At 36.0% G+C, this 70,794-nt stretch overlaps 8 protein-coding genes across 12 annotated transcripts; 3 read left to right on the top strand and 5 right to left on the bottom strand.

The window, feature by feature from the left end:
- Nucleotides 1-3,025: 3,025 nt before the first annotated feature.
- LOC122723669 lies at nt 3,026-7,633 on the bottom strand. Its single transcript, XM_043956711.1, has 3 exons — nt 6,705-7,633; nt 4,357-5,992; nt 3,026-4,267 (listed from the first exon to the last, which is right to left on the bottom strand). Exon 2 carries the CDS (start codon nt 5,980-5,982, stop codon nt 5,062-5,064), a length of 921 nt encoding a protein of 306 aa, XP_043812646.1. The 5' UTR covers nt 5,983-5,992; nt 6,705-7,633; the 3' UTR covers nt 3,026-4,267; nt 4,357-5,061.
- Nucleotides 3,124-4,865, bottom strand: LOC122723711. Its single transcript, XM_043956817.1, has 5 exons — nt 4,686-4,865; nt 4,357-4,578; nt 4,062-4,267; nt 3,363-3,908; nt 3,124-3,286 (listed from the first exon to the last, which is right to left on the bottom strand). Exons 1-5 carry the CDS (start codon nt 4,863-4,865, stop codon nt 3,124-3,126), a joined length of 1,317 nt encoding a protein of 438 aa, XP_043812752.1.
- A 145-nt stretch (nt 7,634-7,778) lies between the features above and the next one.
- On the bottom strand, nt 7,779-10,157 carry LOC110614958 (thylakoidal processing peptidase 1, chloroplastic). Its single transcript, XM_021756653.2, has 6 exons — nt 9,108-10,157; nt 8,913-8,981; nt 8,740-8,808; nt 8,507-8,593; nt 8,313-8,380; nt 7,779-8,225 (listed from the first exon to the last, which is right to left on the bottom strand). The coding sequence occupies exons 1-6, from the start codon at nt 9,834-9,836 to the stop codon at nt 8,105-8,107; spliced, it is 1,143 nt and encodes a 380-aa protein (XP_021612345.1). The 5' UTR covers nt 9,837-10,157; the 3' UTR covers nt 7,779-8,104.
- Nucleotides 10,158-37,138: 26,981 nt separating this feature from the next.
- On the top strand, nt 37,139-41,875 carry LOC110614591 (lysine histidine transporter-like 8). The gene is made up of 5 exons (XM_021756157.2): nt 37,139-37,923; nt 39,402-39,535; nt 39,944-40,371; nt 40,480-40,611; nt 41,037-41,875. Exons 1-5 carry the CDS (start codon nt 37,541-37,543, stop codon nt 41,523-41,525), a joined length of 1,566 nt encoding a protein of 521 aa, XP_021611849.1. The 5' UTR covers nt 37,139-37,540; the 3' UTR covers nt 41,526-41,875.
- Nucleotides 41,876-43,961: 2,086 nt separating this feature from the next.
- On the bottom strand, nt 43,962-47,423 carry LOC110614910 (ent-kaurene oxidase). Its single transcript, XM_021756600.2, has 8 exons — nt 46,905-47,423; nt 46,605-46,765; nt 45,634-45,795; nt 45,412-45,552; nt 45,068-45,322; nt 44,804-44,962; nt 44,528-44,722; nt 43,962-44,459 (listed from the first exon to the last, which is right to left on the bottom strand). The coding sequence occupies exons 1-8, from the start codon at nt 47,050-47,052 to the stop codon at nt 44,148-44,150; spliced, it is 1,533 nt and encodes a 510-aa protein (XP_021612292.1). The 5' UTR covers nt 47,053-47,423; the 3' UTR covers nt 43,962-44,147.
- A 3,354-nt stretch (nt 47,424-50,777) lies between these two features.
- Nucleotides 50,778-56,871, top strand: LOC110615516 (B3 domain-containing protein Os01g0723500). 5 transcript variants are annotated; one of them, XM_021757395.2, is made up of 7 exons: nt 50,778-51,107; nt 51,653-52,235; nt 52,629-52,795; nt 52,922-53,444; nt 53,697-53,866; nt 55,552-55,752; nt 56,427-56,871. In XM_021757395.2, the coding sequence occupies exons 1-7, from the start codon at nt 51,018-51,020 to the stop codon at nt 56,436-56,438; spliced, it is 1,746 nt and encodes a 581-aa protein (XP_021613087.1). In that variant the 5' UTR covers nt 50,778-51,017; the 3' UTR covers nt 56,439-56,871. The 5 variants fall into 5 exon arrangements, 3 of the variants coding, with proteins under 3 accessions (XP_021613087.1, XP_021613089.1, XP_021613086.1); XM_021757397.2 differs by lacking the exon at nt 56,427-56,871 and adding an exon at nt 55,205-55,255 and having other exon boundaries at nt 55,552-55,691; XR_002487989.2 differs by having other exon boundaries at nt 50,779-51,107; nt 52,635-52,795; nt 55,552-55,875.
- A 1,250-nt stretch (nt 56,872-58,121) lies between these two features.
- Nucleotides 58,122-58,862, top strand: LOC110614863. Its single transcript, XM_021756547.2, has 2 exons — nt 58,122-58,204; nt 58,325-58,862. The coding sequence occupies exon 2, from the start codon at nt 58,327-58,329 to the stop codon at nt 58,702-58,704; it is 378 nt and encodes a 125-aa protein (XP_021612239.1). The 5' UTR covers nt 58,122-58,204; nt 58,325-58,326; the 3' UTR covers nt 58,705-58,862.
- A 1,606-nt stretch (nt 58,863-60,468) lies between these two features.
- Nucleotides 60,469-63,291, bottom strand: LOC110614634 (transmembrane protein 147). The gene is made up of 7 exons (XM_021756227.2): nt 63,152-63,291; nt 62,828-62,897; nt 62,638-62,697; nt 61,792-61,906; nt 61,340-61,455; nt 61,034-61,158; nt 60,469-60,873 (listed from the first exon to the last, which is right to left on the bottom strand). The coding sequence occupies exons 1-7, from the start codon at nt 63,226-63,228 to the stop codon at nt 60,750-60,752; spliced, it is 687 nt and encodes a 228-aa protein (XP_021611919.1). The 5' UTR covers nt 63,229-63,291; the 3' UTR covers nt 60,469-60,749.
- Nucleotides 63,292-70,794: the final 7,503 nt, after the last annotated feature.

Raw genomic sequence — 70,794 nt, 5'->3', positions numbered from 1 at the left:
AAGCATATGTAATAGTATAGAATAGTGGACATGATGTATAGTACAGAGTTAAGGTAATGTGTAGAGAAAATGGTGTAACAGTTACGTACAGTATAGAGTATAGACTTGTGATTGGCCCTAACGTAAGTTTATCCTTTTTTGTACATCTTATGTTTTATGTTTTATGATGCATGATGATGAGAATTACGCTTGGTGTATGAGTATGACCCAACTGAAGCATTGGATGAGGGCTCCAGTAAGGGGTTTTTATGTTTACAGGAACTGTATGGTACCACAGTAGGTATCACTCTCAGAGTGCATGCAGGAGATGTAAAGTCCAAGCTTAGTATTGTGAAAAAGTTCAAAATTTTATGGAAATGTTTGATCATGTATGGGATTTATCAGGTACACAGAGGTCAGGATAGGCTGGCTACGGGTCCCGGCGGCCTTAAGCCGATCTGGATCCTAGCGCCGGTAGCGATTCGGGCCGTTACAGAGGGGTATCGGATTCCGGGCTGTTACAGATTTCATCCAACTGTAACTTAATATCAAGTACAAACAAATTTTATAAATGCACAATAAATAAAATTGGAGCTGAGCAAATGAAATTAAAGGCATTTGTTCAAATATATATTACAAAATGAGACTTTACAAAATTACACTTGATCATTACAATGTCATACATCTATTATTGCTATTTTAATGATCAAGTAAGGCCAATATCTGTAGCACTGTACCAATATCTATGATAAACTCCCCCAAAAAAGAATCTGTGCACAGATTTACAATATTTCCAAATAGACAAAAAGCTCAATCCAATGCCCCAAAATACATGTTTTCCCAAAATGTACATGTAACGACCCGAAAATCGGACTGCTACCGGCGCTAGGATCCAGATAGACTTAAGGCCGCCGAGACCCGTAGCAAGCCAAACATTCATCCTGTGAACCTGTTTAATCCCATACATGATCAACAACATACATAAAAATTTTGAACTTTTCTTTCCATTCAATCACCAAACTCAACTTGTGCATGCACTATTCATAAACATAAACATTAACCCCACCTTGGAGTCCTCATCAATGCTCCAATGGGGTGACATAACATAAATTAAGTTTGGTTTATAATAATCATCATTAAACATTAAGATCATGTACTAGAAAGGGATTAACATAATACTATGGTCAAGCACAACTCTAAACTTCCATAAACATCAATACATTACTTTTCTATACTATACTTTTACATTACATCATATTCATGTCCACATCTAGCTATTACAATAACATAACTCTACTCCTGCTGACCTCCTGGTCTACCCTGTACCTGCAAACCTGGGGGTTAAGGGAGAGGGGTGAGCTATAAAGCCCAGTGAGCAGAATAAATAAACATTCAATTTAATTTGATGCTTCCATGAGATGCAACGCATCACAAACAAATCACATCAAAGATGGTATTGTCACCAATAGTCATCTACATTCCAAGGTGCCGGGATGTAGAATGGGTCAACCGGTCTTTCTCTTAAACATAACATATCATAACATTCCAACGTGCCGGAACGTAGAATGGGTCAACCGGTCTTTCTCTTACATAGTGCCGGGACGTAGAATGGGTCAACCGGACTTCCATACCATATCATACCGTATCATATTGAGAACTAAGGATCATCCAACATCTATCCACATCATCATCAAATTATGCAATGCAACATATTCGTGAATTCTAATGCAAACAACCTAGAATATCACATGGCATTCGTGATGCATGAACATGCTCAAATCTATATTTATTTGCTTTAAAACATAAGTGTTTATTCCACTCACCTCTGGCTGAAGCTCTACTGACTCTGAAGTGACTGACTCACTGTTGGGGTCCTCGGTTCCTCGAGTCCGAACCTACACAGGTGGACTCAAATGAGGGACCAAACATTCATGAACATGACTCTAAAATACTCCCCAAAAACCCCCTAAAACACCTTAAAACAATCATAGAAATCATGCAAAGGAGGGCTGAACAGGGCACTTTCGGCGGCAGGTTCGGCGGCCGAAAGGCCCTCCAGAGCCGAAAGTCATGCACCTTCGGCGGCACTTTCGGCGGCCGAAGGTTCCCTCCAGAGACGAAACTCATGCATGTTCGGCGGCACCTTCGGCGGCCGAAACTCCCTTCCAGAGCCGAAAGTCCACTTTCGGGGACAGGGTTCGGCAGCTGATTCATGCTACCACAGGCAGGTTCGGCGGCCAAAAGAACCTTCGGCTGCCGAACCTGAGTTCTTCCCAAAGGGCAGAAACTCAGCCTTCCTCATGCATAACGCCTCCCAACACATCCAAACATGCATTTTCCTATTCTACAACATGCATTCTCAAGCATACAAGCTCCTAGGGGCTTCAAACTATACTAAACCCCATCTACAACACATCAAACATGTATATCCAACATACATTGCTCATAAACACAAAGTAAACCCATAAACTCAACACAACCTATACATGCATTTCTACCCCATAAATCTTCATAAAACTTGTTTAAAACCTTAAAGGAACTATGGATCTACTCTTACCTCTTGAAGAACGAGAGGAGAGACGATCCAACTCGGAGATGGGAGAGATCTCAACTCTTTGGTCTCCAAGCTTCCAAAACTCGCTCTTTTGTTCAAATATCTTCAAATCAACATAAAGCTTATTAAAACATGAAAGATCAGAAGGAAAAACATTGAAAACAACCATAGGAGAGCATGAACTCACTGTGGCCGAAAATGGGGAGAAAACTCGCCCATTTCGGCCATGGAGCTCTTATATAGGGGCTGGCAGACCACCTTTCGGCAGCCTAAGGTGCCTCCAAAACTCATGCAAGTTCGGCGGCCGAACATGAGGTTCGGCGGCCGAACCTTTGAAACTTTCGGAAGCCTAACTTGCCCCCCTAAACCATCCCACGTTCGACGGCCAAACCTGGAAATGTCTCCTTGGCCTTTTTCATTTAAAACTCAATTTCCTTTTTTTTTTTTGCGTAAAACCATAAAATACATCAAAACATTTATGAAAATATGCTTTTACCCTTCTAGAGGTTTTCGACATCCGGGATTCCACCGGACGGTAGGAATTCCGATACCGGAGTCTAGTCGGGTATTACAATACAAATTATATCCCATCAACTAACAACATTCTCAAAAAGATCATTTGATATTCCAAAGGCTCCTTTAGATAGTTGGTCCACCACTTGATCCCACTTGATTAGTATTAACCCCTCTTGAAGTCCCCGCACCTGATGCAGTAGTGTGTTTTCTTTTCTTTTGACTTGCAGCCATATTTGCCTGCAATTAGAGAAATACATAAAAAGGTAAAAAAGGTCAAAATAGATTCATTATATGCAAGCAAAGGTATAGTTACCCCAACAGCAGCATATTGACAAGTTCTCTTATTGTGGCCTGTTTGTAAGCACCTAGCACAAGTGAGAGTTGCTGTCCTCCTTCCTCTTGCTGGTGGTTCACTCTCATCTCTCTTTCTAGCCTTCCTGGTTGCCTCCTCAAAGGAGGTGGCAACATTGATGGGTGTTCATTATCAAGTTCAAGCTCAGTTTGAGGAACAGGATGTATGGCACCTGCATAAACTCTTGAATAGCACTGCACAGTGTAATATTCATGGCAAAACTCTTCAATATTGCCCCTAACATATGCAATTGCTCTAGCAGCATGCTTGCATGGTAAACCACTTATATCCCACCATCCACAACTGCATGTTCTTTTAGCTAAACTAGCAGCAAACCTACATGGACCCTCATGAACCTCATACTCTTCATTTCTACTAGGGAGCAACTTAAGAAACCTACTGGCAGTAATGATTTTATTCAATACTTTCTTTGTTCTTGGTGTAACTATCTCTTCCCATCTTTGAGGTTTACCAAATCTTCTATGCAACCTAACCATACATTTCTGCCTAATAGATTCAATAATATTGATAATAGGCAAACCTCTCAATTTCACTATCTATGCATTGAATGATTCGGTCATGTTGTTAGTGTAATTGTCACACTTAGCTTCAGGCCAGAATGCATGTCTAGTCCATTGACTAAAGGGTATGTTGATCAACCAGTCATATGGCTTTTGATCTCGCTTGGGCTTCAAATTCTTCATGTGAAGCCAAAACTCATAAGAATGAGTACTCTTTGCAGCATTCCAAAAATCATCTCTGAGCATGAGTCCAGGGAACTCTTTCTTGAAATTCATGTATAAATGCCTGCAACAAACTCTATGAGATGCATTGGAAAATATATTTTTGACAGCATCAATGAGTCCCTACAACCAAAAAAATAGTTAGTAACTTAAATTAATAGCATATAGTTCAATATGCTAAATTAGAAAAAAAATTGAATATTAATTCATACCTTTTGCCTATCTGACATAATAGTTAAAGGCCTATTATCAGTTCCTCCACCAATGCAAGAATAAAGATTTTCTAGGAAAAATGTCCAGCTATCACCACATCCTACTTCAACTATAGAAAATGCAAGAGGTAGCACACCTCTATTTCCATCCAGTATGACTGCAACTAAGAAAATCCCTCCATATGGACCCTTCAAGTGACAACCATCTAATTTATAAAGGGTCTACAACCATTCTCAAACCCAGACTTTATAGCATCAAACATAATCCATATTCTTTGAAAAACAAAAGGATCATCTTCATTAGCCCTTGGAGCTGGCTAAATTTTTACAACTGTACCCGGGTTATATGTTTGCAAATAATGGACATATTTCTTAAGTTTTTTGAAACTTTCACAATGCATGCCTATATTCTCATCTCTAGCCTTGCACTTAGCTCTATATAATTGCCACACAGGAACTTCCACACCCCATTTTTCCATCAACTCATGCTGCATGATTTCATAACTCATGTCAGGGTCTGCCCTCAGCTTTCCCCTAAGTTTTTCTACTATCCACTTAGTGTTTGAATTCAAATTTTCATTTCTTAATGGTCTTATGCATGTGTGCTCATCATGCAAAGTCTTAACCATGAAAGTGACTTAGTCAGACAAAACTGATGCATGAAACCTCCAGGGACATCCTGCACTGGAAAACTTAGCTGTTAATCTAGTAGTCATTTTTAACTCTTGTAATATCATATCTCCCCTTAATAGCATAATCCCTCATCGCATTCCTCAAAGTTACAATGTCCTTAAAAACTTGGCCCTCTTTAAACAAAATCTCTTCCCCTTCATTGTGTTGGAAGGGATGATCATACATGCCATGATAAGGATCAATATATTTTTTCTTTCTATTCTTTGGATCGTAAAACTCATTCTCACTATCTTCAATCTCTTTGTCATTGTCACTAGCATAACCTGATAAACCATCTGACTCCTCAGTACTAATCTCATTGTCAAATACAACTTCTTCAGGTAAATCATCTCCAACCTCACTTTCATTGAATGATACATCACTTTCAGAATCAATTTGTGGTGATTCATTGGCCCCTCCCCCTAACTGCCCACTTTCACTAACACTTTCCTGTCTTATCCCTCTACCTCTAGTAAAACTGATTCTTCCTCCCTTTCCTCTTAATGGCATACTCCTGCCCCTACCTCTTGTGGACCCATCCCTACTTAATGGGGGAGTGTTTCTACCTAAGGCATCATCAAGGTTAATATCCTCAACAGTATTACCACCCTCACCAAGGTTACTGCCCTCACCAGTATTACTGCTCTCACCAATAATACAAACATCGTCATCATCAGACATCTCAGTGTTCAAAGAGACCCCCTTTACGTGTACAGTCAAAGGCAATTTATGACTACGTTTGTACAACTCAAAAGCCAACATTAAATCATCATCATTTTCTACACTCATCCCACTACCAGTAACAAACGTAACAAACGATGCAGCTATGTTAAACAACTTATAAATATCAGACAACAAGGATATGTACGAATACCTTGCAATAGGGACATTATATAAAGAATCAGTTTTGTTTTCATATGTCAACACCACAGTAAATCTCTCTTCCACAGCCATGTCTTCAGACCTGCACACATGAATCACACATTCTTTAATTAGTCAAAATCTCCTGAAAAAAAAAACACTAAAACTATCAGTAACAGTAAGTGGTACCCACATGTTTTACTATAATACAAATATTATGATCACACATCCAAAGAAAAAAAAAAAAAAAAAGCACAAAAAGTTACATTTCCCCACTTGTTCGACAGAAACCAACAAAATCGGGATCACAACTTCTCTTCGACAGAACCCAACTTCTCTTCGATAAAAACCAACAAAATCGAGAAGAGAGGATTTAGGGAAGAAGAGAGAAGTTAGAGATTTGAGAAGAGAAGTTATCGACTTGGGAGAAGACAGAAAGCTAGGGATTTAGGAAGAGAGAGATTAACGATTTGGGAAGAAAAGAGAAATTAGGGATTTCGAAACAGAGGTTTTCATTTTCGGGAGAAGAGAAAGGATAGGGATTTGAAAAGAGAGATTATCGATTTGGGGAAAAGTTACACTAAGGTTATTTTGGTCTTTTCATCTTATTTTTAAGAGAAAAGAGGGTAATAGTGGATGGAAAGACTGATTTGTTAACAGTTTGATTATATAAAGACGTTTTAATAGGTTTCTGAAAATACAGGGACTGACTTGTTAATAATGACAATATCTAGGGACTAAATTGTAAATCTTCCTATTTTTTATGCTTTTCATACAATATAGCACAACTCACTCAAGCCCAAAGTAGCTCATACCCATAAAACCCAGCTCCAGTAGCCACATTCCAACAACTAGCATCGCCACTGTAACCAAGCACTGCCACCAATCAGCTCACAAGCCACCACCGCTGGGACAAAGACCACAGCATAACAAGCTTACAAAACCATAAGAAACGCGCAGGCAACTATGGATGTAAACCTCAGAAACCCTGAATCAACAATGCATCGGCGATAGGGTGCAATGAAGGAGACATCGACATCTTTATGGCCTTAAGGGAAGCCAATCTCAGAAGAGTGGCCTCAATTCTCCTAAGGACCACCACCAATCCATGCAAACTACATATCCTTCAAGTGTAGTAGGAAACTTCTACCTGAAGCACACCATCAGATGTGGTAAGAACTCTCAACCAAAGCATCCACAGCTCTGAAAAAACTGAACAAACAAAGATCAAAAAGCAAAATCGATCGACTAGAGGGAGAATCTTAGCCGGCGAAACCAACCCTCAATAAACCAAAGAAAGATGAATACAAATCAAGAAAACATACCATCCCGTGGGCTGTGGCAGGGGAGACAAATCGAAAAGGAACAGAAACGGGGCTCTTCCTCTTCCCCTTGCGCTCTTCTCTTTCTCTGTCCTTTTGCTTGCTTCCTCTTTATTTCTCTTCGTAATTTGAATCTGGAGGATTGTTTCATTGAAACTTTAAGGATTGTCTGCTTCATTACCACACGTTTGGTAGGAATTTTGTTTAAAGCAAATTTTTTAAATGATTTTACATTTTGCAAATATTGAGATGCTGTTAAAATTCTATTGTAATTTTAATTTAACTCATTTTATTTATCCTATTATTACATTAAATTTGAACAACCTTTTAGCAAGGATTGTTGACAAAATAAAATTTAGAAACAAAAAAAGATAATTTGTTTGCTACCTAAAAACTAAACATCCTTTCCAAAATACTTATTACTCATGGGTTGGACTAAATTATTCAGTAATGGCACACCCTTAGGAAAATTAGCACCTTAGGCTGCATTCTTCAACTCTCCATTCCACAAACAAAATGTCAACAGCAAAAAACATACAGCCAACCTGGAGTTCAACCCAAAAAAGGTAATAAGAAGAAGACAAGCATCTGATTCATTGACAAGACGATTTAAAGCAACAGTCCAGGATAGAATTTGATCAGTTCGTATGTTCTCTGGCGCCACTGATGCGCTTTTTAGTGAAACCATATTTTTCAAAATCTTGTGTACAAGAAATTGGAAAAAATAAAAAGGAATAAACGAACTGATTGATGACAGAGCTACATATTCACAATGGCTCCACTATGAGCCAGAAAGTTGCAAAATGTTTTATCAAATCACATCTGGATGAATAAGTTATCCGACATTATGAATAAGTTATCCGACATCCTGCCCTTTGCAATGGGCACTTGCATCAAGATATTGCAGCAGTATTCTTTTCAGCACTTGGATCATAGATGGTGTTGGATACTTTGGAGGGAGGCCAGTAGCGAAACACAGACCTCCCAACAATGTTCTTGACAGGAAGCGGACCCCTGAAAATAAGGTGAACAACTTAATGTTAGAATGCAAGGTAATCTGAAACAACAAATTGATTCAGGGATTACAGAATCTTAAATTACCAGTTGTGAGAATCAAAACTGTTATTGCGATTGTCTCCCATCACAAAGACACAGCCTTCTGGGACAAGCTGCATAAGCAAACAAAACAACTTCCTTAATTACTAGAGTGCAAGTAATGTAATAAGACAATTAAGTTCAAAATAAAATAATCAACTGGCGGAAAAGAAAAATGAGAGAAGAGCAGGATTCATTACCAATGGTTCCATCTCATAAGCAAGTGGCTCTAGAATGAAATCCTCATCTTGGACAGTTCCATTCACATATAACTTGCCCTCACGAGCCTGCAAAACACAATGCCCACATATAATGATATTCGTTCATGAAGAACGTAAACCCTCTTGTCTTATCAAAAGGGCATGTAAATTGAAGACAAGGGAATATAACAATACTAAAAAGTTGAATCATTAAATAAAATGTAAAACCTTACTTCCACAATGTCTCCAGCAACAGCCACAATTCTCTTGATAAATACATCACCAGATTTATAACCAATTTCCTGAACGTGGACAGAATATACAAAAGAAACTATCAGCGAAATAAAGTCTTGGAAAGAGCAAAACCTTAATCATGTTCACCTGAAAAGTCCATTCCATATAATACCTGCAAGATTGGAGGTGCCTTAAATAGCACTATATCTGCAGGTTCTGGTTTCCTGAAAATGTATGAAACCTGATACACCAAAACAGGGGGGAATTCATCATCAAATCGGATATCATTTCCAACAGTACATCAAAGCTTATGTACTTCATGCCAAAAAAGGATATTGAATAAAAGCTAAATTGTACAAATGTTTACCTTCTCCGCGAGAATGCGGTCACCCAAGTCCAGAGTAGGTGACATAGAAGTTGAGGGAATTGACCTGGGCTCCGCCAAAGCCGACCGGAACAACAAACTAACAGTGGCAGCCGTAAAAATGGCCTTGGCATCCTCCGAGCAAAAGCTGAACACCTTGGATAACCAGCTTCCGCCCTTGTCAAACTCCTTCCCGTTAATCTCCAACGTCACAGTACTATTACTCTCATGCCTTAGGTAACTTACTGCCCCTCCTCTATCCACGTCAATACTCTTCGGCCCAGTAACCGGCTCATTGCATGGAAGCCACCTGGAACCCAGCAAAAAGGGAAGGATCGAGGCTGTTCTAAGCGGCGAAATTCCAAAAACGCCTGTGCATGATGAAGAAGCTGAAATCCCAGCCGTTGACTTCATCAGCGAGACCAATCCGACAGCAATCGGACTCTTAAAATTATCTCCGAACATTTCTCCGGCGGTGGTACTATATCTCGAAACCCAACTCTTCGCAAAGGAGTTAGGCTTCTGGGTTGGGCGCCGGTAACCTGATTGGAAGTCCCTCGTCCTTGGTGCAGGGGGTTCGAGATCAGCATTCTGCACGGGAGGGGAAGCGAAAATGCGAGAACGAACCCAACATTCGTAGAGGGAGCGGCAATTTCCAACCCGGCTGCCGGCGCCGGAAACGACGTTTTGGGCAACATAGCCAGAGAAGGAGATGGTAACACGAATAGCCATATCAGCAATTCTGATAAGGTTGAAAACGATCTGGTAAATACTTGCTTCGGAAAGTGGGAGAGGAGATCTAGGAAACCCTAGAAGAAAATAAACGACATTTCCACTGAAGAAATCAGTCAATCGGAGACGGCAGGGTGGAATTGAAACGCGGAACTAGATTAAGGAATCAAAATTGGTCGCAATTAAGATTATTGACGGAGGAAAGAATTAGGTATTTTGGTAAAGGGAGTGAGTTCCTGAGATCTTCCAAGTCTCTGGAGGGGAGAGAGCGGAAAGTCTCAGATTGAAGAGGCGAGAATTTACAGAAAGCCGCTAAAACTTGGGAGAGCTTGGGGTTTAAAAGACAAGTCGCCGTGGCAGGCTAGCGAAAGTAGACTGGTTTCTTGCCCAAATTACGAAATTGCCTGTGCTAGTTTGATTGGCTTTTTTAAAAAAAAAAAAAAAAAAACATACTACCTCGTATTTTTCATTAAAAAAAAACACCATATCTTATTTTTTATCTATATTTTCTTTTTGTTTATGCGCGTTATCCTTTTATCTTTATATAATCAATTAATATTTAATTTATATAAAAAAATTTATTAATTAATTTTTTCAATTTAAAAAATATATTAAAATATTTTTAACATTTTAAAATATTTATAATTAATTTATCATTAATTTCAATTATTAAATATAATTAAAAAAATTAAACATCTTTAATATGATAAAATTAATTAGTATATTTTTTATAATATTAAAAAATCAATTAATAATTTTTTAAATTAAATAATTAAATAATTAAATATTTAAATATTTAAATATTTAATAATTAAATATTAAAATAATTACTTTTTTTTTAAATGGAATAATTACTTATTAATAAATCTTTTAAAAGGTCGTGATTATAAAAAGAAGGAAAAGACTGATGAGGGAGATCTCTGTGGGGGATGTAGGCTGGAGCAAGGGAAAAGCCAATCAAAGGAAAGCCAGGATCGTCAATAAGATTTGGGCTGATCTCAGAAAAGTATGCACCTGACCAGAGTTGTAAAAGCTTTGAAAGTAGAAGTCACTTTTTCATTCCCTATAAAAAAAGCCATGAAAAATAGAAAAATAAGTAAAATTCCCCTATTTTCAGCCTACGAGCTAAAGGGAGGTCATCACTGTATTTTTCAAATAAAATATCAATTAATAAATTTTTTAATAATATAAAATTAAATAATAAATTTTTTTATTCTATAATTAACATATAAATTAGTTATCACCGCCCTATGTAATTTTATTTTACTTTTAACATAATTTATTTTTTTTTATCAAAGCATAGTAAATTACATTTTAAACTAATGAGGGCAAAATATAAAAATTTAATTAAAATAAATTAAACTAATAAAATTATAAAATAAAACTAAATACAATCAACCAAATAAAAAAACATAATTAAACTCAAATAAATCGAAACATCTCTCATATCATGTCAATTTCGTCATCGCTATATCCACCATTACATTGACACATCACTATAAAAATTGCCGAAAATAAAAAATGAGCGAAACGCAAGTAATAGACACACGACTGAAGACCAATCATATGAAAAAAGAGAAAAGGTACATTCTAAGAAAAATCAAACTCCAATAAGAGAATAAAGTCATCAGAAATGATCGTCCAACAGACCAAAAGATGACGTGATAGAGCTCGGCCTATCAATAATTTACGGAAGTGTTACTTGCCGAACATAGTGGCGCAGTCCCCAGATGCCACATTACCGTAAAGAAGACCTTTTTTATAAACTGATCAGAACCCTTATCGAACCTAGATTTAACAACAACCGGCAGTTCCCTCGCAATGAAGCCATAGAACCTACGTGACAAGAAAAACAAAATGAAGATAAAAAAAGAAATCCAAACAACCACAGCACCGGCGAAAGAGAAATCCAAACAAATAGCGAAATCCAAATAGGACACCGTGAACAGTAGCAGAGGGAGGGTACGGCAAAGGGGCACGTGCTGTACCGGCGATCGGAAAATACTTTAAAGGGGGATGAAGGTGCCGCAGCGGCGCAACCGGTGGTGCCGCAGCAGTGCAGTTGCAGCCGGTGGTGCCCTATCAAAGGGAAACTCCTGGCTCCGTCACTGACCGTGAATCCAAAAGACAAAAATAAAATTCAGAGTACCCTACCCTATCCGAATGCAGGGGACACCCACCACAACCACACAAAAACAACCAAACCAAAACTCTGCAGAAACTCCCCTAACAATGGTCGGGACAACTCTTGTCACTTCTCACATTCTCGCGTGCCAGTCTTCTCCTCTCTCTCTCTTCGTCACTTTTCTCACCATTCTTTCATTATCATGTTGCTCTCCTCTTTTCTCTCATACTTACGAAACACCGAAAACCTTTTTTCTAGTAATTCAAAAAATATGTTATTAACAATAATAGCTTTATTGTTATACTGACATTGAGATTTGATTTATCCTTTATATTTTGTGCATAATTTCTTATATTCATGAGACTTATAATTTTGTAACTTAATTTTTATTAATATATAATTTATAGTTTAAAAAAATAATAGATTTATTGTTTCATAGAACTTAATATTTTTTTTATTAAAAATGGATATAATTAGAAGGTTAGTAAAAATTTTTTAATTAAAAAAAATATTTTTTTTAATTTATTTAAAAAAAGAACAAAAATTATAGAATAAACTGGGTATTATTTAAATTTTAAATTAATTTAATATACAATTTTTTTACTATTTTCTTGAATTTGATCATAGTTTATAAAATTTAAAAGATTAAGTATATTGTATGACATAATACTATTTATAGTTAAAATTTATAAAATAATTTAGTTTACGTGTAATTAAAATTATAAAAAATAAAGAAGTGAAAAATAAGATAATAATTACTATATATATATATATATATATATATATATATAAATACTTCTAAACATGTATATATATTATTTAAAGTAGGATCAGCATTTGATTCAAAATTAAATTTATTAAAATTATAAAAATTAAACTAAATCGATTAAAAATACTGATCGGATAAAATCAAAGTGAAATAATTTAATTTAATTCGCTTCTTTTTCATTTCTTTCTTTTCACTTATCCAAAAAATGCATCTAAGTTTACAAATATACTATTTCAAGCACTTTCAAAAACATGAGATATAATTTGAAGTGAGCGAGAGAACAACTGAGCGAGATGGTCACCGGACGAGACTTAAGAGAGGGCGACTATGAGCTGGAGAGAGAGAGAAACACCAACATGAACATAAGTGAGAGTGAGCAACAGAGGCGAGAGCAATGTTGGTAGGAGACGTAGTCGGCAATCGACAGTCTATGAGCTCAAGCGAGAAAGCAACACCGATACAAACGTGAGTGAGAGTGAGCAGTAGAGGTAAAAGCGATGTTGATAGGAGACGTGAGTCTGCAACCAGCAGACTCAGCTATGGGATCAACAGTAACAAGAGAATAAAGGGGAAGAAAATATTGAAAAGCAGCAGATTGAGAGGAAAGAAAGAGAGGAAGTTAGAGTTTGTTTCTTTATGTTAGGAATTTATAGCATTAGTTTGACGGCTATGATCATAGCCCAATGTATAAACCGACTCATCAAAGAAGAACCAAGCTCATTTGACGTTACAGGGAGTAGGACTGAGAATAGGAGATCAAGTCTAGCTATGCCGCGACCCTATCAATACAGGCGCCGGAAGTGAATTAAAGGGCTGTTTAACGAGAATGGACAAGCAGGTACGCCGTACGTACGGCTATGTGTGATAGCAACAGGTGATACTGTAGTAGGGTAACGATTATGCGTTATTAAAGGATAAAGAAAATAGGGAGTAGGACAGGGAGTAGGAGATCAAGTCCAGCTATGCCGCGACTCTATCAACACACAGGCGCGGAAGTGAATTAAATGACTCTCTGATGAGAATGAGCAAGCAGGTACGCCACACGTAGGACTGTGTGTGATAGCGACAAGTGACACTGTAGCGGGTGACGATTATGCGTTACTAAAAGATAAAGAAAACAAGGAGTAGGAGATCAAGTTCAGCTATGCCCGACTCTATCAACACAAACGTCAAAAGTGAATTAAATGGCTGTCTGACGAGAATGGATAGACAAATACACCATATGTACAGTAGTTGTATGTGATAACGACAAGTGACACTGTAGCAGGATGATAATTATGCGTTAAAGGATAAAAAAAAAATAAAAGAGGGAGGCATAATCCATTCAGACTAAAATTTCTCATGCACACAAAAACTCTATATCTTTCTAAATCCCAAATCACTATAACCAAATTTAACTCATTTTTTAAGACATTACATTGCTCATATCTAATTTTAATTATTAATTTATTATATATAAAATAATTATGTTAATCTATATAATATATTTAAATGTTATAAAAATATATTTTACAATTAATATTGTATAATTAATGGTAACATTATTTTGAAAATATTATTACAAACAAATTAAGAAGTATCTAATAATTTATTATCCGTAAATCGAATTTCCTTTTTTTTTTTCCTTTTAATATAACGGAAGTGTAAAGTAAAATTGAAAAAAGAAAATTAAGCACTTGTTTTTCTGGAACGGTGGGAAAAAGGCTTTCTATTTATTTTTGTTTATTTTTTATTTTCTAAGAAAACTCTAAATTTTGTTTTTCGAAAAATCTACTTTCGTCCTTCTATCTTAAACAAATCATTTTTCTATTTAAAAACAAATGATATCCATAAGTTGAAGTTTTAATTTTATTTTCAAAGTCCTTTAAAATATAGTTCTCATATATTTTAAAATAATATAGTTAATTTATTATTTTTATTATTATTATAATAATGATAAATAAATATGTTTGAACTATTTAATTTTGAAAAATTATAATATCACGTTGGTTATAGAAAATTGCTGCTTTTCTATTTGAAAAATTGCTAAAAATATAATTTTATTATAAATAAACAAGTGAAAGACAATTTTTAGTTATTTTATAATTTTTGTTTCATCATCAAGAAGAAGTTTTCTAACTGGACAACGCAATTCCTCTAAATATTAAATTTAGACTTAGGTAATGATACTAATGAGAGTTTCTAAAACTTAAAATTTCATATATAATTTATTTTACTATTTCGATCATTAATCTTTTTCTATAAGTTTTATATTAAACATAGATAGTATATTTTTTTAATAAAATTATATTACATGAGACTCGTCCAAAGTAGATAATATTTTTTTTTAATAAAGTTGTATTATATGAGACTCGTCCAAAGTAGACAATGAGTTGTGACTATAGAATAGGTTCACATGGCAGGATCCGATAATTGAGTAGTACGGTCCTAGTTAAGAAAAAGAAGATTCGGACACCAGAACGTCCGGATCATCACCAAGGCTCATCCTACCCTAAATAGGTCGAGTTTTGGCATAAAGTTACCGGTATCAAACACAATCCAGCGTATCCTCATTACATCTATAATTGCAGGATCACTGATTTATCCGCTGGTGATATCCCTTATCAGGCAGCCGCCTACATCATCACCGGATTATCAAGGAATGTTATATTTATCTCTATCTTCTTACAGTATAAAAAGAGAAGGATCACAGAGGTAAAAGTACGTTGTTCTCTCACATTACTCTTAAATTCTAAACATTATACTTGCCCTCTTCACCTTACTGACTTAAGCGTTAGAGTGGCTGTCGTGGATACCTATCACCTCACGTTCTTTATCTTGCAGGTCTGGTCAATCACAATACAGCTTCATTGCGGCCACGTCATCAATTTAGTCTCTACAATATCATTTGGTTCCATTGTCGAAAAATTTATTGAATTCTCTCTATTTATTTGGATTAAAATCAGTCTCATATCCCTTCTCTCTTAAAAGAAATCTCTCTTTTATATCTCAAAATGGCTAACCATTCTTGAGCTGCTGCTAAGGTTGCTACCAATGAGGATGCTAACATTTCTTCTACTCCTAGCAATAGACAATACGGGCGAGCAGTATTCGGTTCAAACCGAAAAAACCGACCGAACTGAACTAATTTGAAAATTTAGTTTGGTTTTTTATTCAATTCGGTTCGGTTTGATTTTGATCAGAAAGAAATCAAAAAAACTGAACCGATTAGTGATAATAATATGTTATTTTCAATAATATAGAGAAATTAAATCATATTAAGATTAAAATATTTTAATTAAATTTTAAAATACTAAAAATAAAGTGTAAAAAATAAAAAATTTATTAAAAATCAAAACCGATCAAACTGAACTGAATCGAACCAAATCAGACCGGTTCGGTTCGATTCAATTTCTGACCAAAATCGATTCGGTTCAGTTTTCATAAATACTAAAATTTTAATTTTTGGTTTATTTGGTTCAGTTCGATTTTGAACCAAACCGACCGAATGCTTACCCCTAATAGACAAGTTACATCCCCTATGGTCAATGAAGCAAAGCCCAACAATCTAAGCATTGAGTAGATACTCCAGTACGTCAAAAGGTCACAGGTTATTTTCAAACAATACAAAGCTCGAAAAAAAGCGTCACTCCCTTAGAGAAAGGGAAGAAGTCTTCGAAGGTACTCTAGGGACTCGAACAGAAGCAATCCAAACATGATCTAAAGGGAAGGACAAGTTCGAGGAAGGAGAACTATCAGACAATGCTCTGAAGGATGCCGACTGGAAGTTGGTATGGGCTGCTCAAAGGTACCTGGAAGGACAGAAAGAGGACAAAAGGATGGGTCAAAAGCAAGGATAAAAGCTGGAGAAACAAGGATATGAGAGAAACCATAAAAGTTACCTAGTCTCCCAAGGAAGGAACAACCAAGGTAAGTATAAGAAACATTTCCCATTGAATGACACACGAACGCATATTCTAATATGGATTAGAAAAAATGACAAGAAGATCAGGTGGTCTCTCAAAGTCAATATTAAGAAAGCCGAAAAATGAGACAGGACTATGAAGACTACATACATGTAACGGAAGAGTACCGACAATTGAAAGACAAGATCGAAAGGTTAGTAGAGAATGACACATTTCAGAAGTTCATAAAAAAGAGTAGAAAAGATAGGAGGCCTGAACTCGAGGTAACAATTTTTGAAACCACCCCTGACAGTGAATCTGTGGGGGATTATTCATGTAATTGTAGGAGGACCAAGTGTTAATAGGAGTGACAATAAGGAGAATATCATAGATGTCCAGCTCCTGAGTCAAACTCGGAGTTTTAAAATCGGTCAAGTTAGACGACCGAGTCTTTTATTTTATCCTTAGAAAATGTTTGTGATTTATGAAAATATTATAAAACTAGGATGCATTCTTCAAACTTCTTTTTTGATAGGAAAATCAAAATCGTTGGATGGATGAAAGTATGGAGACAAGAACAAAGGCCATAGGGGAATCATCAGGCCATTGGGGCATGGGTCCCGTATATAATTCGGGCATTGGTCCACGAAAACAAATTCATAAAAGGCCACAAGGTCATCTGGACATGGGTCCCGCATATAATCCAGGTGTTAATCCGCGGAAAAAATTCATAAAAGGCCACAAGGCCATCCGGGTATAGGTCTCGCATTTAATTCGGCATTAGATCTACAAAAACAAATTCATAAATGGCCACAAGGCCATCAGGGCATGAGTCCCGCATCACAAGGCATTTAATGTCAGACCACAATGCGGATATAAGTTAGGCCGACCTACCGAGTATTGGTCCTGAGAAGTTTCTAAAGTATTGGATGCCAGGCCACAAGGCGGGTATACACTAGACTAAGTAACCAGGTGTTAGTCTCGCTTCACAAAAAGTTTCTAAGGCATTTGTTGTCATGCTGCCAGGCCAATCTACCGAGTGTTAGTCTCGAGAAGTTTCTAAGCCATCTAATGCCAGGTTGTAAGGTGAAAAGTTTCTAAGGCATTTGATGCAGGCCGCAAGGCGAGTATATGCCAGGCCGACCTACCAAGTGTTAATCTCGTTTCATGAGAAATTTCTAAGGCATTTGATGCCACACCACAAGGTGGGTATATACTAGGCCGACCTACCAGACGTTAGTCTGGAGAAGTTTCTAAGGCATTTCATGCCAGACCTCAAGGCTGGTGCACGTCAAGCTAACCTATCGGATGTTAGTCCCGTTTCATGAAAAATTTCTAAGGCATTTGATGTCAGGCCAACTTACCGGGTGTTAGTCCTGAGAAATTTTTAAGGCATTTCATACTAGACCGCAAGGCGGGTACACGTTAGACTGACTAATCGAGTGTTAGTCTCGCTTCACAAAAAAATTTCAAGGTATTTCATACTAGAATGCAAGGCGGGTACACGCCAGGTTGACTAACTGATTGTTAGTCTCGTGAGAACTAGAGAAATGCTCAAAGGCTCGACAAGGCTGGAAAAGGCCAAGGAACTTACAAGGACTAAAAAAATGCGGAAGCTCACAAGGGCTAGAAATGTCCAGAAGCTTGTCAACGCTAAAAAAATCAGAGAACTTGTCCGGACTGAGAAAATGCTCAAAAACTCGTCGGGGCTGAAAAAATGCATAAAAGCTCGTTAAAACTATAAAATTACATGTAAGCCCACCAGGGCTGTAAAAAGGCTAGGAAGCCCGTTAAGGCTATTAAAAGTCAGGAAGCTCGCAAAGGCTAGAGAATGCATGGAAACTCATCAGGGCTGGTCAAGGCAAAAAAATGTCAGGAAGCACGCCAAAACTGAAAAATACTTGGAAGCTCGATAAGACTGGAAAAAGTCAAGGGGCTCGTAAAGGCTAAAAGATGTCTGGATGATCCACAAGACTAGAAAGAGCCCGAAAACCCGTCAAGGCATTACTATATCTGTAACAGCCCGGAAACCGGTACCCCTCTGTCACGGTCCGAACCATCACTGGCACTAGGATCCAGATCGGCATAAGGCCGCCGGGACCCGTAGTCAGCCAACTATACTCTCTGTGTACCTGATAAATCCCATACATGATACAAAGATACTCAACAATCCTGTAAAACTCTGTAGGCTTAACTACTGCAACTCAGATATGTCAATCTGAAATGGCCCTCAGGGCCTATACCAGGGACTACTATCTGCTGTGGTTCAAGGGATTGAAACCCTTTTAATCTGTAACACATCCCTCTGGTATCTCATCGAAGCCATACATTAAGCCTAACTCACACATTTCTCATCAAGAAACGTAAAACAGGATTCATGTACAAGGGATTAATCATACATCACACTATAGCAATGACACTAGGGAAAACACAAGTCTATCCAGTATATGCCAGTACATATCTATATAGTACAGTACAACTAATCTTTACTTACATCACCAAAAGCAAGAAACCCCGGACGACCTTTCCGATGAAGTCACGAGCCTGTAGGGCTAATATCAAACTCCTGGGTATGCTATGTTGTTCCGTCTAAGGACTAACTCTGACCCATCCGAGCCTCTGAACTCAGACCTTTCCTACCTTGTCTTTACAGACTGAGGTAGTACCTCGAGTAGCTAGCCAATCCACCCTAGGTTGACAGCACCAGTCACCCCTAGAACCCTAAGGTCAGCTGGAAGGCATCTACTACTCTCAACAAACACTGAACTATACTGACTCACTGACTCTGCCTCAGATGGATCACACTCGGGTTCACTAACCCAGAGAAAACACTAATGGAGGACACAAATGAGGCACCAAACATACTCGATGTAACTGATAAAACAACTCCCCAAAACCCCTCGAGAACATCTCAAAACATGCATGCAAAATAAGCAAAGGAAGGCTGGATAGGGCACCTTCGGCAGCACCTTCGGCGGCCGAATGTCTCCTCCAGAGACGAAAGTCTGGCATGTTCGGCGGCCGAATCCTCCTTCGGCTGCCGAACCTGAGTTCATCCAGAACTCAGCCCCGACGGCAACCTCCCTCCTTCATCCGCTTCTAACTCTCAAAACATGCATAACTCCTCCCTCAACTCACATATACATAAGTATATGCTCAAAGGGGTCTAAAACTACCTACCAACACCAACACAAACAACAAACATACACATAATCATGCTTACACCATTAAAACATCAAAAACTAAGCTTTAAACCCTTTATATGCAACTCTACCCTTACCCTCTTTAAAAGCATTTTCTGTAACGACCCGAAAATCGGACCGCTACTGGCGCTAGGATCCGGGTCGACTTAAGGCCGCCGGGACCCTAGCAAGCCTAACATGCATCCTGAAAACCTGCTTAATCCCATACATGATCAACAACATACATAAAAATTTAAAACTTTTCTTTCCATTCATCCGCCAACTCAACCTGTGCATGCACTATAACATAATCATAACATTGATCCCTCAGTGGGATCTCATCAGTGCCCCCAATGGTGCCATAACATATGCTGAGTTGGTTTACATAAACATCATAAAAAATCTCTATGATCATGTAATTAAAAAGGGATAACAACAATCTATGGTCAAGCACACCTCTAACATCCATAAACATCAATACATAACTATACTGTACTTTTACATTACATCGTTCTACGATTTGTCATGTCCACATTCTATCTATTACATAAACAAGCTTTACTCTAACCGACCTCCTCTTCTATCCTGTACCTGCAAGCCTGGGGGTAAAAGGGAGAGGGGTGAGCTAAAAGCCCAGTGAGTAGAACTATAAAACATATTAACACTATGCTCCAATGAAATGCATCATAACACAGACAATTCACATAAGGGTTGGGTGAACTTGTCACCAATTAGTCCAAGCTAACTCTGTGCCAGGCCGTAGCATGGGGTCCTGGTCTTCCTGTCATACATACATTACTTACCATTGCCCCAGGGCCTCCTCTGGGCTCCTGGTCTTCGAGTCCCATAACCGTGCCAGGCCGTAGAATGGGGTCCTGGTCTTTCCTTACTCTGTGCCAGGCCGTAGAATGAGGTCCTGGTCTTCCTGTCATGGACTAATTGGGTCATCCAACATTCACCCACATCAACAACAATCGATGCAATGCAGCATATTCGTGAAAACTAATGCAATCATCCTATTGCATAATCATGATGCATGAAACATGATAAAACATTTAATTTAAAAGATTAAGTTTAGTTCCACTCACCTCCGGCTGACTCTGACAACACCGAAGCAGCTGAACTCACTGCTGGGGTCCTCGGTTCCTCAGGTCCGAACCTACACAGGTGGACTCAAATGAGGGACCAAACATACCTGAACATAACTATAAACTACTCCCCAAAAACCCCCTAAAACATCATGAAGTAACCATAGAAAAACATGCAAAGGAGGCCTGGACAGGGCACTTTCGGCGGCAGGTTCAGCGGCCGAAAGTCCCTCAAGAGCCGAAAGTCAGGCAGGTTCGGCGGCACCTTCGGCGGCCGAAACTCCCAGACAGAGACGAAACTCATGCATGTTCGGCAGCACTTTCGGCGGCCGAAACTGCCAGACAGAGACGAAAGTCTCCCTTTTGGGGGCAAGCTTCGGCAGCCGAAAGGCTGCCTCCCCAGCCATGTTCGGCGGCCGAAAGTCCTTCGGCTGCCGAACCTGGTTTCTGCCAAAGGGCAGAAACTTGGCTCCCTATGCACATTTCGCCTCCAAACCTTTCCAACATGCATCAAACCTATTCTACAACACACAAACACAAGCATACATGTTCCTAGGGGCCTCAAACCATCATAAACCCATCTACAACACATCAAGCAACCACATTGTTCATGAACATACATATATACCCATAAACATAACCATAACCTAAACATGCATTCTACCCCATAGATCTACTTAAAACTTACTTTAAACATGCAATGAGCTTAAGATCGCTCTTACCTCTTGAAGATCGAGAGAGAGACGACCTAAACTCGAAGTTGGGAGAGCTTGAGTTCTTGAACCTCCAAGCTCCAAAACTTTGCTCAAATGCTCAAATCTTCAGAATAAAGTTAAAACAAATGAAAATCTTGAAAGATCTAGAGGAAAGACGTCAAAGATGGGTGAGGGGCGACGGAGACTCACCTTGGCCGAAAATGGGGAAAAAGCTCGCCCGTTTTCGGTTAAGGGACCCTTTTATAGTGGCTGGCCAGACCACGTTCGGGGGCCGAATGTGCCTCCGCATGCATGCCATGTTCGGCGGCCGAACCTGGACTTCCCTCACTTATGCTTTCGGGGGCCTAAAGCACACCCGCAACGCATGCATGTTCGGCGGCCGAACTTGAGGCTCGGCGGCCGAACTTGAGGCTCGGCGGCCGAACCTGAGTTTTCCTCCAATGCTATTTTCATGCAAAAACTCATTTTCTTTCATGCTTAAAACATAAAACACATTAAAACATTTTATAAAAACATGGTTTTACCCTACTAGAGGCTTCCGACATCCGAGATTCCACCGGACGGTAGGAATTCCGATACCGGAGTCTAGCCGGGTATTACATTCTCCCCCCCTTAAGAACATTCGTCCCCGAATGTTCCTCAACTAGCACATGCATAGAGTCATCACAACATACACATAAAACACATAGGGACCAACCTTAAAAGAGATGAGGATATTGCCGGAGCATAGACTCCCGTGTCTCCCAAGTGCATTCTTCCAGATTATGGTGGTTCCAAAGGACTTTCACCATCGGGATTTCCTTGTTTCTCAGCTTCCTGATTTGAGTGTCCAGAATCTGTACCGGCTGCTCAACATAGGTGAGATCCTCTTGGATCTCCACATCAGGCTCACTAAGAACCTTGCCCGGATCTGACACGAACTTTGTCAACATAGAAACATGGAAAACCGGATGGATTCTCTCCATTGAAGCAGGTAAATCCAGCTTGTACGATACATTCCCAATCTTTTGCAAGACTTCAAAGGGTCCGATGTACCGCGGAGCCAGCTTACCTTTCTTCCCAAACCGAACCACTCCTTTCATTGGAGACACCTTGAGCAATACCATATCCCCCTCCTGAAACTCTACTAGCCTTCTGCGGATGTCTGCATAACTCTTCTGTCTGCTTGCAGCAGTCTTGATTCTTTCTCTGATTAAGGGTACCACCCTGCTGGTGATCTCTACTAACTCAGGCCCTGCCAAGGCCTTTTCTCCAACTTCTTCCCAGCAAACAGGTGACCTGCACTTCCTTCCATATAAAGCTTCATATGGAGCCATCCCGATGCTAGCATGATGGCTGTTGTTGTAGGCAAACTCCACCAAAGGTAGATGCTGCCTCCAAGAACCGCCAAAGTCTAGCACACACAGTCTTAGCATATCTTCTATGGTTTGGATGGTCCTCTCTGACTGTCTGTCTGTCTATGGATGGAAGGCAGTACTGAAATCCAACCTGGTACCCATGGCATCCTGCAGACTCCGCCAAAACCTGGAGGTGAACTGGGGTCCTCTATCTGACACTATAGAAACAGGAACCCCATGCAGTCTGACTATTTCATCAACATACACCTGCGCCAATTTGTCCACAGAATAGCCACTCCTGACAGGGATGAAGTGAGCAGATTTGGTGAGTCTGTCCACAATCACCCATATGGAGTCCAATCTGTGGGACGTCGCCGGTAACCCCACTACGAAGTCTATAGCTATATTCTCCCATTTCCACTCTGGAATAGGTAGCGTGTTAAGCATTCCAGCCGGCTTCTGATGTTCCAGCTTCACCCTCTGACACACCTCGCAGGCTGACACAAACTGTGCCACTTCTCTCTTCATAGCTGGCCACCAATAAACCTTTTTCAGATCCTGATACATCTTGGTGGCCCCGGGGTGAATGTTGTATCTTGCATTATGAGCCTCTCTCATAATGTCTCCCTTTAGCCCTATGTCATCTGGTACACATAAACGACTCCCATAGCGGAGGATCCCCTTGTTGTTGAATCTGAACTCGCTGTCTTTGCCTGACTGAACAGTCCTAGCAATCTTCACTAACTCTGGGTCCTCATGCTGTTTCTGAGCCACTTGCTCCAGAAACACAGGTGTCACTTTCATCTGAGCAACTAAAGCACCTGTACCAGACAACTCCAACTGTAGACCTTCCTCAATGAGCTTGTAAAACTCCTTCACCACTGGTCTCCTCTCTGCCGTGATGTGGGATAGACTGCCTAGTGACTTCCGGCTTAGGGCGTCTGCCACGACATTCGCCTTACCCGGATGATACTGAATCTTGCAATCATAGTCACTCAGCAGCTCTACCCATCTCCTCTGTCTCAAGTTCAAATCTCTTTGACTCAGGATGTACTGCAGGCTCTTATGATCTGTAAAGATCTCACATTTTACCCCATAGAGGTAGTGCCTCCACATCTTGAGCGCAAAGATTACTGCTGCCATCTCAAGGTCATGTGTGGGGTAATTCAACTCATGCTTCTTTAGCTGCCTCGAAGCATAAGCAATCACCCTCTCACTTTGCATCAGTACACAACCCAGTCCCACACGGGACGCATCACAAAAGACTGTAAAGTCCTCATCACTAGATGGCAGAGCTAAAACTGGTGCTGAAGTCAACCTCTTCTTAAGCTCTTCAAAACTCTCTTCGCACTGGTCAGTCCACAGAAACTTCTGATTCTTCCTGGTTAGCCTGGTCAGAGGAGCTGCTATTTTCGAGAAGTCCTGAACGAACCTCCTGTAGTAACCTGCCAAACCCAAGAAACTCCTGATCTCCGTCACTGAAGTGGGTCTAGGCCAGTTAGCCACAGTTTCTGTCTTCTTGGGGTCCACCTCTATCCCATTCTCTGACACTACATGCCCTAAGAACGAAATGCTCCTCAGCCAGAACTCACACTTAGAGAACTTGGCATACAAGCCATGTTCCCTCAAGGTCTGTAGAACCAACCTCAGATGATGGGCATGCTCCTCTGCATTCCTGGAATACACTAAGATATCATCTATGAAGACAATAACAAAGTGATCCAGGTACTGGCTAAACACTCTGTTCATGAGATCCATGAATGCTGCAGGGGCGTTGGTTAACTCGAACGGCATCACAAGGAACTCAAAATGCCCATATCTGGTCCTGAAAGCTGTCTTTGGCACGTCCTCTTCCCTGATCCTCAACTGATGATACCCGGACCTCAGATCTATTTTGGAGAAACAACCCGCTCCTGCTAGCTGGTCGAATAGATCGTCGATCCTTGGCAATGGGTACTTGTTCTTGGTAGTGACTTTGTTCAACTGCCTGTAGTCGATACAAAGCCTAAGGGATCCATCCTTCTTTCTCACAAACAAAACTGGAGCACCCCAGGGTGAGGTACTCGGTCGGATGAAGCCCTTGTCTACCAGCTCCTGTAACTGCTCCTTCAACTCTTTCAATTCTGCTGGCGCCATCCTGTAGGGAGGGATAGAGATCGGTCGGGTTCCAGGCATCAGTTCTATCTCGAACTCTATCTCCCTAGCAGGTGGTAAACCTGACAGCTCGTCTGGGAACACATCTAAGAACTCTCTAACCACTGGCACCGAGGTGGGCTCTCTGACCTGACTGCTAAGCTCTCTCACATGAGCCAAATACCCCTGACATCCCCTCCTAAGCAACCTGCGAGCCTGAAGAGCTTATATCAGACCTCTAGGTGTACCCCTCCTGTCTCCTCTGAAGACAACCTCAGACCCATCCTGACCTCTGAACCTGACTACCTTGTCCCTGCAGTCCAAGGTAGCACCATGGGTAGATAACCAGTCCATCCCTAGAATGACGTCAAAATTTGTCAAATCTAGAACCACTAGGTCGGCGGACAAGCATCTTCCCTCAACAAACACAGGACTACACTGGCAGACTGACTCTGCCACTGATGGATCACACTTGGGTCCACTGACCCAGAGAGGACACTCTAACCCAGAAGTCATCAGACCCAACCTCCCCACAGCTCTCGGAGCGATAAAAGAATGAGATGCACCAGGGTCCATCAAGGCATACACATCTGAACAACCAATAATTAAGTTACCTGCCACCACGGTGTTAGATGCATCTGCCTCCTGCTGTGTCATTGTGAAGATCCGTGCTGGAGCTGATGGACCTTCACCTCGGAAACCCGCTGAAGAAGAGGCTGCCCCTCTCCCTCTGCCTCTGCCACTGGCCTGAGTCATGGCTGGAGCCGCTGGCTGCGCTACACTGCCTGAAGCTGTCTGTTGGGACTGAGCCATCGGGACTGCTCTTGGACATTCTCGAGCCATATGCCCCTCCTGACCACATCTGAAGCAGGCGTTCGTCCCAAACCGACATACTCCCTTGTGTGGCCTACCACATTTCGCACAAACTGCATTATCCGCACCAGAGCTTGAGCCACTTCCAAATCCCAGACTAGACTTAACCTTGTTCCAGAACTTGTTCTTCTTACCCTTGGGCTTACCCCATCTCTTACTACCGGAAGCTGCTGCACTCAAGGTAGAGGGATCTAACCTTCCCCCACCCGGAGTTTTTGAACCAGAAGATTGTGCCACTATCTGCTTAACTGTCCCCTGAATGATGGCACTGGCCTCCATTTTCCTGGCCATATCTACTATGGCATGGAAGCTCTCCCTGTCCACTAACTGAATCAAGGAGGAATACCTGGAATGAAGTTTCATGACATACCTCCTTGACCTCTTCGAATCTGTGTCCAGACTCTGCCCAGCAAAAGGCAACAGCTCCAAGAATCTGTCGGTGTACTCCTCTACACTCATTTCATCCGTCTGCCTCAACTGCTCGAACTCTATCATCTTCAGCTCTCTTGAACTATCGGGAAAAGCCCATCCTGCAAACTCGTTTGCAAACTCTTCCCAAGTCATGCTGTCCACTCTCGGGTTCACATAATTCTTGAACCACTCTCGTGCCTTCTTGCACTTAAGCGTGAACCCAGCCATCTGAATGGCTCTGCTGTCATCAGCCCCAATCTCCTCTGTGATCACTTTAAACCTGTCAAGATACACAAATGGGTCATCCCCTTTTTCATACTGAGGAGCACCCAGTTTCATGTAATCGGTCATCCTGACCTTGCTCCCACTGGCTGAGCTAGGTCTAGAAGGTTGAGTAACTGGGGCTGCTGGTTCTGTAGGTGGTGCAACATTTTCTGAGGTAGGGTTTGCTGGATTTGGATAGTAAGGTGGGGGTGGATACATTGGGTATTGCGAATATGGTGGGTAGTATGGTGGGTATGGTATCTGTGTGGGATAAGGGGTGAAACTAGGGTAATCCGATGTACCTCCCATCGAATACCCGGGATTTTGCGAGAAGTGTGGGTAGTGGGGTGGCTGAACAAATCCCGAGGCCTGAGTGCCTCCTTGGGACTCTCCCATTCCCTCTTCTGACATGCTAACTCCCAGACTGCCATCCCTCCTCTGCTCTACATCCATGTCATCCCCCATGTCCTCTGACGCTCCTCCCTGAACTGTTCCTCTGACTGATCTGCTCCTACCCAGATCCAGAGACCTTCTAGGGTCTCTTGCTGCTCTATCTCGGTTAGACCTACTAGACATTGCCCTAGGCAATGCTGGAGGACGGGCGCTCATGCCCTCATCCTCAGGTGGTACTCCAGTCAATCTCGCTGATCGACGAGTTCCCCTCATCCTGTTTTCTGAAAAACAGTGCACATCACATAAACATTAGCATCATATGGTTCATGTGGGCACACATGAACCCGCATCACATACATCACATATCATAGCATATCATTAATGCACATGCATAACATCATGGCATTTCACATCATCATGTAAGACAGGACTCCACATCCTATCCTAGTGGACATGATCTTCCTATTGTGCTTGACCTTCTATAACATCTATGAGCCCGACACTCTAGGTCCGACCATATGAACCTAGGGCTCTGATACCATTCTGTAACGACCCGAAAATCGGACCGCTACCGGCGCTAGGATCCGGGTCGACTTAAGGCCGCCGGGACCCGTAGCAAGCCTAACATGCATCCTGAAAACCTGCTTAATCCCATACATGATCAACAACATACATAAAAATTTAAAACTTTTCTTTCCATTCATCCGCCAACTCAACCTGTGCATGCACTATAACATAATCATAACATTGATCCCTCAGTGGGATCTCATCAGTGCCCCCAATGGTGCCATAACATATGCTGAGTTGGTTTACATAAACATCATAAAAAATCTCTATGATCATGTAATTAAAAAGGGATAACAACAATCTATGGTCAAGCACACCTCTAACATCCATAAACATCAATACATAACTATACTGTACTTTTACATTACATCATTCTACGATTTGTCATGTCCACATTCTATCTATTACATAAACAAGCTTTACTCTAACCGACCTCCTCTTCTATCCTGTACCTGCAAGCCTGGGGGTAAAAGGGAGAGGGGTGAGCTAAAAGCCTAGTGAGTAGAACTATAAAACATATTAACACTATGCTCCAATGAAATGCATCATAACACAGACAATTCACATAAGGGTTGGGTGAACTTGTCACCAATTAGTCCAAGCTAACTCTGTGCCAGGCCGTAGCATGGGGTCCTGGTCTTCCTATCATACATACATTACTTACCATTGCCCCAGGGCCTCCTCTGGGCTCCTGGTCTTCGAGTCCCATAACCGTGCCAGGCCGTAGAATGGGGTCCTGGTCTTCCTGTCATGGACTAATTGGGTCATCCAACATTCACCCACATCAACAACAATCGATGCAATGCAGCATATTCGTGAAAACTAATGCAATCATCCTATTGCATAATCATGATGCATGAAACATGATAAAACATTTAATTTAAAAGATTAAGTTTAGTTCCACTCACCTCCGGCTGACTCTGACAACACCGAAGCAGCTGAACTCACTGCTGGGGTCCTCGGTTCCTCGGGTCTGAACCTACACAGGTGGACTCAAATGAGGGACCAAACATACCTGAACATAACTATAAACTACTCCCCAAAAACCCCCTAAAACATCATGAAGTAACCATAGAAAAACATGCAAAGGAGGCCTGGACAGGGCACTTTCGGCGGCAGGTTCGGCGGCCAAAAGTCCCTCCAGAGCCGAAAGTCAGGCAGGTTCGGCGGCACCTTCGGCGGCCGAAAGTCAGGCAGGTTCGGCGGCACCTTCGGCGGCCGAAACTCCCAGACAGAGACGAAACTCATGCATGTTCGGCGGCACTTTCAGCGGCCGAAACTGCCAGACAGAGATGAAAGTCTCCCTTTCGGGGGCAAGCTTCGGCAGCCGAAAGGCTGCCTCCCCAGCCATGTTCGGCGGCCGAAAGTCCTTCGGCTGCCGAACCTGGTTTCTGCCAAAGGGCAGAAACTTGGCTCCCTATGCACATTTCGCCTCCAAACCTTTCCAACATGCATCAAACCTATTCTACAACACACAAACACAAGCATACATGTTCCTAGGGGCCTCAAACCATCATAAACCCATCTACAACACATCAAGCAACCACATTGTTCATGAACATACATATATACCCATAAACATAACCATAACCTAAACATGCATTCTACCCCATAGATCTACTTAAAACTTACTTTAAACATGCAATGAGCTTAAGATCGGCTCTTACCTCTTGAAGATCGAGAGAGAGACGACCTAAACTCGAAGTTGGGAGAGCTTGAGTTCTTGAACCTCCAAGCTCCAAAACTTTGCTCAAATGCTCAAATCTTCAGAATAAAGTTAAAACAAATGAAAATCTTGAAAGATCTAGAGGAAAGACGTCAAAGATGGGTGAGGGGCGACGGAGACTCACCTTGGCCGAAAATGGGGAAAAAGCTCGCCCGTTTTCGGCTAAGGGACCCTTTTATAGTGGCTGGCCAGACCACGTTCGGGGGCCGAATGTGCCTCCGCATGCATGCCATGTTCGGCGGCCGAACTTGAGGTTCGGCGGCCGAACCTGGACTTCCCTCACTTATGCTTTCGGGGGCCTAAAGCACACCCGCAACGCATGCATGTTCGGCGGCCGAACTTGAGGCTTGGCGGCCGAACCTGAGTTTTCCTCCAATGCTATTTTCATGCAAAAACTCATTTTCTTTCATGCTTAAAACATAAAACACATTAAAACATTTTATAAAAACATGGTTTTACCCTACTAGAGGCTTCCGACATCCGAGATTCCACCGGACGGTAGGAATTCCGATACCGGAGTCTAGCCGGGTATTACAATGCAACTCTACCCTTACCCTCTTTAAAAGCATTATAAAAGAAGTTCAAAACCTTCCCTTACCTTCTAAATCCAGAAGAGGAACATCCTGCAAGCTGATCTATGGACCAACACCTCTTCCAAAACTCCAAACCACCAAACCTCTCCTTTTGACCCAAAACCTTTAAAATCACTTGAAAAACACCAAACATGTGCATGGGGTGATAAACCCTACAGATGAGTCATGAGAGACGTGGCCTAATCCTCTGTCTGTGCTGCCAAATCAACACCTGGCCATTGCACCGACGGAGGAGTGCACAATAGCTGGCTGACCAACTCAACTTCGGCTGCCGAATCGCATGCAAAACCATGCAACATTCGGGGGCCGAACTTGAACTTCGGGGGCCGAACATTGGGCACTTTCGGCGGCCGAACTTTACCTTCGGTGGCCGAACATGGCAAAATGCCTCCTTGGCCTTTTCTCTTCAAAACTCAATCCTTTTCCATTCGAAACCTTTAAAACACGTAAAAACATGTTAGAAAACATTCTCTTACCCTTCCAGAAGCCTCTGACATCCTTGAATTCCACTGGACGGTAGGAATTCTGATGTCTGAATCTAGCCGGGTATTACAATATCACTCAGATCAATTTTTATCAGACAAAATCTTGGACTTGATTGGTCGGTGGGGCAAGTAAGAAAGCAAGGACGTGCACTCAACTCAGACAAACAAAGCCACATGACCTAAATCATGAAGACAACTGTCACTTTCGAATCTAAAGAATTGAAGACCAGCGAAGGGACTTCTAATACTACATGAGACTTGCCCAAAATAGGCAGTGAGCTATCACCACATGATACATCCACATGGCAGGGATCTGATAATTGGATAACGCAGTCCCACCTAAAGAAAGGAAGACTCGGACACCATAATGCCCGGATCATCACCAAGGCTCGCCCTCCCTTGAATAAATTGAGTCTCGACATAAAGTTACTAGTATCAAATACAATTCAGTGTATTTCCATTACGCCAATAATCGTGGGATCACCGACCTATCCACTGGCGATATCCCTTATCAAACAACCAGCCACATCATCGCTGGATTATCAAGGAATGCTATATTTAACTATATCTTCTTACAGCATAAAAGTAGAAAGATCATAGAGGCAAATATGTATTATTCTCTCACACTACTCTTAAGTTTTAAACATTATACTCGTCTTTTTTCACCTTACTCACTTGAGGTAAAAATAACTATTGTGGGCACCTATCACCTCACGTTCTCTATCTTGTAGGTTTAGCCAATCACATCACAGTTACATTTCAGCCATATCATCAATTTAGCATCTGTAATATCATAAATTATCTTATATAAATTTTACATGTACTATATTATGGCTATGATTCTCGTATTTTATAGTTATATTTTATTCATGATTTTTTTTTTCAATTTATTCATGATTTTCAATTAATATATTTAATAAATTATTTTTAATAACTTTAATCATATTAAAGGATATTTGTCTAACTCAAGCTGGTGTGACCTACTCATAAATTAGGTGCCAGTATTCGAAATAGGATTTTAAGTAATAATATATAGATTTATGAGTTAGGTGCCACTATTCGAATTTTTTTGAAATAATTCAAATTTATTAATTTAATATATAATAACATATCTTTAAATAAAATTTATAAATTGTATATATCTAACTTCTAAACATAAAATTTAAATATTTCAATAAGTAATGTTTAAATTATAAATTTTTTAATGAAAAATATTCGTTTATTTGAACCTAATTCAAATACATTGATTTGTGAATTCCTCCCATTGCTTTGTCCCTTACAAAAACAAAAAAAGTAGTAGCATAGCTAAAGGCATGCCAGCAGGATAGTTGTTTTAATAATAATTAATTATTAGATTCTGCTCAGTAATCGTGTATATTGGTAGTGTTTAGAATTTAGATTAAATTAAAAATTTAATATTCAGTAACTATTTTTTATAATAATATTTATGATTAAATCAATAAATATTGAAAAGCTAAACTTTCTTATGTTAATGTTTAACAACCACTTAACTGTATTTTTTTAAAAAAAATTAATTATATTTTTTCTAAATATATTTATAATAATCAATTTATATATTATTATAGTCTGAAAAAAAATAAATAAAAATTTTAAGATAATAAAAAAATTATGAATAAAAACTATAATATAAAAAAATAATATTTTGTGATAAAAAAAGTAAAATATTAAAATGTACATTTTTAACGATTTTCTATAATTAAAATAATAACAGTTACGGTAATAGTTAATATTACTGAATAAAGTTCAGGAGGGGTTTGAAATTGATTCCGACAGTTTGACTCCATTTTCAAGGTATTTAAAAAAAAAAAAAAAGGAAAAAAGAGCTGAAGGTTGGTTATGGCAATTTGTTACAAAACGAGGGGTAATATAAGCTGCAGACATTTCCAAGATTTTGGTTGACTTTGACTAAAGGGTGGCTTTCAAGTTTGCCTTCGCACGACTTTCCCTGCCCCGTCAGAGTGGAAGATTCACAAATCAAAAGTCGAAAATACCATCGTCATTAACCCCGCAAAACAACTTCAGCCTCAAAAGCTCAAGGACATCTCGGACAACCTGATTTGTAATTTTTGCGAAGTACCGGGTAGTTATCGCAAATGATGAAAAATATTGGTTTTCTTTGTTATTATTGAAGGTTCCAGGCGGTTGGTTGTTCCCCAAACGAAACGGCAGCTCTTTGATGAAGCGAGTGACGGAAGCGCTTGCATCACCAAACTGATGAGTTGGTTGGTATTTTACTTTCAATTATTAAAATTTTTTAATAAAATATCATAGTAAATTATTACATTTATATATTTTATAAATTAAGTTATTTAATCTTTATTTAATGATCTAAAAAAGCTGAATTTTTACGCATATTATATTTTAATTTAAAAATTTTTAATTTTAATTTAAAAATTTTTAATTTTAATTTAATTAATTTAATTTTTATATTTTGATCAATTTTTAATCAATTTATAAATTTAATAGTTTATATAATAATTTAATTGCTTAATTTACTTGTTATGTATATTTTTATAATTATTTTTAATTAATTAATTGGTAAAAATTACAATATTTATATTATTTTACATTTTAATTGAAATCATTTAAATTTTAAATAAATTAATTTTATTTGAATGTGATTTTTATTAAATATGTAGTTGACATTTTTAGCAATAATAAATTTTATTTTATAATAATAATTATAAATATTTTATAATAAATATATTATTTAATTTAAAATAACAGTATATATAAAATAATTAAAAATAATATATTTATTATAAAATTTTTAAAATTATTAATACAAAATAAATTTTATTTATTATTAAAGTTATCAGCTATATATTTAATAGATAGATTATTATTATTTTTAGAATTAAATATATTATTTAATTATAATTAAATATGAGTTAATTTTATTTTTATATATAAAATTAATTTATATTTAAAATTAATAAAATATTACATTTATTTTATTTTAATTTTTGAAAATTGATTAAAATTATACATAAATGTAAATATTTGAGCAATTAAACTAAAATTTAAATGTTTGACGTTAGGTTTTTTAATTATTTAACCATTAGTTTATATAAAAAAATAATAATAATATAGGTGATATATCAATTACATTTTCACATAAATTATTAAATTTAAAAATTTGCAGGTGGAATAAAATTACAATAAAATGTAAAAATTAAATCAATTAAATTTAAACTAATAAAATTTAGATTAAAATGTATTAAATTTTTAAAATAATTGAACTTTAAACTTTCATATATTATAGAATTTATAACTATAATTTATTTATGGTATAATGAACTTATCGAAATAGGATAAAACCATCCATGGATATCTTTACTTTAAAACAAAATAATTAAAATTAGACTTGATTACTATAATGTATATTATTATATTTATTTTCCGTTAATTAAACAGACGGTTAACTATAATATTTTTTAAAAATCTAACTGGTGTCAAGTAATGGATAAGAGAAACCACCGATTAATTAATTGGAGATTCTGTGATTACAGACGTAATGAGATCTGCTGAATTGTACCTGCTAACGGTAAATTTATGTGAATACTTATTCTCTTTAAAAGAGAGCGAGTCTTGATGAAGAATCAGGTGCTACGATATTCGAGTCTTCCTTTCTACTGATAGGATCGCATATCAACTTATCATACTTTTGATACGTGACCCTGTCTTATGTTAATAATTTATAGCTTATTTTGAGCGATTATTGTGTTACATCAAAAGTCTCACGCTGATATTTGATTTTTCAGATTCGAATGTGACAATTGTCTTCACAATCTGAGTCACATGGCTCATTTAAATTGGCTTTTTCCCATTCACATCACTTTACATGCTCCTGCCCATAAATGATGAATGTCTTGTTTTTCGAGCCGCATTTAAAATCTGCCGTCGAAATCGTCATATAAAAACCCTACTTCTCTTCTAGATACCACTTTTTCTTACAACTGACTTCTATGCTTTAGAAAAGTCTCGACCACTTCTCTTATTGGCACACTTACTATAATGTATATTATCCTATCTATTTTCAGTTAATTAAACAGACGGTTAATTGTAATATTTTTTGAAAATCCAATTAGTGTTAGGTAATTGATAAGGAAAGCCACCGATTAAGTAATCGGAGATCCTATCTATTTTCAGTTAATTAAATAGACGGTTAATTATAGTATTTTTTGAAAATTCAGTTAGTGTTAGGTAATTGATAAGGGAAGCCACCGATTAATTAATCGGAGATTCTGTGATTACAGGCGTAATGAGATCTGCTGGATTGTGCCGGCTAACGGTAAATTTATGTGAATACTTGTCCTCTTTAGGGGAGGGCGAATTTTGATGAAAAATCGGATGCTATGGTATTTAAGTCTTCCTTTCTACTGCTGGGACTGTGTATCATCTTATCATACTTTTGACACGTGATTCTATCTTATAATAACAGTTTATACCTTATTTTAGGTGATTGTTGTGTTTCATCAAAGGTTCTCCGCTGATCTTCAATTCTTCATATTCGAAAGTGACAGTTGCCTTCACGATCTGGATAACGTGGTTCATTTAGATTGGTTTTTTTTCGTTCACGTTACTTTACTTGCTTCTACCCATAAATGATAAATGTCTTGTTCTCCGAGTCACATTCGAAATCTGCTGTCGAAATCATCAAATAAAAAAATTGCTTCTCTTCTAGATACCATTTTTTCTTACAAGTGATTTCTATATTTTAGAAAAATCTCGAACACTTCTCTTATTAGCACATTTAAAGTAATTCCTATTCGTTTTCACGATAAAATTATAATATTGCTGATAGACTAATATCAGTTACCTGATATTATTAATTGCTTACTAAATATTTTAGTTTAATTATTTAGATAATTACAAACTATTAACTGAATTCAACAGTTAAATCAATTATTTTTTTTAATAATTTTATTAGTTTTATTATAATAATAATAATAATAATAATAATAATAATAATAATTTGCCAACGCAAATTAAATGCTAAGGATTTAACTCTTATTTTAAATTAGAAATGTAATTAAAATGAATTATATTAATTTTTCCTTGATAAATTCACGACTTTTCCTAGATATTTCAAGGACGACGCAAAACTTAAATCTCGTGTCTATATGGGCCCTACTTTTTGGGCTTGTATGGTTTACAATACTCCCGAAAATGGATGTGCTTTGCTTTTTCCTGACTTGGGCCTTAATAAAGTTTACAGTTTTAATTCCCACAAAAACATATTTTTTTAAAGAAATAAATTTAAATGTTGATTTTAAATATTAATTTCAAATTTTAGTTAAAATTATGCCTAATAAAAAAAGATTGAAACAATAAGTTCAAAATTAAAATTTTGATTGAAATGCAAAAACATGAAAATCTCATTCCTTAATTTTCACATTTAAGAATTAAATGGAGACGTAAATGATATCAAATTCTATTTAGATGAGTTCAAATACTAAAAATAATAATTTAATTTAATTTGAATTGAGTGATTTTCCGCTGATATCCCATTTATTACCATTCCTCTATGTTCATGAACCAGCAGGTTGGCGAGCAAGGCAAAGATTTCCCAAATCCTGAGAAGACAGTGACCTGTTCCAGAAAGTTGCTTATCATGATGTTTACATCCTGCAAAATCCCTCGGTATAATCCTCCATCTCTCCGCCAATGCACCGTTGAGGGTCGGTTTGATTTTAAAGCAATTATAGTTATGATTTTTAATGATTTTAGTTTCAATTAAATTCTAAATGATAAGCACCCCAGTGCTGTGGTCCATTTGCTTAATTTCTTTCGAAAAAGTAATAATCATATCATATTTTACTATTTAATCAAAATTGATTAGCTCGCGCACGCCTAATTTTTAAAATTTCTCACAAAATTTTAAATCAATTTACTAATTATTTTTAAATAATGTAAAATAAAATTATTCATGCATTTACTCTCGCCGGTCAAAGTTGGAGACGTTTGTATCCTCGCGGCGAGCCCGTTAAGCGTGTTTAATATCGCATTGGTAAACCCACGCGACAGTATTGGCACGTGGTGATGTCTGGGAGGCCTCGCAATCTCTTACATCTCTGCATTTTAACTCTTTTCGTTTTGGAGCATTTCAATCACTTTTTCAAAGTTACCGCCGCTCAGAAATCGATGACGGTGGGACCATTTCAGAAGGCCCCACGGTTCCTGCACGCGAGAATCCTTCTCTCTACGCGCGTTCCTAGTTCTAAGAATTTCGCTTGCTTTTGCTTTCATGCGGACGCGCCGATCACCGTATTCCGAAATTGATGTCTTGTAGGCTAGAGGAGGTGAGGCCCCGCGAGAAAATAATGATGCATCAAACACCAGATGCAAACGATCGATGTACTCTTTCCACCTACACTCTGCATTAGCTGTAACTAAAGATGAATTATTTGAAATTCGATCGTAAATTTAATTTAATAAAAATTTAATTGAATTTGATTTAATTTTTAAAAAATAAAATAAAATAAAATTATATATATATATATATATTTAATTAAAATTTATTATAATCATAAATAAATTAAATTATTTTTAAACTATTTGATATTAGATTTAATAATTAGCTTATTTGCTAAACACTTTAAATTTTAAAGAATCAAACTTAGTCTCATTTTGGTTCATTCACAGTTTTGTCTCTGCCACACACTATAATCTCCGTACACCCTCCATTACACAACCACTACCGTCTCTCCTCCATTTATATATATAGCAAAAGCATCAGAGCACGACACTGAAGTAACAGACACACACACAAACACTGTGGAAAGAGAAATCCATCAATCAAAATCAAAGGCAGTCAACTTCATACGTCTGATTTTGGGGTCAGTCCTTTTTCCGTCGACATATAACCATTAGGTTCCATGATAAATTCATCGTGGTCGTAAATTCATGCAAGATCAACGGTCATGATCATAAGTGTGCAAACTTTCATGTTCACTGCTACACCAATCTCATATTCCTCTTCAGTGTTCAGTCACTGAGTTCTTTCACTCTCCTTCTCTCTCCAATAACCAGAAACCAACAAATGAAAAAATAAAGAAAATCTATTCTTTGATCATTTCTTCTTCTTCACACTCACTTCTTAATCCAGAGACAAGCATTTGAGTTGGTAAAGAAATGGATGAAAGGCCTGAGACGGAGCTCATATCCATTCCGGCGACTCCGCGTGCTTCGACGCCGGAGATCCTAACGCCGTCAGGGCAGCGATCGCCGAGGCCTCCTTCTAAGGAAGCGAAATCGTCAAATGCTTGGACGCCCACGTCGTTCATATCCCCGAGGTTTTTGAGTCCTATAGGAACGCCGATGAAGAGGGTTTTGATAAACATGAAGGGATATTTGGAGGAGGTGGGACATTTAACCAAGCTCAATCCACAAGATGCTTGGCTACCTATCACTGAGTCTCGCAATGGCAACGCTCATTACGCTGCGTTTCATAATCTCAATGCTGGTGTTGGGTTTCAGGCCCTGGTTTTGCCCGTTGCCTTCGCTTTCCTTGGCTGGTATGCTAATTCCCTTGATTTGCAATTTTTACTTTATTTATTTTATTAGTATTAGACTAAGGTTAGCTGGGTATATTGCGTCCTTTGTTCATGAAAATGCACTAATTGATATGGGTTATGGTTAGTATCTTCCAAGTTTTTGCTTTCGCCGTCAGTTTTACTAACTACTTTATGTATAATTACTATTAGCATTGTGTTTAGGTTTTGATTTTCACTTAGTTGTCGGTATGTGCTAGTTTCTTCTTTTCTGTTATATCCTTTCAACATTTGTGATGGTGGGATCTTCTTGTCTGTTAAAATTCTTGCAATTACAGTCTATGGTAATGCTTTTGACAAATTGTTAGGAGAATCAATCTTGCTAAAGTTTGTGGGATGTGGGTCTCCAAGGCGATTTCTTATCTTATTCTAAAGTTTGTCTCAGATTTGGTTTGAATAGGAGTCGAAGCTTTGAAGAAAGTAGCTTCATCTTTTTTCGCTTTTATTCAAGTGTAATTATTCTAGAATACAAATGCCACTTCTGGTATGGGGCCCCTAATAATTCTGTTTTAACTTTTGGCTCGATTCAGACAGAGGAGAGGGCCAATTGATTATTTTTTATTAGCTTGTAAGCTTTTTCCATCCATTCATGAATCGTGATCATAGTAATTCATGATTCACAATCTTCTTTCTTTTGGAAGGCAACACGTAAGCACTTTGTAAAGTTACAGCCTTTAATAACCACTTGTTGTTTCCTGTCTTTTTTTTTTAAGAAAAAAAAAAACCGAATTTGTTGTTGTCATTGTTTTCAAATATCTTCGATTTTGACAAGAAATCATGCTTTCTGCAACACTTTTGACCGTTGATTTTTATAATTCAATTGCCATGTTAAAACGGGTACCCTCCTTTCACATATCCCTTCCACATTGAATGTCTCTTTGGATACCGCCAAGTTATCCACCTCTACTATTCTTAATTACATTAAACAAGGGTTGTTGCTAATTTGATTATGCCTAAGAGACTATAAATTCTGGCTTTTTTGTTGAAAATTTTGTAGTGTTAACTTTACAAATCTCTGATTTTTAGAAATCAGGCTTCGATTTAATTCAGTGGACTTAGAGCTCCATGTCTCAGAAGTGCTCAGCCCTGTATTTTTTTCATGTGATGAATATATCATATTTTGGTAATCTTCAGAAAGATAAAATGGTGTGAAGTTGATTATTTCCTTCCTGATTTAAGCTAGCAAACGGCCTCACTTGGTCAATTCTAGTTGCAACTTAACTGCAACTCTCCGTTGTATCTTTCTGGTACTAGAGAATGAGAGGACAGTTAATACTAGAGGGAAAAAAAAAAACAACAATGTAAAAGAAATGAAGAGCAGCTGCTGTTATATTTCTTATCACTTTCACTCTTCATGCAATATTACAAACAAGATGTGAGAAAATAACTGCTGTGTTTAGAATAAATTGGAGTTCACTTGTTGCCTTTGGTGTTTTCTGCAGGAGTTGGGGAATTCTGTCCTTGACCATAGCCTACTTCTGGCAACTTTATACCTTATGGATTTTAGTTCAGCTACATGAAGCTGTTCCTGGGAAGAGATATAACAGATATGTCGAGCTTGCACAAGCTGCATTTGGTGAGGATACAAGTTGCATTCACTGTTTCTTTTGAAAGTTATGATAGATTTACTTGCTTGACAATTGAAAATCAAGTTAATCCACTTAGAAATAACAATGAAAGAACTACAGGATGTATCTTTTTGCTCCTTAATCATTTTATTATCAGCTACTCAAGTCCCCTCTGTTCGAGTATAATGTATTCCTTTGGTGTAACTATGTGGATAACTATGCAATGTAAATAAATTGAAAATGGTTGTGCCAATTTCTGTTTATTGTCATAGTTAATACTTCATGATATGCTAGCGAGTTTGTATAATTCCTAATTCCTAATTATGCTGGCCTGTAAATAGAAAACATCTAATTGCTGATGTACAATTCCCTGATATTCAGTTTCGATGAACGATTCTGTATTATTTTGTTTGCAGGGGAAAGATTAGGTGTTTGGCTTGCTCTCTTTCCGACTGTTTATTTGTCAGCTGGAACTGCAACAGCTTTGATTCTTATAGGAGGAGAGACCATGAAACTCTTCTTCCAAATAGTTTGTGGGCCTCTCTGTACATCGAATCCCCTAACGACGGTTGAGTGGTACCTGGTATTCACTTCTCTGTGCATTGTTTTGTCTCAGCTCCCAAACCTTAATTCAATTGCTGGACTTTCCCTTATTGGTGCCATAACAGCTATAACATATTCCACCATGGTGTGGGTACTTTCTATTAGTCAACAAAGGCCACCTTCAATCTCCTATGAACCCCTTGCTTTGCCATCCTTTACTTCTTCCGTGTTTCAAGTACTGAATGCACTTGGAATTGTAGCCTTTGCTTTCAGAGGGCATAATCTAGTCCTGGAGATTCAGGTATGCACTTTGCAAGTTTCAAACAGAGCTTCTACTCAGCCTGTGAAAACGTGCAAAATTATAGACATTTTGAGGCCTTATTTTTGTCATTTAATTTGGCTTTTTTAGGCAACAATGCCATCGACCTTTAAGCACCCAGCTCATATACCCATGTGGAAAGGAGCAAAAGTTGCTTATTTCTTCATTGCCATGTGCCTGTTTCCTATTGCCATCGGAGGCTTTTGGGCTTATGGAAATCTTGTAAGTTCCCTATCATTTCTCTATTCTCTGCAATACACAAGTACATGACAAACTAAAAACACCAAAACAGCAGGACATTGACGACTTGTAGGGAAGGGAAATGTGAAAAAGTCAATCATGGCATAGAAACCCGAAAGATCAGTTTGCTTTTGTGGACTTACAGTTGGGTCTTAGTTGTTGCTCATTTATATCGTAGAGGTTATGTGTTAAATTTGGGTTAGACCTAACTCTTTCCAAAAGTTAGCTCCAGCTTTTTAAATTACCCCTTTTCAAACGATACACCCCTCACATGCGGGACTACATTGGAGCGTGACACATGAGACTTAACTTTTATAAAAGATATATTACCCTATTTCAAATTAACGTGGGATTCAACATTATGTTTCTCCTCTCAGTTGTTAACTATGTTTCTTCTCTTGTTTCAGATGCCTTCAGGAGGAATTCTTAATGCTTTATATGGTTTCCACAGCCACGACATTCCTCGAGGACTTCTTGCATTGACTTTTCTCTTAGTGGTGTTCAACTGCTTAAGCAGTTTCCAGATATATTCAATGCCTGTTTTTGACAGTTTTGAAGCTGGTTACACCAGCCGTACCAACCGGCCATGCTCAATTTGGGTTCGGTCCGGATTTCGAGTTTTCTACGGATTCATCTCTTTCTTCATAGGAGTTGCACTTCCTTTCCTATCCAGTCTAGCTGGTCTACTAGGGGGACTTACCCTTCCAGTCACATTCGCATACCCTTGCTTCATGTGGGTTCTCATTAAAAGGCCTAGTAAGTACAGCTTCAATTGGTATTTCAATTGGATTCTGGGGTGGTTGGGTGTTGCCTTTAGCTTGGCCTTCTCCATTGGAGGAGTGTGGAGTATGGTGAACAGTGGACTGAAATTGAAATTCTTCAAACCACCCAATTAAGCAAGCAACAAGCTTTGAAATTCAGTAGCTGTCTGCAGATTAAATCATGTGTTATGTTGTCTGAGAAATCAAACGCTCCATGTATGCTTGTGTTTGCAGTACTTGTGATATAAGCTCTGCCTTTTCTTGGGGTTGTCTTGCTTCAACAATATCTATCTTTCTGAAGAAACAGTGTTGGGGTTGTTGTCTGAGATTTGTAGAGTTTATCATTACCTTACACACCTATCCCTTTGATTGAGCTGCTTCTTTTGTCATTCTTATGCCTAAGAAGAACACTAGTTTCCTGGAAAAAAAAAGTTAGGAATTGCTACTATTTCTCTGAAATGCGAATGAATTTATTATTATTATTATTTTCTGTGAACAGGCTTTTGGACCTGGGCCACATAATGGGGCTGGCCCATTAAAGAGAATTTGAATCATGGCGAAACCAATTAGTGTTATCAAACACAGGAAATTTTTAGTATAAATATAAAAGTGTGGAGTGTAATTGGTGAAATAAAATATAATTTAAAAAAAGTTAAAATGATGATTTTTATTCGGTGATTATCTCTTCTTTAAAAGGATTTAATATTAAATATATATATATATTTCAGTAATAAATATATATTTATATTCCTCAAAGCGCATCATTTTGAGTATTTAAAAAGTTTCATGAACATAATCAACCAAAAATCACTTAATATTTAATTGAACTCTATTGTTTATATTAAAAATTGATTGATTGAATGAAAGCGATTTAATATCCTTCAATTTTAAACAGCAAATTGCCTAGTCCCTTTTAACCATAGGAGCTCTTTGTAATAAGATGAAATAAAATTTGTTGATATTTTAAATACTAAAAAAAGTTATTTTTAAGCAAATATTTCTATTTTGGATTTTTTAAGAGTTTAATATAAATTACTAATTGCAAGCTGATATATTATCAGTACTTCTACTCTGTAGATACAATCCATTAAAAATAAAATATTTTTATTAAATATTAAAAATTTAATTTCACTTAAAAAATATTTAAAAAATATAATTTGATAACCGCTGGATTTCCCTACCCCCAATCCTGGGCCTAGATTATGGTCACGGTCCATGAAAGGAAGGCCCACACGCCCTCTCAAGTAAAACAGGCCCGGACCACCAGATCCCCGAGGCCGGACTCCATTAGATTCTTCCTCATCGAGATTGGCCCAGCCCGTATAACCTCCCCACGGATTCCTTCTCCTCCTGGGTTCAGCGTCCAGCCCAGCTCTCGGCCCAGCCCAGAATCCAGAACAAGACTCGTCATACAGCCTGGCAGATCCGCTTGAGTGTACGCACGGGGGAGAATCAGAGGCCGTTACGCATGGAGTAGGCGCCGATATCCTCGTACGCCCATATCTGTATGGCAGAGACGCGTGGTCCAATCATGAGAGAGCCGTTATACGTCACCAGCAAGCAGGAAGAAAAGGATAAAAGGGATACCCCTTTAGGGAGATAGGCCAAGTTTTATCTTCAATACACAAATCTTTGTAAAACCCTATTCTATTGGATCTCAGATCATCATAATTATTATTGACGTTTTAATATTAAAAAATAAAATAAAATTTTCGAATGTGTGTGAACTTAATACGGAGAGATCACGTTTCCCTCTTTTATTTCTTTTTCCTTTATTCTGTAACCGTCATTCTGCTACAGTTACATAAAATCGTATATACAAGCGTACTTGCTTACTCTTTTTCATCAAGCAACCATTTAATTTCTCTTTGATGTGTGTGTTGAAAGAATCGCAACATAGTCACACAAAACCGTACATACGGACATACTTACTTACCATTTTTTGTCAGATAGCCATTTAATTTCTTTATTTAATTTCTCTTCGACGCGTGTGCTTATAGAATTGCGGTATAGTCACGCAAAACCGTACGGACGTACCTGCCTATCCTTTTCCGTCAGACAGCCATTTAATTTTTCTCCAATACGCGGTTGATAGAATCGCGACATAATTGAACTTACTCTTTCATTTCTTGTCATATCAAACGAATTAAATTTTTTTCTAGTAAGTCCGGACTTCGATCAATTCAGTCTACTTTAGACGCGAGTTGAATGGTGTACTGATGATTAATGAAATTAATAGACTAGACTTGGATGGTGTATTGATGATTAGCGAAATTAGTAAACTAAATGCGAGTTGGATGATATATTGATGATTAGCGAAATTAGTAGACTAGACGATATATTGATGATTAGCGAAATTAGTAGACTAGACACGAGTTGGATGATGTATTGATGATAAGCGAAATTAATAAACTCTAATAGACTTTGAAACTATCTTTTTCTCCAAAGTTCAACCACAACCTGGATGCCAAAGATGCACTAGTTATCAATTATTATACAATTATATTTCTTATTCCATTGATTTTATAATTTCAATATTTAAAAGAGGAAATTTTAAAGAAAGGATATATATAAAGAAAAATAGAGTTTTTGAACGTTTTCAAAACCTTCAACAACCCTTTTTTTTTTTTAAGAAATAAAAGGTTGACATATGATATATCATGAGAAATATGCAAGATTGATACATGGAGCTATTATGTCACTGCTCATTATCGATCTATTTATAAAAAAAACCACCAATGTCTGCGTTGGTGATCCTTATGTTCTTGGCTTTAAGATGACATGCAACGGCTGAAGCTTGCGAGCAGTGAGTCCAACAGTATCCACGTTTCCTTCCTCTCCTTCTTTCAATCTCCACTCAAATTCTTGAACAAGTCTGCCAATTGATGTGCATCCTACCAACACTGCCTGAAGAGAACCTGCACATGCTCTTTTTCCAGCTCCAAACGCCATCGTTTTATGCAAGTCCATTGGATCAAATTTCCCATCAAGAAATCTTTCTGGCTTCCACTCTTCTGGGTTTTCCCATTGCTTCTTGTCCATGTTGCATCCATAAATATTAATAGCAATCTGCAGTGCAAAAAATTTTATGTTAAATTTGCTAACCATTATCTTTACGAAGTAAACGGATGACAAACCTCGCTTCCAGCAGGAATGTAGTAACCTCCGAGTTCTGTATCTTCATGCACATATCGCAAAGGTATAACTGGAGCCGGATTGTATTTCCTTATAGTTTCATGGAAAACAGCATTCAAGTATGGCAGTTCAGACAAGTGTTCTTCAGTGATCTTTTCAGACCCACATACATTTTTTATTTCCTGAAGGAGCATTTCCTATCATGCGAAACGGGGATCAATATGAAGTTTTACAAACAAGTGTATAAGGATGAAATGTAGATTAGCAACTCAAACAACCTGGCACTTTGAATTCTTTGCAAGTTCATACATGGCCCATTCAGTTGTGACCAAAGTTGTATCAGATGTCTCAATAATTATCTCCCAAATCAACATGCTCATTTGCTTCTCTGTAAGCGTTCCTTCGGATAATAAGAAGTCGAGATAACTATTTTGCTTCTGTTCCAAATATGAACCAAGTTACAAAACTATAATGGTTTTGATTCTTTTGAAAGAAATTTGCATCTTAAGTTGAAGGTGCGAAGAAACGACTAAACGACTTGCCTGTCCTAAGTCGATTCGTTTCTTTTGCTCCTTTATAAGGGCATTCATCACTGCCTGCCTATTTAAATCCATTTGCTGGATTTTCTTCTCCAAGCTTTTGTTAGGAATCCATTTCAAGTATGGGAAGAAATCTCTCCAGTCCACATCGATTGCACCCTCCATTGGATCAAGGACTAAGACCTTGAAGATCTCCTCTCTTGACAGAGTTGACCCAAATTCATCAACATAAACAGATTGCACATCTTCTCCCAATGCCTGCAAATTTCATCTCATTTTTGTTTTCAAATTACGCACTTTAGATCATACAAAAGACAACTCAGGTAACTAGAAATAGAAGAACTCACTTCTTTCAGTGCTAATCCAAAAAGTTGAGACTGAAAATAGTCCCTGAAGTTCACTGCTTCATTTGGAGAGGTCTCCACATGAGCATGCAACTGGCTTGAAATATTTTCAATCAGGTTGTCCCTGTGGCACCGATGTCGCCTCTGCAAATCAAATTCAAAGAAAGATGTTTGTCAAGAACTGTAATGTTATGCAAGGGGAAATTAGAAGTTACAGCATCCAACCTGCGCGTTAGTTCCCAAGACATTTGCAAGTAGATATCGCTTCACCATCTTATGAAACTCATCATAATCACTTGTTGCAACCATACATTTATCCTGGGTAAGAACAGTCAAAGCTTTTGATAGCTTTCTTGTTGAGATGGATGAATACCTAGTCACCATGGCCTGAAATAATAAGCAAAATATAAACTTTCAGCCAATCTGAAAATCAATAGGAAAGTTATGAGCATTTTTATTAATTATATTCCGTTATTCACTCATCAAGAGAACATATTCATAGCATTTCGCAAAGTTGACAAACAACTACCATCCAAATCTGAAAATCACTAAGAAAATTAAATCAAACCAACATTTATAGACCTGAAATAGCCCGTTGGTTAATGTAATACCATTACAATATGATAAGGCTCCATGGCCTCTGCCTGTAATAATAACAATCCCATATGTTAACACTAGGAATTTCAAATTTCAGACAGGAATTCTTTCAGTCAGCTTGCAAGCCGGTGAAAACATGTCAGGATTTCGTCTCAGGAGGTAAGCTTTTGCCCAGACAAAGTTGATATTGAAAGCAGAGAAGCTACAGTATGCATTCTATATTATAAAAAAAAAAAAAAAAAATTAAACTAATGGCACTAAAGGAATCTCTAATACGATAATATTAGACTTAGAGAGAAGCAGACAGCCAAAGAGAAAAGAAACAAAGCTAAGTTTCATTAAAGCCAGCAGATTGTGACTCGAGACTTTCAAACAATCAACACTCTTGGATTCATCACAATTATCTAGAGTCAACTGAAAATTTTCTAGAATACAGTCCTTTTCACCAAAAGACAGAAGTACCCTCTCAAATTCAAGGCGGATTGCGACTGGTCACTGGTCCCCGAAAGAGAATAAAGGATTTTTTGGGGCTTGGGAATTGGAAGCTTACTGTGAGATAGTGTATAAACCATGAAGAAGAAGAAGAGATAAAAGCTCACCTCCTTGGCAACATCTGTTGAATTGAGAACAATAACGGTAGAAGAACCAGTCCTAATAGAATAGATTGGTCCATGAATCTCAGCCCATTTAGTGAAAGTCTTGTGGGGTTTCTTCTCCTTCAGTTGCAGCAAATTCCCAATAACTGGCCACCCAGGTACCTCTGCATCAATTCATCATCATCAAATCTGTATCACTGCCCTTAATTACACAAACCCCATGAAATTTTCTTACAAGTAAAGGACAAAACAAAGAAGGAAACCTACAAAAAAGAGAGAAAAATAGGAAAAAAAACACCACACCTGGAGGAAGTCTGGCATTTCTTCTCTTTTGATCAGAGATGAATTTTTTCACACAGAACATGGAGAAGAACAAACCACCAACAGCCACAGGGGTGGCATAGGGAATTGCTTGAAAACTGGCAAGAATAGTTGAGGTTACAACATCCATTGCTTTCAATCAAAGATAGAAAAAAGCCCAACTTTTGTTTTCTTTAAGATGCGTGTGCTAATTTCACTGCTCTACTCATGACAGCCATGGCACGCCAACTGTATATATAGCCAGAGGAGGTGCCCAAAAAAATCCATAAATAAATCCACCATTGCCTTATTGGGAGTAGGAATCAGATAAAGATGAAAAATTTTTATTTACAGGGTTGATAAATTGCCATTAAACCAGACCAAATAAACCTGTTGTCGGGTTTTATGTCCGGTTGAGGAATCGAATATGCCCACAGTTCACATGAAGTTGATGAAAGTGAAGTCTTCGAAATTCGAATGCTGTCCCTTTCTGTTGTTTTTGAGTTAACGAAGCAGGTCCTCGTGATTCCTTTGTTGGCGTTTTGCTCTGCCATAGCTTTTCTTCCCTTGACGTTTAGTAAGCTCAGGCAAATGATGACAGAACGTGCCGCCAACCAGCAGTGGTTTTGGTCGGATTAGTGGTTCTGATTTTGGATTTGATTTTTGTATTCCGGTTTGATTTTTAAAATTTTTTTGGTTCGATTTTAAAATTTATTGTTAATTTATCATAATGTAACTTTCAAATATTTTTTGTAATTTACTTGTAAGAAATTATTTTTAATTACATAATCTTTAAGTAAATCTGAAGAATGAGGTGTCAGATTTTGGTTTCCATATCTGGGATATATAAAAATTAAAAAAAATTAAAAAATTTTAATTTTATTAATTTTTATATTTGAAAAGGAAATAATTTTATTTCAAAATAAGGTATTATCTTTTATTGTAGATATTATTTTATTTGGAAATTTGTTTTTATAAAATTTGGATGGATTTTCTTTACTCCAACCTTTGGGAATGCTATAATTTATGAGCTCAAAGTGGAATTGGCTTGATTTGTTTCTCTTATACTCTGTCTCTCCTCATTTTTATCTTCACTTTCCAAATATGATAAATTCATTTTTTTTTAATTTTTCTTTTTTAGTTTTCTTTTTCACAGACCATTAATTCCATTTTGATGAAAATCCAAAATTAATAGCTTAACATTTTTTTTAGAAAATGTTTAGTTTGATTTATGAAAGTTAATATATAAACATTCAAAAATAAAATTTAATAAATAATTTATTTAAATTTAATAAAGTTATAATTCTAATAAGGCTTTTTATTTACAATAAAAAAATAAAAAAATTATTATTTTATATTATAAAATTAAATTTTAAATGATTACTATCAATTGATGGTTACAGTCTAAATATGTAAAGTAATAATATTTTACTGTTTGTCTTACACTCAATTTTATAAGAGTTAAGTAGGGGTATAAACGAACCGAGTCGAGTCGAGTTTTGAAGAGCTCAAACTTGGTTCATTAAAATTTTTTCGAGCTCGAGTCGAATTCGAACTTTACTCATATCGAATTCGAGCCGAGTATTAAGAAGCTCAAGCTTGGCTCGTTTAGCAAACGAGCTTAGACGAGTCGAGCTTTTATCGAGCTGAGTCGAGCTTTAATCGAGCTGAGTCTCGAATAGTTCATGAGTAATTTAATTTATTTACAAGTATAATGAGTTTTAGTTTAAAACTAATAAATTTAAAATTAAAATAATTTTAGTTAAATAAGTATATCTACAAATTAACATGTAAACTTATAAATATGAGTTTTTAAATCTCAATGATCTAAATATATGCAAGTTTAAGAGTGTAACTAAACTATATGGAGCTGAATTTTAAAAAATTTAGATTTGGCTCATTAAAATATATGCAGGGTTTGAGTTTATTTCTCTTATGATAGTAATTTCAGTTTACTTAACGAGACTGTTCACGAGCCTGCTCATGAACTCAGAAACGAGCCGAGCTCACGAGCCTTAACGAGGCGAATATTATGGAGCTCAAGTTTGGCTCGTTTACCAAACGAGCCTAAAAATTACGCTCGAACTTAGCTCGTTTAGAAATCGAGTCGAGCTCAATTGAGTTTTTATCGAATCGAACCTCGAATAGCTCATGAACGGTTTGGTTCATTTACAGCGAAGCATTCTATTGGTTTACAAGGGCAGAGCTCAGAGGTGGGTCAAGGCCATGCGCTCTTAAAAATTTTTAAATTTCAAGACTATTTGGGTAGTTTTATATATAAAAAAAATATATATTAAATTTTATATATTTAAAAAATTTATAAATTAATTCTTACTTTAAAATTATTCAATTAAAATATTTATTTTTTATAAAATCCAACTTTTAATTATTATATCAAATAAATCTTTAATAGTCTTTAATATTTATGTTTTTTAATTCATATAATTTTAATTATTTATATTATATTCTTTAGTTCTTGCATTTTATTATTATTTTTTAATTTAAAAAATTTATTTATAGATTCCAACTTTAAATTGTGAAATTTTAAATATATTACAATATCAATTACACCTACTATTAATTATATATAAATATATAATTTATTAAATTATAAAATACATTTTAACAAAATTTATCTATTTCAAAAAAAAAAAAACAAAATTTATATCGAAATTGATTTTTCGAATTCGCTTTGAATTGATTCTATAAATTAATAGAATTATACTTAGTAAAAAAATTAAATTTATCCTAAATTATATAATAGAGATTAAAAATATCAAATTTTATTTTTTAATTTAAAAATATTTCTTAATTATAATTAAAAATTTAAATATATTAAAATAAAACTAAATATATTGAATAAAACTTATCTAGAACTTTTAGATTTTAATAAATAATGATTTTATTTAATTTTTTAATAATAATTTAGAAATAAATTTAAATAAAAATAAAAATTAATATTTTTTAACCTTAATAGTTTAGGAATAAATTTATACTTTTAGTGAATTATAATTAAATTCTCAACAAAAAAGTTGAATTAAAATAATAAATACAAATTAAATTCAATTTACAGTAATATTTTATTTACTGAATTTTTTTAGGCCAAATGTCCGACCATCATTTTAAATTTTAATTTAAATATTTAAATTTTAAATAAATTAGTCCATATAATTTAATTAATTTTTAAAAAATTGAAATTTAAAATTCAGATAAAATACTAAATATAATATTTTATTATTTTTAAATATAAATTAATTTTATATATAAAAATAATATTAATTTATATTTAATTATAATTAAATAATATATTTAATTTAAAAATAATAATAATTTGACCGTTAAATATGTGATCAATACTTCTAACATTAAATATATTTTATTTCATACCGATAATTATTAAAATTTTATAATAAATATATTATTTTTAATTATTTTATATAATTATTATTTCAAATTAAATAATATATTTATTATAAAATATTTATAATTATTATAATAAAATAAAATTTATTATTATTAAAAGTGTGAATAGTATATTTATCAATTGAATTATTTATTTTTAATTTTAATTTTAAAAATTATTAAAATTAAAATTAATATAAATATTAAATTAATTTATTTAAAATTTAAATATTTAAATTAAAATGGAAAAAGCGCTTTTTTTTTTCTTTTTCTAAACGTTCCATAATTTTTGCCATGTGGATGGCCCACTGATGTACCACCAGTAAAGTGGATCACGTGAAACTCACGAGATTAATTTGTCGCAGGGGTACCTCCGGGTGTTCTTTTGCTGACATCAGCTTAGCTCCAATGAGGCATCCATGTACGCGCCATTAACCTACGCGACTATCCGTCCCATAAAAATTCACGCGCCAGATAGACACGGGCCAATGCCCCTGAGCGGTCAGCCAGCCTTGCAACCAGTGACTGATAACTCGCCAAAGCTTAGCTCCACACCACACTGCATGAAACTACCCATCCCTCTCACTCCGTCGATAACTGAAAAGAACCTTCGATTTCCGGTTTCGTTCTTCAATTCGCATTTTCCCATGTAATCTCTGGCTGGAAAGTTGTCAGATTTTTTTCCTGTTTGCGGTAAAACGCCTGAGTTGTTTCATGGAAAAACAGAATCAAGCGGAGATGGTAAATACTAGTCGGCCTTGTTTCTTCGAGATTTTCTCCTCTAATTTAACCTCGGATCGACTGGTACTTTCTCTTCTTTCCTGTCACTTCATATTTTTCTTTGATTTATGTATATTCCATTCTTTTCCATTTTTGTTTTTATTAATCTTTGCTTAGTCCCGTTTGTTGACCATTGAGGAAGGAAATTAGGGTTTTTGCAGCTGCGGTTTTAATTCTTTCAATTGTTTGAAAAATTCGTAGCATTACACTGGGCATTAATTTTTTGTTCATAGGTTCAATCAATTATAGTCCCACTAGAATTTCCATTTTTTAATGGGGAATTGAATTATGATGGTTATTGAACTGGGTTTTAATTAGTTATATAAAGTTAGAATTGTTCCTTTTTCCTCATAAAAGGGTATTTTTAATGAATGATTTTATTGAAGAAATGTTTTTCATTTTTTGTGCTACTTTGGTCCAGCTTTTCTATTCAAACTTATCCCAGAATTAAGGGGATAAAAGCTCTTGGCAAGTATTTGCAATTGGAGCCTATGAACAAGAAGTTTATGAGTGAAGATATTTACTTTATCCATTTGTTGAATAATACTATCTAAATTGTTCTTTGGCAGAGAATACCTGTAGGATTCACCAAACATATGGAAGGACGAATATCTGGATTGGTTTCTTTAACCGGTCCTAGTGGGAATGTTTGGCATGCTTACTTAACTCAGCAGGACAATGATGTATTCCTTGATCATGGATGGCCAACTTTTGTGAAAGATCATCTTATAGAATGTGGTGACGTTTTGATTTTCAGATATGATGGAGAATTGTGTTTCTCAGTTCAAGTATTTGATATAAGTGCATGTGAGAAAGAAGCTGCATTTCATTCTAAATGCAGCCAAGATCCCAGCCAGTTGTACAAAAGTATTGGACAGAAGAGAGAAAGGGAGGAAAGAGCTGCATCTTCTGATAAAAATTGTGAATACGTGTTGAAAAAGGTTAGGGGGGACTCTTCTGAACTTTATTCGGAACACATAAACAAGAGCTTGGGGGCTGGACTGGTTATAAGTAATAAGGAAGGATGCCAGCTTGAGGAGGTAAATACAACTAAAAAATGCCCAGAAGAGAGTTCCTCCCATGAAAAATGTTATAGTCCATGCCCGATTTCTGTCATTCCCCCTCAATCAAAACCTTGCTATCAAAGTTCTGGTAAGAAAGATAATTTCCAATCTTGGGGTTTTGCAGACAGGAATCTGTTTTTCCTTAAATTGAGAGGCAGCTCTATATTTCTGAAGCTTATTTTGCTTGTGATATATTCTCTGAGTAATTTACTTGTAAAAATAGGCTTGGGAAATAATTCAAATTTTAAACCATGCTGTGAATACAAGTTTCCATTATAGGCTAACATCTACATTAAAAAGCAGAATGTACCAGAATTTCATATCAAATTTTCTCTATAGAGAAGAACAGTTCATGAAATAATATCCTTCACAAAATTAGTGGAATCATATCCTTCTTGAAAATAATTCAATGAAGTTTGATTACATGGCCTGACTAAAGACCTTCTTTTTTCTGAATTTTTGCTTCGGGATCTTAAAAAAGAGGCAGACGTCCAGAAGAGAATTGGAAAAGAAGATGATCTACCTGACAGAGGTTGTGGGTCAGTGTTGTTGCAACGTGAGAAAAGAGTTGCTCAGTCTTTTATCTCTTGCTTTCCTTATTTTGTAAGGATCATGAAAAGGTTCAACGTCAGTGGTTCATACACTCTGGTGACTAGACTTCCTAGCATTTCTTTTCATCAATTTGGCTGAAGAGAGGTGATAGCTGAGTGTATCATGTCATCCTCTTATTCTACCTGTTTACATTGTCTATTGCTTTCACTTTTTGTGGTGCAGAATATACCATACCAATTTTCTACAGCTCATCTTCCAAATTGCAAAACAGAAATTGTCCTTCGCACTGTCAAAGGAGCATGTTGGAGTGTGAATTCCGTGCCAACAACAAGAGTGCACACAAGTCATACTTTCTGTGGAGGATGGATGGCATTCGTTCGCAGTAATGACATCAAAATAGGAGATGTTTGTATTTTTGAACTTGTGCGCAAATGTGAATTGCGTGTATTTATTCTTCGAGTTGGAAAGGAAGTTTTGGAAAAGCAAAGTGGAGAAGTAGCTTCTAATGAGGCAACTGTTGGTTGCACTGCCACTGCACATAAAAGTGACATTTTTCCGAAGAAATCCAGAAAAAATGCTTTAAAGGTCCATTCACGACCCATAACAAAGGTAGAAATGTGTGACAAAAAGGACTCTAATAAGAGTCAAGTAGCTTCCAATCACGCAAGGAAATGTAGCAATGCAATAAAGAGTTCTGCCAGTGCTATGCTGTGCTCTCAGTCAAGAGCTGTCAATGAAAAGCTGGGTAAGTGATCATACTTCATTTCAGGTTCGTCAGTTAAGAATTTGCTTTTATGGGCTGCCTTGCCTCTGATTGTATAATTTTGTTAGTTTTTTACTGTTATTTTTTTTCCTTGCATCTTTTCTAGATGTTCACCATGTTTTGACAGAAGTGCTTAATGGTTCTATATGCAGTCTTTTTTTTAAAGTAATGTAAAATGGGTTGTTTTTATACTTCCTTATTGTAACATAAATTGTGTTGCCAATTACAAAACAGATGTGGCCATTAACAGTGGAAAGAATTTAGATGTGAGTTCACATGATGGAGTTGGTGGGAGAGTAATGTTAGCACTTCATGAAGAGAAAGCAGCCAAGTCTTTTAACTCACGTTTTCCAAATTTTGTCAGAATTATGAGGAAGTTCAACATCAGTGGTTCATATACTCTGGTGAGTTGTTTCGTTGTTGTTTGAACCTTTGATAATCTGGCTAACTGATTCTTTTGACAAAGGATATATAATTGTGTGGTAAAGTCTATGCATGTACTAACAAATTGCAAGATTCCAAAGACCTTAATGAACCTTCAATTAGAAGGAATAATTTGGGATTATAGGAACTCTCCTGATTAAAACAATACATTAACAACATGCCTCAAGAGTCTTGAGGTTCCCTTGTTTTTTGCACTCCCTGTTTGAGATTGACATTGGCAAGCCTCAGATGTCTATTGACCATAGTTGCCTGATTCGCCTAACACCTCTGGTTTCCATGGCTCAGATTATATGTCCCAAATCATGGGACGTAGCGTCCCAAATTGCTTGGGGACAGTCTGGGTCGCCAAATCAAGAGATCACATCTCTCTCTCTTCTCAACATAATATCAAAAGGAAGAAGAAGGAGAAGAAGAAGAAGAAAGAGAAATAGAGAAGGAAGAGAAACCATATTAATTTTTATGTCTTTTTCTTCTTCTCCTTTTGTTAAATAAATAAGGGTATCTCTGATGTTAGTATACAAAGAAGAAAAAAAGGAGGAGAAGAAGTAAGAACAGAGAATAGCAAGAAGCAGCAGCAATGCTTGCAGAAGAAAGAGGAAATAGGTTTCAGAAGCAGCATGATCTCTCTGTGTATTGTTGTTTACTCTTCATGGTCTTGATGACAATAAATATAAGGGTCGCTCGTTACACATGCTATTGTAGGCTCCATTCAGTCTTAAATTACAAGGCCTTGTTCTACATAACATTGAGCCAAATAAGGCCCATTGGATTCTACTATTTATATTTGTTAAATTTCAATTAGAAGTCCATTTTATTTAAATATCTTTAATTTTTAAAGTTTAATTAATAATATATTTTTGAAAAATAATATAATTTTCAAATTTTTTTATTAATATTAATCCTTTAAAATATATACATTTATAAAAAATTTTCAAAATTATAAAAAAGATATTATTATTTGATTGGATGATTTTAGACCTAGAGATTGTACTAGTTAACTGTAATTTATTTTTATATACCATGAACCAAATTAATATAATTCGCGTATCACATTCCGAATTGGCATGCTGATTAAATCTTCCCCCTTAGTATCCTAAAATTAGCTAAGTGGTGTATTGTGTACCCATACCCATACACATGCCACTAGCCAAACATACTACAATCCAGGTAACTATGCTTTTGATCCTCCATTGCACTTTATATCAGAGCAGAACTTGTTTGGTTTATCTATTGAACCTTAACTCCTTTATTGTTTAAAATTCAAGATGCTGGCTAATTGAGTATTCAATTTTGTAAAGGATTCTGATCTTGGATAGTTCGGCTGCCCTTGCAAGTTCATGTGTGCGCAGGTGTGTGCAAACACACATGCATATATGCAGTGATTCTTTTTGCACTTTCTTCACTATTCTGATACTCCCCAAAGTCTTCCTGCAAGCTTGTTGGGATGTGGTCGCTAACATGCTATATAGCATGAATGATGCTCAGCTTAATCTCATTCATCTTGAAATTTCTTTGAGAAGAGTGCTGGGCCCTTTAAGGGTTTCTGGAAGTCTGTGCTCCTAGGACACTCATATGATTTGTGCGAGTTTTCTCTATATTTAGAATATGCTATTCTTGTTTTTACTGACAAATAACCATTTTGCAGAAAATTCCCCACCAGTTTTCTGCAGCACATCTCCCCAACTGCAAAACAGAGATAGTCCTTCGTAATTCACAAGGAATATGCTGGACAGTGAATGCAGTCCCAGACTCAAAAGGGCGAAGAATACATACATTTTGTGGAGGATGGATGGCCTTTGTTCGCGATAATTATATCAATATGGGGGATGTCTGCATATTTGAACTTGTTAGTAAGTGTGAAATGCTAGTGCATATATCTGGAGTTGGAGGAAAAACACTCCAGCCTCCTTCATGAGGCGTGTTGAACAGTTGAAGAATTCAGTCATCACTAAAAATATTCGAGTGAGAGGTCCATTAAGTATTCTCTTTTTGATGTCTGCGCTTGTGAATTTGTTACTTTTTTGCATAACTGTTGACTATTGCCATTTTTTGAGCTGTTAATTGACCTATGAGCTCGTGCTGTTCGCATTTTAGCAACAAAATTTCTGAATACCGGACGTAGTAATTAGAGAGAAATCAGATGGTATCAGTTTTAAACTTAATTAGCTTTTTCTGAACGGTAATTGGTTTAATTTTGGGTCGTATAGTGGAAATGATTTGAAATAAAGTTCAAGGTACAATTATATTCTTTCTCGTGTTCACAAATGACATGGTTGGCTCTTGCATATTTCAGGAGTTTAACTTTGCTTTTACCTTGTAATAGAGGAAAGGCACTACTGAACTTGATTTTCTTTTTGGCTCATATGCTTGCATGCCTGAACTAGCATATACAGATGTTAATTTGCGTTCTTGTTTAGGGACGTTAATGCTTTTCATTCATCGTTTTATGTATTCTCAGTGTAGGTTGGGCTTCATTTTGGTGTTCAGAAGATCTGACAAGTTGATATTTGCATTTTTCAGGCTGAGGGCTAGTTGACGTGCCTGTACATGCACACTCAAGGAAACAATATTGCTGATGAAGATGGAAGTGGAAACGTCTTTTCCTTGGTGAAACATTGTGCAGAAGTTATCCTTTTATCAAGAAGCAACCACCTTGAATGTACATGCAATGCTCCCTCAGTGCTTCTGTTCATTTTAGCTTGCACTTGCAGCCTAGCATGCGTTGAAGACAAAACTGAAGTCGTCAAGTAAACTGTAAAAACTTTTAAGTATTTGATTCTACCTGCTAACGTTTAGCAGTCTGGTGAAATCTTAACAGCAGGTTTAATAGTTAATTTCCCTACCACTGAGCAAACCAAGTTCAAAAAAAAAAGGGGGGAATATGGTTAGGGTTGCTGCTTTATAACTTGGAGACAATACTTTGTGAACGTAACCAAGGATAATATGATTAAAAAATTGGTGTTCACATATATATTTATATATATGAGTTGCATGATAATATGCCTAATATTAAACCTTGTTTGGATAATTCAACACAAAATAATTTATTTCACTTGATTATAGACTCGATTAGACAACTATTTTGATACTTTGTAAGACGCATTTAAGACTAAAATTTTTAAAAATAAGAATTTTAAATATTATTTTTAGTCATATATAAGAATATATATATATATATAACAAAGAACCATCTGTCGATATATCGTACGAAATGAATTGGCCTATTTTTCACAAATGAGATAAGTGAGTCAACTTGCAAGACAATATTATCGATACAGCCACAAAATGGGGTGATGCAATTTCGATATAAACATAAATACATCTAACTATAAACTTTTATTTCTGCATTGTTTAAAACTATTATTCCTAATGCTAAAACTTTGTTAGGCAATAATTTTAAAGGTATTATTTAATGTTTTGATTCAATTAAAAATTCAAGTGAATTATGAAAAATTAGTCTTTATAACATATGACTCACAAGTATCAAAACAATTATCTACTACTAAAACAGCTAATGAATATTAAAATAATTATAATCGCTAAACATAGTCTAAATCAGATAGACGACTTTGTATATAAATAAAATATTAAGATTAAATTGCTTGAATAAAAAAATATATAGAGAAATTAATTTTGACATATGAAATAAAATATCGTCTAGTGAATTGTTGCAGGAATTATGATAATCCTTTTTTTATTATAAAAATCAAAGATAATAATTTTATAATGTTTTTTTGAAGAATTTGAATTTAAAAGGGAAAAGAAAAAAAATATATAAAATTTGAAGTAAAATTAATATTTAACACGAATATAACCATTTATAACGATTAGTGGCACAAGTTTAGACGACTATATTTGAGTAAACTGTCAGCAAGTTAAATTTTAATTTTAAAAAAATAAATATAAACACATTTTATTTATTAATTTTAAAATTTCACTAAATCACTTTATATTTAAATTACAATCTTACATGATTTAAACATTAGAAATTTGTTTATAATTTTTCTACGTAACATCTTTTCCTTTCCTCTCACGTCGCTCATTGAAAGAAGCTATTTTATAACAGTAAATTATAGGTTTAGTTTATAATTTTTTTTAAGGAAAAAGAAAAAAGAGAGTATGTGCCGTAGGATGCGAACATGAACGACAGGCACTGTGAGTCTATATCCGCTTGTTTCTCTTTTATCTCCCGCCTCTAGCCAACCATTTTGTTCTCACCTTATCCACTTTCATCCCAATACAAAAAGGTGATCTTTGCTTCCTCTTCTGCCCTTTGCAAGTTCTCCTATCCAACAAAGGTAATCCCTTACCCAAAAATTCATCTCATAAATTCACTTCTCCATTCAATTCTACATGCTAGATTAGCTTTTCATTTCCCCTTTTTAATTTCTGGGTTTTTGTTATTGTTCACTCTACAGTCATGGCGACAACCGCAGCTGCCTTCACCCCCGCAAGAGTCGCAGGCGAAGTGGTGAGTTTCAGCAGCCAGACCCAGAAGAGAATGAACAAGGTGGTGCACATAAGAGGACTGAATCCCTATGGAGGTCTCAAAGCCCACAACGGTGTCGTCTCCTTAGGGATGCCAGTTAGCACTGAGCAGTGTTTTGCAAATGTTGTTAGTTTAATTAAAACTTCATCAAATGGGAAAGGGAGAGGTGGAGGTGCAGTGTCCTCAAAGTGCAGTAAGGTGGGAGAGATATTTGAGATTGCTGCCCTTATGAATGGGCTTGTTTTGGTTGGAGTTGCTGTTGGATTTGTACTTCTCAGAATTGAAGCTTTTGTTGAAGAATCTGAGTGAGCCTTTTTGTTCAAAGATAAGAAGGTGCTTAATGGCTATACAATTGTTGTTTCATCAATGTTTTCATTTTGTAGAACTGAATTGTTTGAGATGAAAGCGCTGCTACTTCCATAGCTAAGCTTCTTAATGGAAAAAGGTTGATTGGATGTGCTTCAAAATCTCTAGTGAATCATACAGAAGCTTTGATTGTTCACATAACATAATAGAGCACTAGAAGAGATTTAATCTTTACATTTCAAATAAGAAACAAAGGGCAACTGCATTTCCACAGTTGATTTTCCGACCGATTGTTGAAGGCAGCATATTTTCATTCAGAAGTAATTACAGAGTTGCCAAACGGGCATCTATCAGAATGCCAAGAAAATCAGTAAATTAACCAAATTGGACAGTTGGACAAAAAAATCCAAAATTTTAGTCTATTTGTGAAGTAATCCAAATCTTTCATTTTTGGTATAATCAGCTACAAATTTCAACATATTAAGAATTTTTATCTAAATTTGAAATTAATTTTAGAGAGTATCCTAATTTGATGAGGCACACCACCTGACATTCTTTATATTAAAGTATGAGATCACTCGACAAATAAGCTAATCTAATTCAGTTCAATTGCTTTGATTTTTAGGTGAAATCAATTTGATTCATTTTATATTTTAGGTTAAAATATTTGTCAAAACAGGAGGATGACATCAAATTCTAAATTCTCAGAATCAAGCAAATTCAACAGGAATCAAAACTTCCATTACACAAAGTTAGATCTATAAACACAAATATAAGACAAAACACATCAACCATAGATTAATAAAGAAGAAGACTAGAAGAAATTGGGATTTGCATGATATGTACAAATACTGATCTGTATCAATATAATATACAAATACATTATCAAATGCAAAATAGATCAATACAAATCAAATTTGAACCAACTAGCAAGTCAAAACCAGCATCTATGCAACGATCTGATGAACACACCAGGCTACGATTTAAGTCCCACGCAGTTAACAGCCAGGTAGCGTTCATGCAATTGAGACACAGGCACTAATTTGAAACCTAAAGCAATCGATTCATGGAGTGATAGCCAAGACCAAGTAGTGCAGTGGCTCACATGCCTCACAATGGCAAGTGATTCAATGATGCTTCTATTTCGATCGAGTAGAGAGGGAAGCAGGATGAAGATGAAGCTTTTTTGTGTAGACTAGAGAAAGCGAGAGTGGAAAAGAAATGAGGAGGATGACGCCGCGACAACAATGATGACAAACATCTAAAATGAAAAATAAGATAAACGGGTTAAGGGGAAACAAAAATGCTTTAGAAGGGTTAAATATATATGAAGGTTCAAAACGACATAGTTTAAAGTTGTATTTGGTTCGGTTTTTTATGAAAATAGCCAAACTGAAAACCAACTTGAGTAAGCTTACGTGTCTAGTGGTCCCACATTTTTATTATAAAGAAGGCTAGGTGGCGTGCCACATCAGAGATTGCACACCTATCGGTCAAAACAAAGCAAACATAGGCACTCCACACAAAAATGGGATAAAAAAACTCTTAACAACAAAATGCCTCACAATCAATGATCATCAGACTCCTGAAAAATTTTACATGTCATATCATTGGAAGTAAGGAAGCAATTATTCAAAGAAAAAAAAAATGAAAACCTTAATATAATGGAGTTTCACCAGCAAGATGCTAAAAGGAGGATACTTGTAAGAAGAACAAGAACAAAGTTCGATTAAACTGCTGTAGAGATTTAATTCCATGCACTAAATATAAAACCTAATTATCAATATTTTCATTCAACTGTGGAAAAGCTTGAATCATGTTGATGTGCTAAAGGAAATCCATCTATTCATGCCCCCTAAGCATCACAGAATATAAAATTACAAATTAATGATTTTTATAGGCAAAACAAAAGATGCTGCAAAATTTAAAAGAAAACAGTACAACAGCCTTCTTGGCAGCAGAAATGATAGCCAAGAGCTAGAATTCCTCGATACGTTCCAAAGAGACTATTCTCAACCATGTATTGTTAGAGATGGTACTGGACTTTCTCAGGACGAGGGTCTTTGACATGTAGAAAAGAGTTGCCAACTAATAAAAGCCATCATCAGAGAGGTGAATAGTTCGAAGCCTACCACTTTTGGAAAATGCCACCCCAATCCTCTTCTCAAATAACTGAAAAGCCAATATTTGGCAAGATAGTTAATATAACCACTCACAGTCCAGCTTGTATTAGCATGCCAAAGAAGAACATAACTACTGTCATAAAATTGCAAAATACTTTTCTGCTAATAATGTAACCTTGTGTAAACGTGAAACATGATGACAAGCATACCTTGTGATGGATGGCATGGTTGCCACAATGCCTGCGCATGCATATATTATAGGAATCAAAGTCTTGGGTTTGTTTTTACGAAGCCACATCAGAGATCCCAATGCTGCAAGGGATATACTCAGGACCTAAATTCAGAGAAAGTGCATGTAAAAATCAATGCGATTTCACTTTGAAATATGAGCTAATTATGAACACCAACAAATCCAGACTTGCAAACTAATATTTTAATCAACAAGTTCAAACAGGAAAAATTCTCCCAAAAGCAGTAATAGAAAATAAGTTATATAGCCCAGAAAGTAACTATACCAGGTTTGCATTTGCTTCAAGGCCTTGCAGAATGAAATCCCAAGTGAATTCTGGTCCTCGAGCTCCCACCCAAAGAGGTGCCAGTCTATGTAAAACAGAATCAGCAAAAGCCCACCCTGCAATGGGAAAAGGTGTTTCAGAGCCAAGGAAGGTTAAAATATGCACCTATAGCCAAGTGAAAAATACTCCTACTTTCACAGCTAGTAATGCATATCTCAAAGGAATGGCTAGAAATTGCATGTACACATGCACTGTAAATCTCTGCAGCAGTTTGGACTATAATATCAAAGAATAATAAGATAAACTGGAAAAAAATTTTTTTCCTGAAATATAAGGGTAGATATTCAGAGATCAACCTGAAGAGATTGAAAAAGTCGCATTTGGTTTCACAAACTGAAATTTCGAAATGCAGTTGCTGTTCAAATGAAATAACTTGGTCAATTTATACTCACCAAGTCCAACAGCTTGAAATTTATGGTTTTGGGATATATTTCTGTGAGTCAACTGGGTCAAGGCAAAGTACAGCCCCGCAACATCTACGAAACTAATTAAAGCTTTCAACAATTCCTGAGAAGTAAAGCCCATTCAAGGTATATGATTAAAAGAAATCAAATTGCTGGTCAGTTAAAAAGGAAGACAATATCTAAGAGCATACATAGAAAGAATGAAGTGAAGATCTCTCTCCATCTCAGAGTATAAAGTAACTAAATCTAAAAATTTAAACAAGAAACAGAAAATAAGGGCCACAAAGCCATGAAATGCTCTCTTCTGTTGTTCAGATGTCAAACTCATGAAACAAGTCACAAACACCATATTTTTCATAACCGTAACAATATAACATAATACACTAAAAAGATTTAGTTTTTGATAATTGATTTGTTTTTTAAAAGTCAATTGAAGTCTCAATCAAGTTCAGTGAAGCAGAACGAGATGAGTTTATGCAAATGCTGACATAAGTCCATGACAAACATAACAAATACACACATACAGCATGTATGCATGTATACCATCACAACACCAATTAAACAGAACTGAAGTCCATCTTTCTACAGATAAGTGAATTTGAGTACCAAGGAAGATAGTTTTTGAACCATAACAATATGCAAAGTTGGGTTTGCATTTACAAGCACCATCTGTTCTTATTGTATGCCAAAAATTCAGCAAACAATTCAAACACATGATCAATATTATACATAAATAAATGCATAACAACCTCAAACCCATGCGTAAAACTAAAATCTATATGCACCATTTCAAAAAAAAACAAAAAAAATTGCAAAATGCAAGTGAGAAGTTACCTGATATGGATCAAAGCTATCGTTCTCAGACACCCTAAGAAAAGTGGCCAAGCAAACTAGCTGTCAACACATTAGAGAAACCATCCGCCATTAATAAAGATAGAGACAGCATAACGCAATAGAATATCCCAGAAAAAAAAAAAGAGAATAAAATGAATTTCCTTAGAATACGTGAACCAGCATTACTGACCTTTACTAAAGCTGTTCCAAGATAAACAAGAGCAGCTTTAATGGAGGTGCCAAGGGTATCATACTCGGACCTGCGAATAGCAAAGATAAATTGCACAACAATCAACTCCCTACACAGAAATCATATACAACTACCAGAAATCCATAAACTCATTCCAAATTCAATGCTTTTTATTGCTTTACAAAGGCGAATTGGAACCAAAGTTTAGGTAATTTGCGAATCGGAGATGGATTTAAAACAGTAGAATCCAATCGGAGAAACAGATCTGTAAATTAATACAAGCTATGATGTTCAAGCGAGAGAGTGAGGAAGAAGACGGCGTACAAGGGAGTGGCGGAGTAGTAAACGGCATGAGGGCCGAAGGTGAGAATCGCACAGTTGAAGAAGTGAAACAACGTCATCTCCGTCTTCACTCTGTTAACTTTCTCTCCTCAAAGGAAGCTGCGAGATCGGAGAGAAAAAGAAGCCGGAACACACGCGGAGAAGCCATAAGCAGATTGGGCTCCAATTGTTGGGCCAAATAACTGGGCTTGGATAGTACTAAGCCCATTGTTAACGGTGCTCCACCCGTTCAAAATCCGGAAGACTAAAATTTAGTTAACTCTAAATTCACTAAAATTAATCAGTCTCATTTAATTAAATTTTAAATTTTTAAAATTTTATTTAAGAGGATTTACTTTTCTTAAATTTCTTATTATTATCATTATTAATTAGACATATAATTATGTAACAATATGTCTGAATTATTAAGGCTTACAGATTTAATAATTCTTAACAAAACTTAAATTTTATTAATTTTATATTTTTATTTCTATGTCATGAATTAGTTATACATAGAGCAATAGAGAGAGATTATTGAGTAATTGTGCTTCTATTCCCTAAAGTTTTTTATTAAATCTTTATAGCTTAAATAAGTTCAATTTAGAATTTTGAGCCAATTAAATCCTCATACGTTTGTTAAGGGCTAAAAGAAATTCTAACATAATATAATATTATTTTTTATAATCTAAAAAATAAAAATTTTAGTATTTTAATTACTACAAAATTTTTAAAATATATAGTGATGTTGTAAAAACCAAATTGATAACGTGGCCGGAATGGAGCGGTGTTGTGATTGGCTAATCTTGCAAGATAGAGAAAGTGAGGTGTCGGATGCTCACGACAGCCACTCTGACACTCAAGTTAATAGACTGGAGAAAATTGTGAATGAATAACTTGAGAGTATTTGTATGGGAAAATAGCGTACCTTTACTTTTGTGATAATTTCTTTATCATACTGTAAGAAGGTGGGGATAAATATAGTATTTTCTGATAATCCGACAATGATGTAGCCGGCTTATTGGTAAGGGATTTTCACAGACTAATTGGTCGGGAATCCTGTGATTGCAAGCGTAAAGGGGATCTGCTAGATTGTAGCTGTTTAATGGTAACTTCCTTATGGAGACTCGTTCTCAAGTTGAGAGGGCGAGTCTGTTTGACATGAGGCCGACCTGTCCTAAAGCTGACCTGAAGCACCCAGGTCTTTTTTTCTACGGGTGGGATAGAGTATAAGTTTACTAGATCTTTACCACGTGGCCCTATCTTATGGTGACAACTCACCGCCTACTTTAGGTGAGTCTTACGTAATATCAAAGGTCCCCCGTTGGTTTTCGATTCTTCATATTTGAAAGTGACCGTTGTTTTCATAATCTGGGTCATGTGCCTTGTTTGTCCGGACTGAGAGCACGATGTCCTTGCTTTCTTATTACTTGCCTTGTCGACCAGTCAGATCTAAGATATTGTCTGACAAAAATTGATCCTAGTAATATAGTAATGCCTTAACGAGTTTCTAGACTCTCTCTAGTACCAACCAGTCCTAAGGATCATATGGGCATCCTCTAGCCCTTACGAGCTCCTTGGCCTTTTCCAACCTTATCGAGCTTCCAGGCATTTTCTTGCCCTAACTAGCCCAGACGAGCTTTTGGTCATTTTTCTCCTTGCAAAAAGTTTTAGATTTTCAAGATTGATTGTAAGAGTAGTGGCACCTGTCTATGAATCTCTTTGTGAGATGGGACTAATGCTCTCGGTCGCATAGCCTGACTCATACTCGCCTTATAGTTTGGGAATCAAATGCCCTAAAAGCTTCTTGTGAAGCGGGAATAACTCCCGGTTGGTCGGCCTGGCGTATACCTGCCTTGTGACTTGACATAAAATGCCTTAGAAATTTTTTATGAAGTGGGAGTGTATACCCACCTTGCAATCTGGCATTAAATGCCTTAGAAATTTTTTGTGAGGCGAGACTAACTTCGGTTGGTTGGCCTAGTATATACCTGTCCTGTAACCTAACATTAAATGCCTTAGAAACTTTTTATGAAGAGGGACTAACACCTAGTTGGTCGACTTGACATTAAAAATGCCTTAGAAACTTCTTGTGAAATGGGACTAACACTTAGTTGGCCGACCTGGCATATACCTGCCTTATGGCCTGGTATGAAATGCCTTAGAATCTTTTTATGAAACGGGACTAACACATGGTTGGCCTTTTGTTTGTTTGTTTCCACGGTCCAACTTTTGAATTATATGTGAAACCCATACCCGGATGGCCTTGTGGCCTTGTATGAATATTTATTTTCATAGAGTGACGCCCGGATTATATGCAAGACCAATGCCTAGATGGTCTGGTGGATTTTCACCTTGCAGTTTTTATTCTTGTCTCTATACTTTCATCCATCTAACATTTCTGACTTTCCTATCAAAAAAGAAACTTGAAAAATACATCTTAGTTTTATAACATTTCCATAAATCATAAACATTTTTCTAAAGATAAAATAAAAGACTTGGTCGTCTAATTTGACCGTTTTCAAAACTCAGAGTTCGACTTAAGAGCTGAACATCTGTGACATTCTCCTTACTGCTATCCCAATTAACACTCGGTCCTCTTGTACCATCATGAATAATCCCCACAGGCTTACTGTCAATGATGGTTTTGGAAATTATTATCTCAAGTTCGGACCTCCTATTTTTTTTACTCTTTTTGATGAATTTTTGAAGTGTGTCATTTCTTATTAACCTCTCGATATCATCTTTCAGTTGCCAGCATTCCTCCATTGTATGTCCGTAGTCTTCATGAAAACGACACTACTTGGTCTTATTTTACCTCCTAGCTTTTTTAGGATTGAGTTTAGGAGGCCATCTAACTTTCTTGTTATTTTTCCTGATCCACATTAAAATATGTGTTCATGAGTCATTCAGGAAAGTGTACTTCTTATACTTACCTTGGTTCATTCCTTTTTCGAGAGACTGGATAACTTTTGGGTTCTCCCTCATCTCCTTGCTTCTCTAGTTTTTAGTATTGCTTTTGACTCGTCCTTTTGTCATCTTTCTAGTACCTTTGGGCAGTCGGTATCGGCTTACAGTCAACATTCTTTGAAGCATCATCCAAGGATTCCCCTTCCTCGAACTTGTCTTTCTCTTTGGACCGCGTCTGGATTGTCCCTATCCAAAGTTTTGAGGTATCAACGGAGACTTCCTCCCTTCCCCTAAGAGCCATGAGCGACACCTCCTCCCAAACTTTGTATTGCTCGAAAGTAACCTGTAACCTTTTAACGTACCATACAGGAGCATTTGCTCAATGCTTAAATTATTGAGATCTGCTTCATTGATCATTGAGGGTGTGCTTTTTCCACTGCTAGGGGTGGAGGAAATGATAGTATCCTCACTGGTAAAAACCTTAACAGTAGCCTTAAAATTTCCAGCCATGTCGAGAGAGAAATGTGAGATTTTTTTTTAAGAGAAAAGGGGATAAGAGACCAGTTTTAATCCAAATGAACAGAGAGAATTCAATGGATTTTTCGGTAGCAGAACTAAATGATATTACGGATTGATGACATGGCGGAAATGGAGCGGTATTGTGATTGGCTAATCCTGCAAAACAAAGAAAGTGGGGTGGTACTCCAATGCTCAAGTTAGTAGACTGGAGAAAATAATGAATGAAGAACTTCAGAGTATTTGTGTAGGAGAATAGCGTACCTTTGCCTCTGTGATCGTTCCCTTTTATACTATAAGAAAGTGGGGATAAATATAGTATTTCCTGATAATCCGTCAATAATGTGGCCAGTTCATTTGTGAGGAATCTTCACTGGTTAATTGGTCGAAAATCCTATGATCGCAGGCATAAAGGGAATTTACTGAATTGTAACTGTTTAACGGTAATTTTTTTTATGAAAACTCGCCCTAAAATTGAGAAGGCGAGTCTGTTCCACCTGAAGTCAACCTATCCGAAAACCGACTTGAATCACCTGGGTTTTATTTTTTATGGATGGGACCGTATATAGATTTACTATATTCTAGCCACGTGGCCGTGCCTTATGGTGGCAACTCACCGTCTACTTTAAGCAAGTTTTATATAGCGTCACATAGATATAATAAATAATTTTTAAATTATAATAATAAAATTTTATCATATATAAAATATTTTTATTACTAAAAAATAATATTTATTATTAAAAAATTATATTTTATTATTAAAAAAATTATATTATATTAAATGAGTGCTTACTTAATTATTAAATAATAATATATGAATTTGATTGATCTAAAATTTTAAATTAAATTTATTTAATTTTTAAATAAAAATATAAAAGTTTAATTGGATTTATATCCATATAGCACCTTGAAAGAGAGAAGTTCGTACTAAATTTTTATTAAAGTTTAAATAAATTTAATTTGATTTTTTCATGAAATAAAACTTTGAATTATTCTGTAATTTTAAATAATTATTTAATTAATGAATAATTTATTTCTTCAAAAAATATATTATTTCATAATTTAAAATATTAAAATAATAAATAAATAACTTCCAAATAAAAATAGAAAATAATTTTTAATATCTACATGCAAATTATTTTTATATTAAAAAATATTTTATTAAATTTTGATTTGCATATAGTTAAAAGTAAAATGTATGAGTTTTTTTTAACTAAAATATCAAATTAAATAGAAGTCTTCTCTTTGGTTTTGATCCATTGGGCCTTTGACTTTTTGGAGTAGTGTAAAGTCTCCATTTTTGTTGGGTCAAATTATAATAAAAGCTGTGAATGGGTTTAATACTGCCAAAGTTACTAAGTCGTTTCTGAAACTAAGAAGTTCCGACTCTCAAGTTCAAACCCTTATATTAAAAAAAAAAATGTCAGCAATTTAAATATTATAAATATTTAAGAATAATTTTAATATTATTAAATTAAAATCGAGATATACTAATTTTTGTCAAAGAAAATAGAGAATATTAAATTTGAAACTTTCTAAATTTTAATTAAATGTGCTCACTCCCTATCAAAATCCTCAAGTGCAAATGAAGATGTATTAATTGATGATATTTTGAGGAAAATATTTTTATATTTCAATAGGTTCCTTTATAGATATTAAGAAGAAAATTATCATTAGTATTTTTAGACATTTCATATGGTTAGGACAAATGTTTTTAATGACTACTCCATAATTACTACAGATTAAAAATATCGGGTCAACTTTTTTTTCTTTTTCTATTGTGATCTGGTATTGAATCTAGAAATTTAGGTTTTTGTTATTTAAATTTAAAATTTAACGTAATTTAGTTTAGAATTAATAGTAAAAAAAGTTTAAATTTTTTATTTTATTGGAATTACATTCTGTATTTTTTTTTTACTAATTAAATTATAATCTTTTAAAATTGTTCAAACTGCACTTAATCATTAACCATTATTTGTGCCGTTAAAAATTAACATGATTGCTACGATTACCCTCCATGTTAATGTTATATCATCACGCCATTTCAGCAAACTTTAAAATTATCAACAAAAAAACTATATGTTTTACTCTTATTACAATTTCATCCTATACTTTTATTTTTTGTCAATTAAATTCTATCATTTTAATGTCTGATCAAATTTATCTTGCTATTATCTATATAATTGAAAATTTACAAAATTATCAGGTCACCCTTTTTTACTATTGATGCTATATAACAATCATCCAAAATAAAACATGAGTCGTCACCTTGGGACTAGGACACATAGCAAAGGTATGGTAAGAAGAAAATACTGTCCAGCCCAAGGAGAGATATAGCTGGACACCCTAATTCCCGGTTCATCCTAAGAGACCTGCTCTACCCCCAACAAGATGAGTCTTTACATGAAATTACCGTTATCAAGTACAATCCAGCATATCCCCGTTATGTCTATAGTTGCAGGATTACTAACCTATTAGCTAGCGATGCCTCATATCAAGCAACTGACCACATCAACGTCGGATTATCGAAAAATATCATATTCATTTCCATCCCTTTTTAATATAAAAAAAAGGATCACAAAAGTAAATATATACTATTCTCTTGCATACAAATCTCTAACTAATTCATTGCATTTATTTTCTTTTTTAATATACTGACTTCAGTATTAAAGTAGCTGCCGTGAATATTCACCACCACCTCACATTTTCTCCCTTACAAGTCTTAACTAATTACAATGCAACTCCATTCTGTCCACATTGTCAATCTAATATCTATAACATCAGCTATTAAATGTATTCAAAATTTATTATTTATATTATTATTATTATTATTATTATTTTTTACTTTTATTAAAAAATTTATAATAAGAATTTATCTTGATTTTATTTTTACACAAATCATTACCGATCTACTTTTCTTGAATCTGTCTAATATGTTTATTATTTAGTATTATTTTTAAAATTATCATTAAAAAAATAACCTCATTAAATATATTAATTATGAAATACTAAAAAATACTTTAAAATAATATTTAACATGATTTAATTAAAAATATCAAAAATAATAAAATAATTTTTTAGGATATTTTTTTTAAAATTATTCTTTTAAATCTTAAGTATAATACTAATATGCTATTTTTATTAAATTATACTAATATTTAGAATGAATTTAAAAAAAAAAAATAATATATGAATTAAGTCTAATCTGAGTTAGGTGACTAAACGAATATGTAATCCATTTGAAATCATAGATTTAGTCTCCCCTCCTTCTTTTCAAAAATATTTATTAATAGAATAGATAATTATCAAAAAAATATATTATATTTATAGTTTTGGTGTAATTTTATTCTAAAATTTTAAATTATTATCAATTTTAACTTAAAATTTATGAAAGATTGATTATCCCTGAAGATTCCGTTAATTTTTAATAGCATAAATAATAGTAAAATATAATTGAAATAATTTTAAAAAATAGAGTCTAATTAATAAAAAAAATTAAAATTACAATATAATAAAAAATACAAAAATTTTTTAGCCATTAACTCTTTAATTTACAGGTAAACAAACAAAATGCATGATTATTTAAAAAAAAAATTATTAATGTGCTTTTAAAATAAAATCAATATGATTTATTTTGAAAACTAATTTTAGACAAACAATCATAGAATGATTTAAGATTTCCTATTTGTTTTAAAGCAAGTATAATATCCCAATCCCAAAACATCATAATTATTAATGTAAATTACGAATACTGTTATGCTTGGTGTTTGGTTTAATTAGAAACTAAATTAAATCAATTGTCAAGTACTTGATTTTTTTTATTCTGATTTTGGTTGATACAATAAGACAAACTACTAGATTTCCTATAAATTCTACTATATAAATTATTAATATCTAATTATTACATACACAATAGTTATATTGAATAATTTTTTACAATGAAAATTATTTGCAGTAAAAGAAATTTCTTTTTGTTAATTATTAGCACTATTAGATATTGATGACCGTTGGGCTTCATCTCCCCCATATGAGACCAGACCCACGATGACAGTCCCATACCAAAGGTCGAGAAGCCTATTCAGTGAGCCGATCTGGACCATTTGGCCTCGAGATCAGGCCTCCCATGAGCCTCAACCCTTCCACATCTAGTTTAGTCCTGAGGCCAAGTAAGAGAGGGATAATCAGTCTATCCGTTCAGCGTGATCTGTTCACACGCACGCCCG

The sequence above is a fragment of the Manihot esculenta genome, chromosome 5 (assembly GCF_001659605.2).
Source record: "Manihot esculenta cultivar AM560-2 chromosome 5, M.esculenta_v8, whole genome shotgun sequence".
In the NCBI taxonomy this organism is placed as follows: domain Eukaryota; kingdom Viridiplantae; phylum Streptophyta; class Magnoliopsida; order Malpighiales; family Euphorbiaceae; genus Manihot; species Manihot esculenta.
Note: the sequence above shows the minus strand (reverse complement) of the source record. Positions and strands in the feature narration are given on the sequence as shown.

Bases quoted from the DNA above. Each gene is read 5' to 3' on its own strand.
- LOC110614591 (XM_021756157.2), top strand. From the start codon at position 37,541: ATGGATGAAAGGCCTGAGACGGAGCTCATATCCATTCCGGCGACTCCG. The intron at 39,536-39,943 runs GTGAGGATACAA...TTTTGTTTGCAG, and splicing joins GCTTGCACAAGCTGCATTTG to GGGAAAGATTAGGTGTTTGG. The intron at 40,612-41,036 runs GTAAGTTCCCTA...CTCTTGTTTCAG, and splicing joins TTTGGGCTTATGGAAATCTT to ATGCCTTCAGGAGGAATTCT.
- LOC110615516 (XM_021757394.2), top strand. From the start codon at position 51,018: ATGGAAAAACAGAATCAAGCGGAGATGGTAAATACTAGTCGGCCTTGT. The intron at 51,108-51,652 runs GTACTTTCTCTT...GTTCTTTGGCAG, and splicing joins ATTTAACCTCGGATCGACTG to AGAATACCTGTAGGATTCAC. The intron at 53,867-55,551 runs GTGAGTTGTTTC...ACCATTTTGCAG, and splicing joins TCAGTGGTTCATATACTCTG to AAAATTCCCCACCAGTTTTC.
- LOC110614634 (XM_021756227.2), bottom strand. From the start codon at position 63,228: ATGACGTTGTTTCACTTCTTCAACTGTGCGATTCTCACCTTCGGCCCT. The intron at 62,698-62,827 runs GTCAGTAATGCT...ATGTGTTGACAG, and splicing joins TTGGAACAGCTTTAGTAAAG to CTAGTTTGCTTGGCCACTTT. The intron at 61,907-62,637 runs GTAACTTCTCAC...TTTACTTCTCAG, and splicing joins ATAGCTTTGATCCATATCAG to GAATTGTTGAAAGCTTTAAT.
- LOC122723711 (XM_043956817.1), bottom strand. From the start codon at position 4,865: ATGAGTTATGAAATCATGCAGCATGAGTTGATGGAAAAATGGGGTGTG. The intron at 4,579-4,685 runs GTAAAAATTTAG...GAATGGTTGTAG, and splicing joins CATATAACCCGGGTACAGTT to ACCCTTTATAAATTAGATGG. The intron at 3,287-3,362 runs GTAACTATACCT...CTCTAATTGCAG, and splicing joins GTCAATATGCTGCTGTTGGG to GCAAATATGGCTGCAAGTCA.
- LOC110614958 (XM_021756653.2), bottom strand. From the start codon at position 9,836: ATGGCTATTCGTGTTACCATCTCCTTCTCTGGCTATGTTGCCCAAAAC. The intron at 8,982-9,107 runs GTAAACATTTGT...TTGGTGTATCAG, and splicing joins ACCGCATTCTCGCGGAGAAG to GTTTCATACATTTTCAGGAA. The intron at 8,809-8,912 runs GTATTATATGGA...GTCCACGTTCAG, and splicing joins AGGCACCTCCAATCTTGCAG to GAAATTGGTTATAAATCTGG.
- LOC110614863 (XM_021756547.2), top strand. From the start codon at position 58,327: ATGGCGACAACCGCAGCTGCCTTCACCCCCGCAAGAGTCGCAGGCGAA.
- LOC122723669 (XM_043956711.1), bottom strand. From the start codon at position 5,982: ATGGCTGTGGAAGAGAGATTTACTGTGGTGTTGACATATGAAAACAAA.
- LOC110614910 (XM_021756600.2), bottom strand. From the start codon at position 47,052: ATGGATGTTGTAACCTCAACTATTCTTGCCAGTTTTCAAGCAATTCCC. The intron at 45,323-45,411 runs GTGAGTTCTTCT...TGAAATTTGCAG, and splicing joins TTGGATTAGCACTGAAAGAA to GCATTGGGAGAAGATGTGCA. The intron at 44,963-45,067 runs GCAAGTCGTTTA...TATTTGGAACAG, and splicing joins AACGAATCGACTTAGGACAG to AAGCAAAATAGTTATCTCGA.